At 42.0% G+C, this 72,089-nt stretch overlaps 1 protein-coding gene across 1 annotated transcript; it reads left to right on the forward strand.

The window, feature by feature from the left end:
• Positions 1-3,512: 3,512 nt before the first annotated feature.
• On the forward strand, positions 3,513-58,014 carry LOC120935704 (protein ripply2.2-like). The gene is made up of 5 exons (XM_040347760.1): positions 3,513-3,566; positions 18,840-18,914; positions 22,994-23,095; positions 53,127-53,197; positions 57,787-58,014. The coding sequence occupies exons 1-5, from the start codon at positions 3,513-3,515 to the stop codon at positions 57,959-57,961; spliced, it is 477 nt and encodes a 158-aa protein (XP_040203694.1). The 3' UTR covers positions 57,962-58,014.
• The last annotated feature ends 14,075 nt before the right edge of the window (positions 58,015-72,089 follow it).

The raw sequence follows: 72,089 nt of genomic DNA on the forward strand, positions 1-72,089 counted from the left end.
AGGTCCGCAGCAATGGCGCCGTCGATTTGCGACAATAGCGCGATTGGTGCAGGGAGATCCTCACCGCCACGCCCCCCTCAGAGATGAGACGCTCTGAGGAGAAGGAGAAGAAGGGAGGTAGGAAAAAAGGCGCCGAGATGTTAAAATGGCGCCGTCCTACCTCCAGTCAGAAAACGAGCAGTGTGCAGAGCGCACCGGGGGGAAACAAAAGAAGCAAAGCAGTGGTATTTTGTAAAATAAACAAATAAAGAAGCCCAATGACTGTAAGATGTACACATCAGAGGAAACCGCGTTCTCTACAAAACGGGTGGCACAGATAGCAAAGTGGGAAAAGCATACAGCAAAAACTAAACGTTTATCATTTTTAGAAATATCAGTTGTGCTTCATAAGACAGAAGGTTGATAGAACAACACGCAGATGAAGGTCTGAGGGGATCAGAGGGTATATACAGATACAGGTGGAAGTTGAAGGGAATAGCGGAGGAGGGAAAAACCTCCGTAGCTGTAATAAAAGCCGGGGTGGGAGGGGGGGGGGATCCCCAGCACCCTGTGGAAAGACGATGTGACATTAGGATCTACACAAATTAAAAAGGCTGCTGATAACCAAATAACAAGCAAGCCTACATAAAAATTATAAACATAGAGTAATGTACTTATCTGAGTTCTGGCTATGAGCAGAAAGAAAGAGGAATAGGTTACCTCAGACAGTCCCTTATATAGGCTACGGTCTGGGAGGGGCTACACTGGCCCAGGGACTGCTGGGAAGGGTAGTTCTTTGAATTTTTTAAGTTACAATAAATGTTTACTGTATTTCTGCTATGGGCATTATTAAAGAAAGATAATGCATAAGATATGAGCCTCCTGTCTGATGTATAATTCTGCACTGTTGGACACACTTCCAGATAGGACACACACCCAGGTGTACTAGTACTCACTTCAGAGGGCTCTGACCTGGCCTAAAAAGCGTTTGGCATTCTGCTCACAGCCTGGAGAAGAAAAAGAGTCTGGGTAATTACAGTTGCTCCTACTGAGTGTCGAACCACCTCACCTGGGGTTTCAGCCCTTGTTAAGTGGTTGTAAACCTTGTTACACCACTTGTACCTATATAATATAATAAGGCTTACCTGCACGGTTTAGGAGATATTTACCATATACACTTGCGTCTATGTCATTGGCACATGCGCACTGAGGAAACGACTCGCTCCTGCTGTTTCTTCAGCACCTGTGCCGTGACCGGCAGCTCCTGCACACATCCGCAGGAGTGACATCATCACAGCTCCGGCCAATAACAGTGCCTGCAAACATGAAAATAACTCCAGGAATAGGGATGAGCTTTATGTTCGAGTCGAACATGAGTTTGACTCGAACATTGGCTGTTCATCAGCGAACAATTTGGGGTGTTCGCGGCAAATTAGAAAAGCTGCGGAACACCCTTTAAAAGTCTATGGGAGAAATCTAAAGGGCTCATTTTAAAGGTTAATATGCAAGTTATTGTCATAAAAAGTGTTTGGGGACCTGGGTCCTGCCCCAGATGTATTAATGCAAAATATTTTTTTTAAAAAACAGACGTTTTTTCAGGAGCAGTGATTTTAATAATGCTTAAAGTGAAACAATAAAAGTGAAATATTCCTTTAAATTTCATACCTGGGAGGTGTCTATAGTATACCTGTAAAGTAGCACATGTTTCCCGTGTTTATAACAGTCTGCACAAAATTACATTTCTAAAGGAAAAGTCATTTAAAACTATAATGAATTGTTGGTTCCCGGCAATACAGATCAAAGTCATTGAAAAAAAAAATGCGTGGGGGTCCCTCTAAATTCCATTACCAGGCCCTTCAGGTCTGGTATGGATTTTAAGGGGTACCCCACGCCAAATAAAAAAAAATGGCGTGGGTTCCCCCCAAAAATCCATACCAGACCCTAATCCGAGCAGGCACCTGGCAGGCTGCAGGAAAAGAGGGGTGGACGAGAGAGCGCCCCCCCTCATGAACCGTACCAGGCCACATGCCCTCCACATGGGGAGGATGTCCCCATGTTGATAGGGACAAGGATCTCATCCCCACAACCCTTGCCCGGTGGTTGTGGGGGTCTGCGGGCGAGGGGCTTATCGGAATCTGGAAGCGCCTTTAACATAGGGGACTCCCAGATCCCGGCCCCCCCTATGTGAATTGGTACCCCTGCCATTTAAAAAAAATGTGAAAATGTTAAAAACGATAGGTGACAGCTTGGGACAAGGTAAGTATTTCATAATGAGCTAGTGTGCAATGCATAATTGCTCATTATGCTTTTGTCTTAGGCCTCGTACACACGACAGAGTTTCTCGGCAGATTTCACCGAGAAACTCGGTCAAAACCCGGATTCTGCCGAGAATCTCTGTCGTGTGTACACTTTTGGCTCGATGGAGCCGCCGAGGAGCTCGTCGAGAAAATAGAGAACATGTTCTCTATTTTCTCGTTGTTCTATGGGAGAAGGCGGCCCGCCGAGCTCCTCGGCGGCTTCATCCCAAAACTCGACGAGGAACTCGACGTGCCAAGCACGTCGAGTTTCTCTGTCGTGTGTACGAGGCCTTACAGGTTTTTTTTTTGGGGGGGGTTTACAACCACTTTAATATATACTTCATATTCCCATCGCACACATTCCTGGATAAGCTCTTGGGTTTGGGTGCTCGTAGCAACAACCAGCTGGACTGGTGCATGTTACAGTAGAAATATTTGTCAGCACACCAAGGAACAATGTAAATAGCATCCAAACGGATGATTTATTGCATGATCACAACACAGAGAGTGCAATGTTTTGGAGCCACGCAGGGCTCCTTCTTCAGGCATGTGATCACATGCCTGACTAAGGGGCCCTGCGTGGCTCCGAAACGTTGCACTCTCTTCATTATCCGTTTGGACGCTATTTACGTCGTTCCATGGTGTGCTGGCAAATATTTCTACTACAACCACTTTAAGGCCCTTAGGGGAATAGCAAACTATATGGAAATAGCTCTGGAGTGTTCGGCTCCCATGCCCCAACTCACTAGGCCTATCCCACGCTGGCAGCTATAAGGGCACTAACTCCACCCATTACATCATTAAATTACATTTTTTTTCTATACGTAACCTAGCTAGAACCCAATTACCACTTTACTATACCAGACTGTATTGGAAACATAACGATATAGTGGCAAGCAAGCTAACTGCACCTACTAGTCATGCATGCCAGGAGAGAGTCTATGTTTAGCAGTGCATGACAGATGGGAGCTACTGTTTAGCAATGTTGGGCAAAGTGGCTATTGGAAGATTATTTTCTAAAACTGGTATTCGTGGCAGGGTTGGAACTAGGGTTGGTGCTGTTTTGCACCAGACTTCATTTATGCCCCCCCCCCCCAGGATCAGTGACATCAGTGAGAGGCTAGGGGGCACGCTGCAGCACATCATTCATTTCCTTGATGAAGGGGAGCCAACCAGAACACACACATTATGTCGTTTATTGGTACTGAAAGCCTGCCTACACCATAGAAATGCATGATGTTGATCCAGGGTGGACCTTCAGAAGAGGATGAACCTCCTTCTTTTGTCCAGGTAGGATTGTTTGTGAAGTGAGGACTGAAGACTCGTGACTGGGGGGACTCTAATGTGACGGGGGCCTTTGATGGGAGGGAGTGATTCTGATGTGTGTGGGGGCTCCTTGGGGGAAAGATGGGGGGTCTGGTGGGAAGGGGAGGACTCTGATGTGATAGGGGAAATATTTTGTGATGGGAGTTTCCAGTGTGTTGGGTAGAACTCTGATTTGAAGGGGGCTGACTCTGTTGTAATGGGGGAGTGTAATGTAAAAGGGTAATGCTGATGTATAGAGGAGATGCCCCCCAAGTAGAGCCAAGGAGAGGGTTTGCAGCTGATACAAAAAAAATGTATAAGACTTAAAGAGGTAGAGGCATCAGGTGAAGGATGCAGAGTACAGTAGGAGCACTAAGAAATTAACATTCTCACTAATAAAGAATACACTTGGTGAAGGTGGGGAGATGGAATATGGATGTCACTGAGACTAAATTTTACATTGATACTTTTTAGGAGAGAATGTGTTATATTGTATACATGGTTACATACGAGTGCACATTTTGGGGAACTGTAACCACTGTTTATTTGTGATATATTTATGTATGGACTTTATATACACATTTTTGTAATTTGTTGAACATACTGAAATAATAAGTGTGGTAAAGTGGAAAGTTAATTGGTTGAACGGGTTTAATTGGTAACTGGAAAAAGAAACATAGGGTTCAACAATTATTGCTTGCAATTTGGATTTTCAAGAGGATGCTACATGAGAAAAACATAATACCAACATGCAAAAATGGACTTACTCTCAAGCCAGGCCTAGACAGGCAAGGCTTCACCACCTTGGTGTTAAGAGAGTCTAATGAAAAATCCTAAGTTCGAAACTGGCATGGCTGTCTCAGCCTGTCTCAGCCTCAGAGAAAGAAGCAGCTCACATTAAAGTAGAACTATAGGCAAAACTTTTTTTTGCATTTTCGGATAGAGCAAGGGAGGGCGTGAGGCCATCCGTGTCTCATTGCAGAGATTTTCCTTCACTTCCTATTTGTCCCATAGCCTAACAGAAAGTGAGTGTAAATCTCTGCAAATTTAGGGAATTCCTTGGGGACCCCCAGATCACCAGAACTAGTGTCCTCATTGGAAGATTTCCCCTCACACTTTCCCCTTTTTCAGATGACAACCCAACATTTGGGATTTTCTTTTACTTTTAGTGATAATGGTAAACAGGACAAATAGAGAGGGTTCCAAACCCTCTCCACTCCATCCAAAACTAAAAAGAAGTTTTTGTTGCCTTTAGTTATACTTTAAACCCAAATTGGTTGTTCGCTACTCTGTCCTGCCAAAAGTAATAATGCTGGAGCTGCATTAATAGGAAGAAGATAAAAAGTCATTCTCAAACAACACTAACACAAAGTAGAGAAGGGTCATCTGACTACAGCATGCCAAATGGCTAAACACACAAGTCCACAAGCTACAAATCACATTTAAGTCAAAATTTCACCCAGGTAAATATTTTGAAATTTAGGCTGGGTGAATATCTGGCAAATTGTAAATTGAATCTACATTCTCTGAGGGATAAATGGCTTAAACAGTATCATAAATTGGGTTTCCCGTGAAAAACAGGCATCAAAGTTTTTTGTTTAATTCTCACAGAATCTCATTTGATGCAAATTTATAACTGGCGAATCTTGTTGGAGAATAGGTGAAAATCACAGTATATATATATATATATATATATATATTAGCTCTGCCCTCACTAAAGATGACTGTAGAGGTCATTCAGCACAGCAGCATCTAATCAGCCCCTGATGACACATACGGAGGCCTCAGAGGAACAAAAGCTCCCCATGGCCACTCTTCTTCCCTCTGCATAATGGTTGCCGAAACAGTGCCACCTATGTGGGGAGGCCAAACTTCACCTGCCTACACACAGTTAAAGCAGGCCTGTCATGTACTTGTATTCAGCAAGGCAGCACAACATCAATGTAGGAGGGTTTTGTATAGTTAATAGCATAAAACAAACAAATCAATAAAATTAGTTGTAATTTATTTCGGACTGGTTGAAGTTTCTTACCGACTTCAGCCCCAAACCATTTGGCTGCCAAATGACCAGGCCACTTTTTGCGATTCTGCACTTTAACTGACAATTGTGCGGTCCTTTTGCGCTGACGTCCTTTTTTCCCACAAATAGAGCTTTCTTTTGGTGGTATTTGATCACCTCTGCGGTTTTTATTTTCGTGCGCTATAAACAAACATAGAGCGACAATGTAGAAAAAAAAAATATTTTGTACTTTTTGCTATAATAAATATCCAATTTTTTTATTTAATCACTACCCGACGGCCGTACGACTTTATACGACCGCAGGGTGGTTCTACTTCTCTAACTGGCCGTGTTTTTATGGCCTGCGCGTGCAGTCGGCGGCGCGCGCGCCCCGTCGGCGACGCACGCGTGCCCGCCGCGTCGCTGAGATGTCGATGCGCGTGCCTGGCGGCCGTGATGTCCGCCAGCCACTCGGGATCGGCGGCTACAGGGACAAGACGTGGAGCTCTGTGTAAACACAGAGATCCATGTCCTGTCAGGGAGAGAGGAGAACGATCTGTGTCCCTTGTACATAGGGACATAGATCGGTCACCTTCCCCAGTCACCCCCCTCCACACACAGTTAGAACACAATTCAGGGTACACATTTAACCCCTTCCTCACCCCCTAGTGTTAACCCCTTCAATGCCAGTCACATTTATACAGTAATTAGTGCATATTTATAGCACTGATCGCTGTATAAATGTGAATGGCACCAAAAATGTGTCAAAAGTGTCCGATGTCTCCGCCATAATGTCGCAGTCACGAAAAAAATGCTGATCGCCGCCATTAGTAGTAAAAAAAAATAATAAAAAATAATAATAATTCTGTCCCCTATTTTGTAAGAGCAATAACTTTTGCGCAAACCAGACGCTTCTTGCGATTTTTTTTTTTTTTACCAAAAATATGTAGAAGAATAGGTATTGCCTAGACTGAGAAAAAAAATGTTTTTTTTAAAACATTGAGCTATTTATTACAGCAACAAGTAAAAATTTTTTTTTTTTTTTTCAAAATTGTTGCTCTATTTTTGTTTATAGCGCAAAAAATAAAAACCGCAGAGGCGATCAAATACCACCAAAAGAAAGCTCTATTTGTGGGGAAAAAAGGACGTCAATTTTGTTTGGGAGCCACGTCGCACGACCGCGCAATTGTCAGTTAAAGTGACGCAGTGCCACAAGCTGAAATTTCACCTGGTCAAGAAGGGGTATATGTGGTTAAAAGCAATTTTTTTCTCAGTTTAGGCCGATACGTATTCTTCTACATATTCTTGGTAAAAAAAATTGCAATAAGCTTATATTGATTGGTTTGCGCAAAAGTTATAGTGTCTACAAAATAGGGGGGCGGGTAGGGGGTTAAGTGTGTCCTAGGGAGTGATTCTAACTGTTAGGGGCGTGGATTACTGTGACACGTCACTGATCGATGCTTCCGATGAGAGGAAGCAGATGATCAGTGACATGTCACCAGGCAGAACAGGGAGATGCCTTTTTTACAAAGACACCCCCCCGTTCTGCCGTTCCGTGACCTGATCGTGGAACACCGTCGGACATTGAGTCCGCGGGTACCACAGGCACAGTCATGGAGACCGCGGCAGGAGCGCGTGCCCGCCAGGGGGCAGAATTCAGAGCAACGTATATATACGTTTGAGGCAGTCGGCTAGCGATTAACAAAATAAATAACACATGTCTAATCCTCAATCAGCCTTTCTGGAGAACTGAAGAAAGCTGGAGTTGGAGCAGTGTTGAAGAGGTGGACTGTAACTAGCTAACAGCTCTGCTGAGTGTAACCAGTGACCCTGAACATGTGTATCCAGTGAGCTAAAAATAGGCAAACTGCAATTAGCAGACCAAACCAAAGGGAAAAGGGATACACATTTTGTAACAAAAGAAAACATGACAATGTAGTGTACTAAAAATGTACAACATGGTTAAAAACGTATACTTAAACTAATAATATACAGGATTTATATATAGTAAGTTTGCACAGTATTTTACAAAATAAAGGGAGACAGTACAGTTACACAGAAACTCATCATAAATTACATATCATAAATCACCATAGTGAATAAACAAATAAATCTTCATTTGAATGATAAAAACCACATAAAAATGTGGCATATGGGAAAATCCAAGTTTTTATACATAAGGTCACAGGAATGAATCTAAACCTCTGCTGTCATTCATTCAATATTTATATAGATAGTGAATTCAAAGCTCCAGTTTTGCCATATATAGTGGGAGAGGAAAGAATACTTTCATGGTGCAGTAATTCAAATAATTTATTTTAAATTAAGGTTGCATTGCACTTACATCAAAGAAGACAAGAATCAGCATGTATTATATAGGAATCCACCTGCGATCCAGCTAAACGGAAATAACATATCTCAAAAACCACCCAACGCCGTTTCGTCAGCCTACATCTGACGTCTTCAGGGGTTGTGTGCTTGGATACGTCTGACTGCTTTTATATAGTTCATAACCTTATTATAGGGTTAATGCAGCATCATGTCTCCTATTGAGCGCAGCATATGTGGGAGTATATACATAAATTATTGCAATCTTATTCCGTAGTGTTGGGTTTAAATATTATACTTATAATGTTTTCTTAGGTAATTGTATTTAAATAATATGCCATACATGTAATTGCTCAGCTGATCATCACTGTGGCTGCAATACACTTGGCTTTCATTTCCCCGTTTGAGTTCCAATGAGATCGTCAGACAGACTACAAATACCGTGATCCTTAGTGACCAGGCACGCCCCCTGAAGATGTAAACCAACGAAACGTACGTCGGCGGCGGTACCTGGTCACGTGTCTGCCTACGCCATCTCCAGCGCTTGAGGAGTTAGCAGAGTCCGGTGGAATGCACGCTGCCACGGAGGTGAGAGCGCAGCGGCACCCCAAAGATTGTTGACATATCTGCAGCCCCAGTGCCGAGAGACACATTTTAATGTAAGAGGCCACTTGGCATTCTTTTTATATTCATTTTTTAAGAATAAAACAGTATTATGCTATGGGCTTTTCTGTTTTTTTATCTATCTAACCTGAAACTCCGGGAGTGAGGCAATAGAAAAATGCCTGTCAATCCAGCATGTGTGCAGGCACAATCCTGTCAACGCTATATCTGACTTTCTTTTTCATTAAAGAAGTCAGGTATTTTTGGTAAGCGCATTTTATATCTGAGCACTTTGGGTGGAGACAGATTTCAATGTTTGGTGGAGGAAAAATAACATCACCTTAAGCAAGATTACAGGCGTAGTTGTTAAAGAAGATCTATCATTGGATTTACCACAACTTAAATATTGGGACTTTAAAATATTGGTCACTATTGTATTATTTGTACTAGTGTTTGGTGCACTATTGTCACTTGTTTTGCAATATTAATTATTTGGTACTGGTATATATTTTTATTATTGGTATTTATCACAACTATAGGTTGATATTTGGTAGTTATACACTATAGTTGAGCGCCCTCTACATTCACTTCCAACATTTTATAGTTCACACTTTAACACAGAGGAGCAGCTTTAAAATAATTATAGAATAATTTATGTTGGCTCTGAATTTCCATTTTTTCTATAGTTCATAACCAGCATGGACCAATCCGATTGAATCCACAGACATCCTTAATTATTATGCAGCCATAATAATGCAAATTAGTTTTAAGATACTCATCTATCATAAAATATTCTATTTATAAATGTATTGCCATCTAACACCTATAAAATCAAGTTTAAAAAACAAAAATCTTTAATCATATCGTTAGTAGGTACTGGCCTCTAGTGGCCGTTTTATATATTACCACTAAAGGATTAGAATAGGGGAGACCTCAAGTGGTCATTGAAGATAATACATTTTACTATACTAATTCAATAGAACAAACCCCAAGACAGCCGCCAAGGGACCCCAGAAGACCAGGTTCGGGGCCACTCTGTGCAAAACGAGCTGCACAGTGGACGTAAGCATAACATGTTTGTTATTTAAAAAAAAAATAATTCTCTTTAGTGTTCCTTTAACTGCTTGCCAACCAGCCGCCGTATAACAGTTATACGGCGGCAGGTCGGCTCTGCTGGGCGAGACCACCTAGCTATACGTCATCTCGCCGAGCAGCCAATAGGGGCGCGAACGTGCGCCCCCCGCTCGCCCCTGACGCCGACGCGCGTGCCCGGCGGGCACGATCACTGCCGGGCACCCACGATCGATCGTTACTGAGCGAGAACCGGGAGATGTGTGTGTAAACACACCTCCCGGTCCTGTCAGGGGGAGAAATGCCTGATTGTCTGTTCATACATTGTAAGGTCTTCGGGACTGGGCATTCCTATTTGATTGACAGGCTTCCGACAGGCTTCCGACGGTCGCATACATTGTGTCACGAGTAGCCGAAAGAAGCCGAACGTCAGTGCGGCTCTAAAGGGCGCCTGCGCACCGACGTTCGGCTACTTTCGGAAAATCGTGACGCGATGTATGCGACCGTCGAAAGCCTGTCAATCAAATAGGAACGCCCAGTCTCCCGCAGCCCATACCCGGAAGCGGCGGAGAAGATCTCTCTCCAAAACAGTAAGTACTGCTTCGATTTTAAAACAAACACCCGATTCCCCTTGACAAAATGAGCATCAATCTAATGTTAAAAATTAAGATTTTGGGTGAACCTCCACTTTAACCCCTTCCTCGCTCCCTAGTGTTAACCCCTTCCCTGCCAGTGGCATTTTTATAGTAATCAATGCATTTTTATAGCACTGATCGCTATAAAAATGCCAATGGTCCCAAAAATGTGTCAAAAGTGTCCGCCATAATGTCGCAGTACCGATAAAAATCGTTGATCGCCGCCATTACTAGTAACAAAAAAAAAATAATAAAAATGCCATAAAACCAATCAATAAACTCTTATTGCGATTTTTTTACAAAAAATATGTAGAAGAATTTGTATCGGCCTAAACTGAGGAAAAAAATAGTTTTTTTATATATTTTTGGGGGATATTTATTATAGCAAAAAGTAAAAAATATTATTTTTTTTCAAAATTGTCGCTCTATTTTTGTTTATAGCGCAAAAACTAAAAACCGCAGGTGATCAAATACCACCAAAAGAAAGCTCTATTTGTGGGAAAAAAAGGACGCCAATTTTGTTTGGGAGCCACGTCACACGACCGCGCAATTGTCAGTTATAGCGACGCAGTGCCGAATCGCAAAAAGTGGCCTGGTCTTTGGTCCGGGGTTTAAGTGGCCTCTAGTGGCCGTTTTATCCATGAACACTAGAGAATTAGAGCAGGGGAGACCTCAAGTGGTCATTAAAGATATACCATTATACTATAATAACTTATGGTCAATGGAACAAGTCTCCCCTATTCTAATACTTTAGTGGTAATATATAAAACGACCACTAGAGGGCAGTATCTATTAAAGATTTTTGTATTTTAACCAGTTTTACTGCAGCAGGTTAGCTCTCCTGGGCGAATCACTGCCATTGTATGGGCAGCTTTAAGACCACACTTTACAACACACAGCTCTTAAATGTAGTTTTTTTATCTTGTTTGGTCATTAATTTGCACGGGTTTGGAACCTATTGGCTCTTATATTTTCTTTTAAGAGAATTAGGTGAGCTTACAATCTAAGCTTGCTTGTGAGAGCTTACAATCTAAAATGAACTGAATTGGTTTTCGCTGCTGTCAATCACAGCCAGTGAGCCAATGATAATAGAGAGGGGATGGGGATTTGTCGCAGCTCCTTGTCTGAATGGACACACAGAGCTGCGGCTTGTGAACGAGCCTGCTTGGGTGCCCCCATTGCCAGCTGCTTGCTCTAAGCACTTGGCAGGAGGTAGGGAACAAGAGCACCGGCAAGGGACCCAAGAAGAGGAGGATCAGGGCTGCTCTGTGCAAAACCACTGCACTGAGCAGGTTATTTTAACATGTTTGCTATTTTTTTTTTTTAAAGGAAGAGAGTTTTTAATATCACTTTAACTTTTTGCTATCAACCTCATCAAATCTGTGAATTCCAGTTTATTTGCTGCTGTGACCTCCCTCTCTGGTAGAAGGTGACTACATGTGTTCTCTATGGTCCTACTGTATGTATATGCCACCCTCTTTTGCCTACTCCTGAGAATGAGATAAACTAGGGATCATGGACAATGGGATTTGCTATGTGCACAGAGCAGTGCACATGACTACGACTACAGTAAGTGCACTGCTCATTCCAAATAAACATACGTGAGAGAAGAAGAAGGAAAGGTTCAAGAGCTCACTGATGACGTTACAAGGAGGCACAAAAACAGAGTTAAAATAATTATTGAAAAATAGATTACAAGGCCAATATGTAGATTATGTGTATGGATTATTTTGGAGAATAAAGATAAAGTTTAGTGTCACTTTTACTTATCCCAAAAATTATATTCATTACATATTATTATTATTATACAAGATTTTATAGTGCCAACTGTTTATGCAGCGCTTTAAAAGATAAGGGTAGACAGTACAATTACAATACCATTTAATACAGTAAGAATCAGAGGGCCCTGCTCATTAAAGCTTGCAATCTAAGAGGGAGAGGGGTCCAGAGACACATCAGGTAATAACTATGGGGGATGAGCTGATGGAGAAAATAAATGTAAAGTTGTTAAGTGGGGGCAGGGTAGGCTTCTCTGAAGAGAAGGGTTTTCAGGGATCGTCTAAAAGTGGACAGAGTGGGAGATAGTCAGACAGATTGGGGTAGTGAGTTCCAGAGGATGGGAGAGGCTTGGCAGAAGTCCTGGAGGCGAGCATGGGAGGAGGTGACAAGGAAGTTTAGAGAGCAGGGGGTCTTGGGAGGAACGAAGTGAAGGATCGGGTTAGTATTTTGAGACTAGGTTAGTGATGTAGCTGGGGGCAGGGTTGTGGATAGCTTTGTAAGTTGTTGTTAGCATTTTGAATTGCATTTGTTGGGTGAACATGTTCTCTTTTTTCTGCCGGGATTCCCGGTGGTTTTTAAGCCGGCAGTTTCCCTATGGGGAAAACCTGCGGTGGAGCATACACACGGTTGGGTTTCCCGACCAAAGCTCTCATGGCAGTTTTCCTGTCGGGAAACCCGGCCGTGTGTAGAAGGAAAAAGCAATTGAGCAGGTTCTCGGTTTTCCCGGCAGACTTTTTACCACCGGGAAAACCGATTGGTGTGTACAAGGCATTCGAGAAAATTAGCGAGAAGCTGTCTTCCTGTTATTTCTGCTATTGTTTGGAGTATATTGATTCCTGAACCCCTCTCCTGTTCAAGTTATTTAGAAATAAATTCTAAAAAGACATCCCCTAGACTGAGCCTGTTAGTCAGTGTGCATGAAATTATGCTTGTGGATGGCAACCTTTGTACTAGCATGGGAGACCTGGGCATATTCTCAGCGGCCCCTCTGGGGGTAAGTGCTACACACAATTCAGAAATAAATGACAAATTTATAGTTTAACTAGTTAGAAGATAAGCACTGCTCCAGGTCAGTCTGCTGATCCACCTCAGGACTGGCCATCGGGACTACCAGGAGATTCCCGGTGGGCCGATGGCTCAGTGGGCCGGTCGGAGGTCCATGGTGATCTACCCGTCAATCACTGACAGCTGGGTGGATCGAGATTTAGCGAGCATGCAGAGTAGCGCAGGAAGCATGTGTAATATGTTCTCTCTCCTGTCACGGCACTCACACTGCTCCCCGGTGGCCCCTCCTCTCTTCTCGTCCATCCCCATTTGCTTGTGACGTCATCTGGGATGGACGAGAAGAGAGGAGGGGCCGCCAGGGAGCCGAGCTTCCTGTGCTACTCTTCATGCTGGCTGGTAAACGATGTTCACCATAATGTGCCCTGTGCCCTAATTGCTATGTTCCCTGATGTGCTATGTGCCCCATGCCCTGGTGTGCTGTGCCTCAATGTGGTGTTCCCTGTACTGTTGTGCCCTGGGCCGGTCTGGATGAAGTCCAGGGCCACATTTTTGTCCCAGTCCAGCCCTGAACCTCAGCTACCACATTGATACGTGCTGGCCCACCTTGTGGCTTGCTTAATAGGAAAAAGAAACACATCTGGCTGGCCGCACAACTGTAAGCACCTTTATTGACTCCACTAGAATAAAATCACATATCCACAGACAGAGTAGAGGGCATTAGTAGAATACAGCTAACATGTATTCTGACTCAGATATAAATAAGTATTGAGTTAGCTGAAAAGCGCTATCTAATAATGCCCTCTACTCTGTATTATTATTATTATGCAGGATTTATATAGCGTCAACAGTTTACGCAGCGCTTTGCAACTTGAGGGTAGACAGTACAAATGCAATACACTTTAATACAGTAGGAATCAGAGGGCCCTGCTCCTCTGAGCTTGCAACCTCTAATTAGATTGCAAGCTCTGAGGAGCAGGGCCCTCTGATTCCTACTGTATTAAAGTGTATTGCATTTGTACTGTCTACCCTCAAGTTGCAAAGTGCTGTGTAAACTGTTGATGCTATATAAATCCTGCATAATAATAATAATACAGAGTAGAGGGCATTATTAGCTAACGCTTTTCAGCTCACCCAGTACTTATTCATATCTGAGTCAGAATACATGCAGGGGTCCTGGGGGAAAAAGTGTGGGAACTCCCACCCAAGATCCACTCCCCCACCAACAAAAAAAATAAATTATACGCTCATATGCATAATTACTAAACCGCATGTTTTTTTTCTATCCACTGTACCTTAGTAATCCTTTATGTTACTGGCCACTTCCTGTATATGGATTCATCGGGTAGTGTGCGGGCATTCTGTCACTTCTTCGATGCCGCAATGCCTCCTGGGAGCTTTTGTCATTGTTCCCAGTAGACATTGCGGCATCGAAGAAGTGACGGAATGCCCGCACACTACCCGATGAATCCATATACAGGAAGCAGCCAGTAACAAAGGATTACTAAGGTTCGCCTGCCCCTGACAGTGACTCGAGCTGGGCATCGCCGCTCGGCTGCTCTCGGCTGCTCTAATCCTGCAAAGGGAACTGCGTTCCTGCTGTGAAAAAAGTGCAGGAACTCCGTTCCCACGCGTTCCCGCAGGACTTGAGCCCTGACATGTTAGCTGTATTCTACTAATGCCCTCTACTCTGTGGATATGTTATTTTATTCTAGTGGTTTAAATAAAAGTGCTTACAGTTGTGTGGCCAACAGGATGTGTTTATTTTTCCTTTGAAGTTTAGGTAGCTTGCCTAGTCCCTTTTTACAGACAGAGATTGATATGAATTATTCTCCATACTTCAAAAAGTACTGCTTAACATGTTAGCACTATATACTGTAACTGGACAAATTACTGCTGGATGCTACTAACATCAAGCATATAATAACATGAAAGACATTTCAATGAGTCAGGCAAATGTTACAATAATAGTTCACAACGTGTAAACTACTACATTATCCATTTGTGGTTGAACTGTTTTGTATTACAGTTGAACTAGTATTCTCCTTTATATCCACTTGGAGGAGCTGTTGTACCACGGTTTCCACAGTTTCACATTCATGTAGCCAATAGTAAATGCTTTAAATGTTCATTGCAGTCTCCTGGACAATTATAATTTAGGAATTGATTTCCAAATGCAACACAAATAACTGTGTTGTAATGTAAAAATACAAGGATGCGTGCCAACTCCCCCTCAACACACTTTACATGCTGAGAAAACGTATTTTTGTCTAGAAAGATATATTTCCTTGTCTATTGAAAAACAACAGGCAATGTTTGTATTGATCTTTTGTTGAAGTTTGTGTAATATATTATTTTCTCATGTCTAATTGCTAGAAAAATATTGTCAGGGAAAGATTTGTGTAATATTTTTTTTTTTTTTTTAAACAGATCTTTTAAGCTTCCTGCAGCGCAAAACAAGTGGACCTTCACCCATTAAAATTAAAATTTCTCTCCTGTTTCAGCCCCCCTCTCTGTTACATAATAACAGAATGTTTAATTCTTTTTAGAATTCTTTTTAGAAATGTTTAGTGCCTTTTTTTGTTCTGCAGCCCAAAACTTTCCGTTTCTTTCTTTAACCGCTTCCGGACCGCCCACAGCATATATACTGCAGCAGGGCAGCCCAGCTGCGTGAAATCACGTACCTGTATGTGACTTTATGCACAAGTTCTAGGGGGGCATGCCACCAGCGACCCGCTCCCGCTGTGATTGAACACAGCAGGAGCCAATCAACGGGTCCGGCAGCCACGATTGCCGTTGGCCACCCGCGATAGTTCACAGGAAGGGCAGATGTAAACAAGGCTTATTGAAATTTTTATCAAAAATATGTAGCAGAATATGAAATTCTATTTTTTTATTTTATTATTGGATGCTTTATACCAGAAAGTAAAAAATATATATATATTTTGTTTTTTAGTGCAAAAAATAAAAACCGCAGAGGTGATAAAATACCACCAAAAGAAAGTTCTATTTGTGGGGGGAAAAAAGGATAACAATTTTATTTGGGTACAGTGGCGCATGACTGCGCAATTGTCAGTTAAAGCAATGCAGCGCTGTATCGCAAAAAATGGCCCATCATTAATAGGGCAAAACCTTCCAGGGCTGAAGTGGTTAAAGCAGAACTTTACCCATAACAACTGTAGGAAGAAACATATATTTCACATTAAAGTGTTGGTTAACTCAAAATTATAACTCATTGTCAGCCCCTCTATTTTTTTTATTTTTAATAATAGCGGCTGGGGGGCGGAGACAGAGACACAGAGCTGACAAGCACTGAGGAGGGGGTGAGGGACGTACTCTGACCCTGATTATCGTGGTCAGTACAGAGAGGGGGATACTGGAAGTGGCAGATTCAGCCGGGTTTTTTTACAGTTTAGAGGGGGGCAGATTACACAGCACAATCACTGTGCTGCCTAATCTGCTTTTTTTAGGTTAACAAACGCTTTAATAATTATACTACCAAAATGAGTGTGTGCTGTAAACTGCTTTCAGCATTGTTTCTGTTTCTTCTTGCTGGAGGCCACCCTTTTGCTGAAGCCCGGACCCCCTGAACAGCAGTAAATCATAAAGCTAAATACTAAATCCATAGATTCAACAGTTTAAAAAAACAGTTCGATTCCTGGAATGCCGGGATTTCAAACTGTCTTGTTCACTCGCTTCTTCAACCAAACTGTCAAACCATCACCTCTACCCCCACATATACGCACATATGAACACATAGGAACTGTTTTCAGAAAATATATAATGTTTGAGGATTTTGTTTAATCTTCAGGCCTAAAAAGGTTTTTTGTAAGCATGTGTGCAGAAAATGCGACGGCTTTGGTAGCGAAAAGTTTAAAGGGGGGATAGCCTGTGTAGGGGGATCCTGGAAATGTTGATGAGGTTTAGGTGGCAAGATTTAGCCAGTGATTGAACTATGGGGCTGAAGGAGAGGTCAGAGTCTAGGAATACACCCAGCGCCCTGGCATGTGTGGAGGGACCAATGGTTGTGTTGTTGTTGTTGACAATGGTAAAGTCATGGGGTGGTGGGGGGATATTATAAGCTCAGTTTAAAAAAAAGATTGAGTTTGAGAAAGTGGTGTGACATCCATACAGATGTGTCGCTCAGTAAATTTGTGATACTTGAGGAGATCGAGGGTGTGAGTTGGGGGGTGGAGAGATAGATCTGGGTGTCATTGGCGAAGAGACGGTATTGGAAGCCATGGGTGGTTATCAACTGGCACAGGAAGTAGGTGTAGAGAGAGAATAGAAGGGACCCAAGGACGGAGCCTTGTAGTACCCCAACAGAAAGTAGAAGAGGAGAGGAGGAGATGGTGTTGTATGTGACACTGAAAGTGTGCTTAGATAGGTAAGAGGAGAACCAGGAAAGAATAAAGTTGCAGAGGCCAAGGGAATCAAGTTTATTGAGGAGGAGTGGGTGGTCAACCGTGTCAAAGGCAGCGGAAAAGTCTAAATCCCCGTACACACGGTTAGACCTTTGTCCGACCAAAATCACATCGGAATTCCGACAGAATTCCATCGGGGTAAAAGAGAACATGTTCTCTATCTAAACTATGACGGAATTCATCGGAATATCTGATGGAAATAATCCTATGGGGCATACACACGGTCGGAATTTCCGATGGAAAAAGTCCATCTGACTTTTTCCATCGGAAATTCCGATCATGTGTACGGGGCTTTAGAGTATGAGTATGGAGTAATGGCCATTGGTTTTAGCAGTAAGTAGGTCATTAGTGAGTTTTAGTGGGGCAGTTTCAGTGGAATGTTGTAGGCTGAAGCGAGACTCTAGGGGTTTAAGAAAATTGTTGTCAATGAAGTAGCAACTGATGCGGTTGTGGACAATGTGTTCAAGAAGCTTGGAGGCAAACAGGAGCAGGGAGATGGGTCTTCAGTTAGTCAAACAGGTGAGGTCCAGTGAGGGTTTTTTAGGAATGGGGGGACACAGTGCATGTTTTTGAATGAGGAGGGAAAGGTGCCAGAGGAAAGGGAGGGGTTAAGGATGTGGGTTAGAGAGTTTGGGATAGAGCAGAAAGGGGGTCATAGTCATTGTGAGGGAACAGGTGTTGAAGAGGGCCTCGGAAAAGAGTAACAGGGCTGAAGGAGGTAAGTACTGAGTGTGGTGTTGGACCTGATGTGTTAGTTGGAAGAGAAATCTGAACGTTGGATATCTCATCACGAATTGTGTCAATTTTGTTCTTGAAATTATTGGTAGTCCCCTGGGCAGTAAGTAAGTAAACACCTAGTAAAGACCTAGTCCAAAAACTGGTCAGAAATCAAATGGTAGTTGTAAACTGTACATATTCAAAATCCAATTGATGTCAATGTACAATATATGTAAAGAGCTATGTAAATCGTCAATGTCATATACTGTATATACCTGTAATAAATAAATAGATAGATAAACTGATACTAGCAGTATACTGTATGTCCTTACGTGTAGGAGAATGACAATAAAGCATGACTTGACTTGACTTGATACTTGGGATATATAAAAAGGATAACAACATTAGATGCAAGAATAGTCACTTGGCAAGTATTGGTATTGTAGATTATTTTCTACTATATGTTTTTTTATCAACAGCTTACTCATTTAGAAGGGGACACCCTAGTTCAGGGGTTAGCAACCTGTAGATTGTGGACAGGTGACTGATAGATCGGGGTCTGTGCTTCCTGACCCGCCATTCCAGAGAATCAAACAGAGTGCAAATCAGAGGGACTAGTTGTGAAGTTGGAGCTATAGTAGGGAGCAAGAGACATATTAGCTGATGCCTCCTCTGTAATGCTGGCTTCTGTCCCATGCAGAGTGATACCAACTGCACCCCACCTTGTATCCCGGTTAGCAGTCTTCAGATTGGTGCCAGCAGCATGAAAGAAGAGGTCAGTGTGAAGCAATACACTGGGCGTAATAGTATAGGTCTGCTTTCACACTGAACCGTGACTCAACCACAAGGTTTTACCACCCCCCAACTTTACGTGGGGACGAGCCTTAAGGGTGCCAAATGCAACTAGGAGCTTATTCAGAAGCGCAGCAGGTACTACTGATTCTCGTAAAAGTGATCCAAGTGTATTTGACAGGTGGTGAGGAGGCAATGTGTTGCCTCCTCACCACCTGATTTAAACCTTTGATTGCCATACAATGCATGCGAATGCGACACAGTAGTACGGCAATTAAACATTTAAATCAGGTGTGAGGAGGCGACACTGTTGTTCAGACAGATCCCCACCTCTTTAAGGTTGCCTACCCCTGCCATAGTACAATACAGGTGATGAGCCACACTGTTTAATTAAAGTGGTAGTAAAGTCTTTACTACCACTTTTACCTACAGGTAAGCCTATAATAAGGCTGAGGCCCCATACACACGGGAGGATTTATCCGCGGATACGGTCCAGCGGACCGTTTCCGCGGATAAATCCTCTCGAGGATTTCAGCAGATTTTAATGCGATGGAGTGTACTCACCATCGCATTGAAATCCGCGCCGAAAACCTCTGGCGATGACGTGTCGCGCCGTCGCCGCGATTATGACGCGGCGACGTGCGCGACGCTGTCATATAAGGAATTCCACGCATGCGTTGAATCATTGCGACGCATGCGGGGGATCTCTTCGGACGGATGGATCCGGTGAGTCTGTACAGACGAGCGGATCCATCCGTTGGGATGGACTCCAGCAGATGGATATGTTGTGCATGTCAGCAAATATCCATCTGCTGGAAATCCATCCCAGGGGAGATTTATCCGCGGAAAAAGATCCGCTGGCGTGTACACACCATAGGATCTATCCGCTGAAACCCATTTGCTGGGATATATCTGCGGATGGATTCTATCGTGTGTATGGGGCCTTACCTGTAGGTATAAAGAATATCTCCTAAACCTGTACGGTTTAGGAGATATTCTCCTCGCAATGCGCCGCTGATTGCAGCGGCGCATGCGCAGCAGGGATCCTCGGCTAAAGGCCCGGCAACCGCCAGACCTTGCCGGAATGAAGTCTCCCGCGACATCGCCTCTCCAGCCAATCACAGCGCTGGAGCGGCGATACCCGGAAGACAGGCCGAGGCGAGATGACATCTCGCTCGGCGTGGACCAGGTAAGTTCTCTACACCGCGTTCCAAGGTAAGTATTTCATAATGAGCAAGTATGCGGTGCATACTAGCTCATTATGCCTTTTGCCTTTCAGGTGTAAAAAAAAAATGATTGGGTATACAACCGCTTTAATCTTCATAACCACTCATTGCCATCACCGTTTTATCATGACTACTAAGGAACCCGATTTATATATAAAAATAGAAATAAGCAATAACTATATATATATATATATAATAACTATATATACATGTGCATGCCAATCCCTTAAGAGATGCTAACCATCGAGAGAATAAACATTACATATATACTCAGGGGCGGACTGACAACTCATGGGGGCCCTCGGCAATCGGAGATTATGGGACCCCCGGCCAATAGGAGATTATGGGGCCCCCGGGGGGAATAGATTATGGGGCCACACAGTATACACACACATACAGTATACATACACAGTATACACACACACAGACACACAATATACACACACAGTATACACATGCACAGAATACACATACACACACCAAAAAGGTACTGGGGAGGCAAGGCAGCTATAATCTTGGGATTTTTTTAAAAAACACAGATTTTTACATACTGTCCCTGGTTTTACTGAGGCTGGCAACCCTGATGGGGCCCCCTAGTGGCATGGGGCCCTCGTGCAGTGCCCGAGTGCCCGAATAGTCAGTCCGCCCCTACATATATCCATTTATTACAAAATATTAATAAAATCTGTTTAAAATTGCATTATTACGGAGTTCGTTTGAAGTTACATCCAGAAAGCAAGGCTGGATCAGAAAACTAAGAAAAAATCTGAAGGAAAACGAATGCAGCCCACCACATCTAAAATGTTGTACGCTGTAAATATAAAATTTTTGCTTTTGGGTTTACTACTGCTTTAATTTTCATTGTGATTATTATGTGACATGAGCAGGGACAATACATACATCATCAGTCGTATACGCTTTGAAGGCTATAATATGCCTCCCATCTGTTCAACCATACAATAACATTTCTGGGTACGAATCCTCAGGAAGTATGTACTGGAAATGGAGTGAGTACAAAGAAGGGCAACAAAGCTAATAAAGGGTCCGGAGGATATAAGTTATTATCATTACTATACAGGATTTATATAGCGCCAACAGTTTGCGCAGCTCTTTACAACATCGTGTAAGACAGTAGAGTTACAATACACGAGGAATCAAAGGGCCCTGCTCCTTAGATAGTTATTAAGAAAGGTTGCAAGCCCTGAACTTATTCCCTCTGGAGAAGAGATGCTTGAGAGGAGATATGATTTCAATTTACAAATACCGTACTTGTGACCCCACAATAGGGATAAAACTTTTTTGTGGAAGGGAGTTTAACAAGACACGTGACCACTCATTAGAATTAGAAGACAAGAGGTTCTTAAAGTGGGAGTTCACCCGAAAAAAAATTTTTAACAGTAGATTGGGCCTAATTACGGGAAGCAGAATCGGGTGTTTTGATTAAAATCAATGCAGTACTTACCTTTTTGAGATAGATGTTCTCCCGCCGCTTCCGGGTATGGTCTTCGGGACTGGGCGTTCCTATTTGATTGACAGCCTTCCGACGGTCGCATACAACGCGTCACGAGTTGCCGAACGTCGGTGCGGCGCTATACGGCGCCTGCAAACCGATGTTCGGCTACTTTCGGAAACTGGTGACACGCTGTATGCAACGGTCGGAAGGCTGTCAATCAAATAGGAATCCCCAGTCCCGCAGCCCATACCCGGAAGCGGCGGGAGAACATCTATCTCAAAAAAGGTAAGTACTGCATTGATTTTAATCAAAACACCCGATTCTGCTTCCCGTAATTAGGCCCAATCTACTGTTAAAAATTTATTTTTTTGGGTAAACCTCCACTTTAAACTACGTAGAGGGTTCTTTACTGTAAGTGGCAACATACAGGGATATACAAGGTAATACTGACATATAATCGCACACATAGGTTGGACTTGTGTCTTTTTTCAACCTCACCTACTATGTAACTATGTAATAACGTGGGCACAGGGTGAACATGCAAATGCCAGGTAGGTAGTGCCATGGATGGGATTTGAACTGATGTCCCTAGTGCTTCCAAGTGGACGAGCTAACCACTGTGCTATACAAAATCACTTATGGGAGGACTATGCCCCAAAAGGCATACAAACTTTTCCAACCAGAATAATAAAGAACAGTCTGTGAAAAATCAATTCAAAACATTTTAGATTTACATCTGCACATAAAGAAACTGGGAAAATCACAAACTATGTAGATGGAACTGGATGTTTGGATAAAACTGAACCCAGGGGTCCCATTGGTGCAAAGAAAGATCACTTACCATTCTAGCACCAAGTTTGTACATTTAGAGAATCCATTAACAAATAAACCCTTTTTACATAACTTCATCCTCTACAAGTAGTATTAAAGGGAATCTGTTTAAACCAAACTGGGGATAAAAAAATAGATTTTCCAATATATGTACTGTTTGTTTGGGTCCAAACCTCAGTGTAATAAAGGTTAACTTTAATTAAACACAAATATACTTTTTATACTGTAATACATAGTCTAATATGCAGAAGTAATCTGAATATGAAGTATACTGCAATGTGTTACCTGATGTGAGAAGTACATTAGTCCACAGCAGAAAGGAATGTGGAATGCTGTGCAATGGGTAAAGTGTCTAATTCTTCACCTTGGCTTGTGAGTCTCCAGTCTCTCCCCCATTTGGTGGTGACAGACAGGTCATACCGGTCACATTATCACCTAAGGTGCCAGACAAGTAAATGCTGTCACTAACATTGATATTTTTATTTTTTTTGTCCTACTATTTGTATGTCATAAACACTAAATAATTCTGAAAAGATGTTTTAAATACTGTAGGGAGCAATGACCTTCACGGAACAAGAAGAAAGTACTATGATTGAGAAACGTATTTTTGTAAGCTACCATATATGTGTTATTCTGCTTTTTGCTTTTTACCAGGTAGGTTATTTACAAACATTTACATAACGGGTTTTTTTTTGTTTTTTTTTAGTATATTCACAGCAGAGCAGCCCAAATTCTTTCATTTCCTGACAAAACAATTGCTAACTAAAAAAATGATATATCACTGTCATTTAATTAAATCAGTCTCCCTTTCGTTGGCTCAGTGACGTGAGCTGTATGTTTTTTCCCCCAGAGACTGGTACTGGGGGTGGAGGGTTGTCAGTCCACTGGGTGGGGGGGGGGGGGGGGGGGTGGTTGCAAAAGCGCAGACAACAGCGCTGCCAGAGCAATCACAGGGGGAAGAACAGTGGAAAAGCCTTCAATTCCTGGGGGGTGCACGCTGACCCAAGCAGGAGCATGCTCTGGGAAGGGGCAGTGATTCAGGGGCCTGAGGGCTACCAGGTTCAGACACACCAGAGAGCCCCCATGTGTGCTTGTGCTTAGGAGAGTCCAGGGTCTCTACACCGGACATAGGAGCAGAGAAAGGTACCCCCGAGTACTACACAACAGCCTCCTGTACTGCTAGACAGGCAGAGCCTGGTGTGGGTCCAGAGGAGCCTAATTCATTCAGGTTCTAGAAGAGACACACTACGCAAGTCCTGACCTCAGCCATATCTCCAGCCTTCCATTACATTGTATGTGTATGGGCACACACTACTGACCTAAGGCCCACCCTCCTACCCGGGTCATCACATTGTCCCTTGTCCTTTCACGGCCAGTCCTAAGGACAGATGTCATGTTACGATAAAGAAACTGTCCCTTAGGCTGATTGAAAGCTTCCCCTTCCAATTCCCTTTCCATTGGATGCCATCCTCTATAAATGCATATAAATAGAGTGTAATTTCCCATTTGTTGAAAGCGGCAAAATCCCTAATCCACAGATTTTGGAAACAAATCACATGTCCTACACTTTCTGACTGGAAAAGACAGGTACCGTATTTTCCGGCGTATAAGACGACCTTTTGGATGCAAAAAAATGCATCCAAAGTTGGAGGTCGTCTTATACGCCGGTGCCTGTCTCCATCAGGCTGCAAGCATCCATGATATAAAAACCGTGCCTCCTCCTCAGACTGTTCCACGATTGGCGGATGCCTTCTCATCCTCGGACAAGAGGACATCCGTGATAGGCAGAACAATGAACAGAGGCCCTGCTGGGAAAATTAGTGTTCTGCCTACACGGAACAGTCTGAGGAGGAGGCGCGGCTTTTGAATCATGGATGCCCGCAGCCTGGAAGTCAAAATCTGAAAAGAAAGTAAGGTAGGGAGATCGTCTTGGCCGGCACAGTGGAGGCATGTGGCGGCACAGTGGAGGCATGTGGTCGCACAGTGGAGGCATGTGGTGGCACAGTGGAGGCATGTGGTGGCACAGTGGAGGCATGTGGTGGCACAGTGGAGGCATGTAATGGCACAGTGGAGGCATGTAATGGCACAGTGGAGGCATGTGATGGCACAGTGGAGGTATGAAATGGCACAGTGGAGGCATGTAATGGCACAGTGGAGGCATGTAATATAATGGCACAGTGGAGACATGTAATGTAATGGCACAGTGGAGGCATGTAATGTAATGGCACAGTGAAGGCATGTAATGTAATGGCACAATGGAGACATGTAATGTAATGGCACAGTGGAGGCATGTAATGTAATGGCACAGTGAAGGCATGTAATGTAATGGCACAGTGAGGCATGTAATGGCACAGTGGAGGCATGTAATGTAATGTAATGGCACAGTGTAATGTAATGGCACAGTGGAGGCATGTAATGTAATGGCACAGTGAAGGCATGTAATGTAATGGCACAGTAAGGCATGTAATGGCACAGTAGAGGCATGTAATGTAATGTAATGTAATGGCACAGTGAGGCATGTAATGTAATGCTTTTGAATCCTGGATGCCTGCAGCCTGGAAGCCAAAATCTGAAAAGAAAGTAAGGTAGGGAGATCGTCTTGACCGGCACAGTGGAGGCATGTGGTGGCACAGTGTAGGCATGTGGTGGCACAGTGTAGGCATGTGGTGGCACAGTGTAGGCATGTGGTGGCACAGTGGAGGCATGTGGTGGCACAGTGGAGGCATGTAATGGCACAGTGGAGGCATGTAATGGCACAGTGGAGGCATGTAATATAATGGCACAGTGGAGACATGTAATGTAATGGCACAGTGAAGGCATGTAATGTAATGGCACAGTGAGGGCATGTAATGTAATGGCACAGTGAGGCATGTAATGGCACAGTGGAGGCATGTAATGTAATGTAATGGCACAGTGGAGGCATGTAATGTAATGGCACAGTGAGGCATGTAATGGCACAGTGAGATCTGAAAAAAGCCTGTTTCTGTCAGCGGTTGTTCCTGTCAGCGGTTGTTCTGGCTACCCCTTAGCTTCAAGAAAGACTAGTGGGAAGGGGGTAGTCTTATATGGCGAGTATATCCCAAAACCAACATTTTTCCTGGAAAAATAGGGGGTCGTCTTATACGCCCAGTTGTCTTATACGGCAGGCAAATACGGTACTGTAGATGTCATAGTGGAGACTGCAATTTTTTCCCTGATAATTTTCCTTTTGTACTGTATGAAAATTTGAATAAAACTTGAATTTATATATATATATATAAAAAAAATCTCAGCTTAATGGGGTTACAATTTGGATTTACCGCTACCTTGGAATTTCGGCTTATGCTGCAGGTTTGAATTTTTTAAAATCAGATTCTCTTTATTCTTTTATTTTATTTTTTGAAGAAAAATACATTCTGGAACGATATTCAGTAGCCATATCTTAACTACAACAGGATATTGCATGCAGTGACATAACAATTTAAGGGACAAATCCTAAAGAGTCCATCGATTGTCTCTTTGATTGGATTGGATTTTGACCGTGTCCTCATATTATTATTCTGGTCCCCGACTCTGGTCCTGGCCCCCCCCCAAAAAAATATGGGATACCGGTCCGAGCCGGGGTGCCTCCCAACCCAAAACAATGGGTCGGAATTCACAGTGTCTATATATTAACCATCACACAGTACTAAAACAGATAGCATGTCACTATAGAGCAAGACAACACAGCATCGCAGGTTTGAAATTTGATGTCCTGGTGGATGTTTGTGCACAATCACCTGTGCAATTTTTTTATGTGATAATGTATTGCATCCCCTTAGAACCATGATCATGGGCCATAACATTTTAGAAGGGCCAATAGGAAGGCTTTTGGAAAAAACAGCCCCCTCACTAAAAAAGGGAGCTCAGGACAGCCTTATTGTCAACTTTCTTCTGTAGGGAGAGATGCCAACCTGTGTAAAATTAAGACTGCAAAAGTGCCCCTACCCATGTTTACAGTTCTGGTCTCCTCCTCACTAGAAAACTGTTCTTTTTTATATCCACTTTATTTAAGAACTGGTAAGCTGCAATACATTTAGGCTGACCATAGATTAAGCAATTTTATTTCCTTCAACCATGGGTTGAAGGAAATAAAATCGCTTGAAACTGGCTGCGCTGTTGGGGAAATCCCTTCCGCTGTGCTATTGTATTCTGACAGCAGCAGATTTTCCCACTGTCAGAATACAAAGATCACAGTAGACTGTAATTGCACAAAAAAACAGGCTGGTTGTACTGTAGTCGATCGATATATCAACTTTATTACAACCAGCCTGCCCACAGATGGATTAAATTTCAGCCAGTTTATGGAGGCTTTAATTGTTGTTTTTGGTTTTAAATTTACTTAAATGTCCCAAATCAATACTGGACTTTTAAAACAAATTCATAATTAATTAAAAACAGAATTATATAACACAATATGCTGGGAAAAGTATATTTTGAAGACTGCTGACTACATGACAACATGTCTTGGCTACTTTATGTAAAAAAGGCCTAAAGCTGGTCATACATTGATAGTATTTTTTATTCAGCCTGACGATGGATAAATCTTGTGTGTGTGTGTGTGTATATATATATATATATACATACGCACACATATGCACACATATACACACGGTATATATAATTTTACAGGTTATTTATTATTTAAGATTATATTCCAGTTTCATTCCTGTTAACTGGTAGGGGATCGGTTTGCAGGAGATTTGGGAAACTCAGCAAAAATTCACTAGACAAAACTCTTACATACTGTAACTCCGAACCACACTGAAGTCTTTGCAGGTCAAATCTTGTTTTTATTTCAAGATCAAACTTGAAATAAAAGGGATGGTAAATGTCAATAGTACAACTGTTACCTACTAATTTTGGGGTATAGTGGTGGGGCAGAGTGTTGTAGTAAATAACTAAAAGTAAACAATTGAACCAGTTAGTTATAAATTAACAGTCCCATTCTGTTTGTTCCATCGGAGCACATTCTCTAATTTAACTTCACTGAGTCCAATATATATACTGTTGGCCTGGATTCACATACATTGCAGTATCTGTCGGCGCGGCGTAACGTATCGCAGATACGGTACGCCGTCGTAACTTAGGGCGCAAGTTCCGTATGCAGAAAGAACTTGCGCCCTTAGTTACGGCGGCGTAACGTATGTGTGTCGGTGTAAGCCCGCCGAATTCAAATGGGGATGATGTGGGGCGTGTTTTATGTAAATTCACTGTGACCCCACGTATTTGACATATTTTACAAACGGCGCATGCGCCGTTCGTGAAAAAATCCCAGTGCGCATGCTCGAAATTACGCCGCAAATCGTCATTGCTTTAGACGTGAACGTAACTTACGTACAGCCCTATTCGCGAACGACTTACGCAAACGACGTAAAATGTTCAAAACTCGACGCGGGAATGACGTCCATACTTAACATTAGCTACGCCTCATATAGCAGGGGTAACTTTACGCCGAAAAAGCCTAACGTAAACAACGTAAAAAAAAAACTCCGGGGGTACGTACGTTTGTGAATCAGCGTATCTACCTAATTTGCATATTCCTTGCGTAAATATACGGAAGCGCCACCTAGCGGCAAGCGTAAATATGCAGCCTAAGATACGACGGTGTAAGACACTTACGCCGGTCGGATCTTCGGGAAATCTATGCGTAACTGATTCTATGAATCAGTCGCATAGATACGACCCCTGCAAATCAGAGTTACGACGGCGTATCCGGAGATACGCCGTCGTAACTGCTCTCTGAATCCGGGCCTGTGTGTGTGTGTATATATATATAGTCTTTTCTTTTTCTAAGGCTAACATGTACTGAAATTACATGCATTCAACATTTATTGTGATTTCCTCTTGCGTGTCGCACTGTCTGCAACTATAGTTTATTGATATGCAAACATTGCTTGCCTCACTATGTGTACAAAATAAACACAATAGAACTACTAATTACAAGCTCAGCCTTAATTGAACAGTGTGTACATGAGATACCAGTGAGCAATGCAGTTAGCACCTACTTGCCAATCATAAAACTGATCAGGAGCATAAATTGGGGCCTGCAACAGGAGGATACACCCATTCTAATTAGACCTGCCCTTAATGTAAATAGCTCCAAATAATAATGTTGTAAAGGGAGGGGGCTAATGTTGCTAGGGGCACTGAAAGAGTTTCATGGTAATCTGTCTGGCTTCACAGGGTTCAAGAGGGTTCAGTGACCCAGCCCGGTTTTTACACTGGTATTGTGTTTTTAATTATCTCTCTAGAAATCTATAGTAATTGTCTTCAGTGAGTTACCTGGGCCAAGTGGAACTCCAAGCAATCGGCTAAATACATTGGCCCAGATTCTAGTAGATCGCCGCATCTCTGCGGTCGGCGCAACATATCACATTTACGTTACGCCGCCGCAAGTTTTACGGGCAAGTGCTTGATTCACAAAGCACTTGCCTGTAAAGTTGCGGTGGCGCAGCGTAAATCCTCCGGCGCAAGCCCGCCTTATTCAAATGATCCGGGTAGGGGGCGTGGATCATTTAAATCCGGTGCGTTCCCACGCCGATCGTACTGCGCATGCGCCGTCCCTAAAAAATTTCCTGACGTGAATTGCGCTAAATGACGTCGTTAACGTAAATGGCGTCCAGCGCCATTCACGGATGACTTACACAAACAACGTAAATTTTTAAATTTCGACGCGGGAATGACAGCCATACTTAACATATAGCAGGGGCAACGTTACACGTCGCAAATCTTACGTAAACATCGTAACTTCACTGCGTCGGTCGGGCGTACATTCGGGAATTCGCCTATTTTGCTAATTTGCATACTCGATCGGGAAAACGACGTCGGCGACACCTAGCGGCGGAAAAAAAAATTGCAATTAAGATCCGACAGTGTAAGAGTCTTATGCCGCGTACACACCATCGCTTTCTGCGATGGAAAAATGCGACGCTTTATGTGCTTTAAAAAAACGTCATTTTTCAAACTTCAATTTGAACAACGACGTAGCATACACACCATCGCATTTTCACAACGCTCTAGCACAGCGCAGTTCCGTCAATCACGCACGACGTCACTATAAAGGGTCGTTTCCATGCGGAAGACGGCCTCTTTTGCTGATATCGTGTTGCTGCGTGTTAGTAAAAGTTTGGTGAGATACGATTCGTGATTTTCAGTGACTGTGCTTTAAATTTCGTTTTCTGTCGTACAGTTTGTCTATTTGTTGTCGGATCTGTGATACAGTGCTTGTACTAAGGACGTATTTGTTTAGGCATTACGTTTTGTGTGCACGGTGCTGTTTAGCAGGTCGTTCTTCAAAGGCCATTCTTTACTTCAGGGCGTAATTTTTAGTCTGATCTGATTTGACGACCGTTTTCTAGCCATGTTGCGGGTACGAACTCGTCGCCGAGATCGTGCTGTGCTTGTTGTTAGGATGTGTGCTGCATCCCAGCGACGGTCCATGAACAGGGTGAGGAGGAGGTTGTGGACCAAGAACTGGTTGCTACGCAGGGACCAGTTCTCTCATATGCCTCTGCTGCGGGAGATCCGAGAAAATAACCCTGATGATTTCAGGAATTTTCTTAGGATGTCTGACCCCGTATTTCAGCAGCTTTTGGCTTTGGTGTCGCCATATATCACCAGGCAGGACACCGTTATGCGGGAAGCCATCACTGCTGAGCAGAGGCTAGTTGCTACGTTGCGCTACCTTGCAACAGGGAGAAGTCTGCAGGACTTGAAGTTCTCGACGGGCATCTCCCCCCAGGCTCTGGGCCTCATAATCCCTGAGACCTGTTCGGCCATCATTCAGGTTCTTCAGGAGGACTATGTTAAGGTAAGTGGTGTTCTTTCAATGGTCAAACTATGTCCCAAAAAAAAAAAAAAAAAAAAAAAATTTCGAATATGCTCAGAATGCTCACTTTGTCTCTATGTATGCTGTTCTACACAATTAGTAAAGCCCTACATGTTTATTTAATTTAGCCAACCTGTCCATCATTCTATGTTGTGGCCAAACCCACCTAGCATAGTCCCTATATCCCCGTTTATTTGTGGCCTCCATTGTAGTGCTGCATTTTGTGTGTCCCTATATCCCCGTTTATTTGTGGCCTCCATTGTCCAAACCCCCCCCCCCTAGATTTTTGAACTACATACTAATAATTATTTTTCTTAGTTAGTTTTTTTTTGGGGGGTTGTTTCTCATGTGAGAAACTCATCTTGAGCCCCACTCCCCCTAAATATATTTTTTCAACATCAGAGGGGGGTGATTAATATGCTTAATTGTTCACATGTTATTTTTTAATACTAACCTTTTTTGTGGAATTGTTGGTGGGATCCCTTGTAATTTTAGCTATATTCTGTTCAAAATCTTTGTTATAATGTTTTTTTTTTTTTCTTTCTATCCAGTTCCCCACCACGCCACAGGAATGGCAGACTGTGGCAGCGGACTTCTCCCAGCGTTGGAACTTTCCGAACTGCGGAGGAGCCATTGATGGCAAGCACATCCGCATTGTGCCCCCACCCCATAGTGGATCCCATTTCTTCAATTACAAGGGGTTCCACAGCATTGTTTTGATGGCGGTGGTCTCTGCAAATTACGAGTTCTTGTACGTGGATGTTGGGAAAAATGGCCGGATGTCGGACGGCGGTGTGTTTGCGGAGACGGAGTTCGCCCAACGGCTTCGGTTGGAGGACCTAGGATTGCCACCTGCGGAGGAGAACGAAGAGGGTCTGCCCTTCGTGTTTGTAGCAGATGAGGCTTTTGGTTTGGGTCCCCACCTCATGAGGCCATTTCCCGTACGCACCCTCACCCATGAGAGGAGGGTTTTTAATTATCGGCTGGCCAGAGCAAGACGTGTGGTAGAGAATGCCTTTGGAATCATGGCCAGCCGATTCAGATTGTTTTTAACAGCAATAAACCTGGCGGAATACAAGTGGAATTACATCATCCTATCTTGTTGCATTTTGCACAATTTTTTGAAACGAAATTCTCAAACTTACCTGACGGTATTGCCTGATGAGGCTGATCTTGTGGCTCCGGAGCCGGGACATCAGGCTAGCCATAGAGGCTTGGCCCCCCAAACCGCACGTGCAGTGCGTCAATCCTATGTGGACTATTTTATGGGGAGGGGGGCCATTGCAATGCCTGATCTTGATTAAATAATTAAATTTACTTTTTGTTTGATGAAACAGTGTTTATTTGTTTGATTTTAGTTATTTGTAACTTTTGGGGGGTAATGTTTCTTTTTCCTAGGTTCTCATCCAGCCATGTGTTTGGGATGTCATAAATTCACATGAGTGTTAAATCTTAATAACTCTACAAATATGCCTGAGTAATTGAATGAGTCTGCATTGATACCAATAACTACACACAAATTGTTTGGAGTCCAAAATGTTATTTATTTGTTACTTTTTTATTTTTGATTAGTACAACAAATCATTTTTATTTATTTTTTGGTCTTTTTTGATTAGTACAAAATATAATTTATTTATTTTTTTTTTTTTGGTCTTTTTTGATTAGTACAAAATATAATATTTTTTATTTTTTTTGGTCTTTTTTGATTAGTACAAAATATAATATTTTTTGTTATTTTTTTTGGTCTTTTTTGATTAGTACAAAATATAATATATTTGTTTTTTTTTTTTTTTGTCTTTTTTGATTAGTACAAAATATAATTTTTTTTTTTTTTTTTTTTGGTCTTTTTTGATTAGTACAAAATATAATTTATTTATTTATTTTTTTTTCAAATTCAAGGAAAAAAGAAAATACACAAACAATTAAACCCTCCCCAAAACATTAATAAAATTTTTAAGCTGCCGTTCCAGCGTCTTTGCTTTGTGGCGTATTTCACGGCAGGCCAGACGTATGTCCTCGACTTGGGCCCTGCAGGTGAGAACCTCGCCGATGAGGAGCTGGGCACTATACGTGTCCAGTCCCTGACCAGCCCGATTTCCTCCTGAAATGTGGAACCAAAACATGTGTTAAAAGATTGTATGCCTATATCTATATTCACAGAAAATGTGGTAGATGTTACTTTACCGGATGTTGAGGCAGGTTCCTCTTCCTCTACATCCCTCGGGGGTGTGGCTTGATTGGCTTGTGCCTCCTGCCTTTCTGCTTCATTGTGCCCTACAAGATTGAAGAAAGGGAAAACATGAGGTTCAACCATTACGAGCGGCATGAAATGACACCCAAAAAATAATAAATGATAAACAAAAGGTCACTATTGTTGATTTTTAAACAATTATCAAGAAAATAGACCAATATTTAATCCATTCACAAAGTAATGTCAAATCAGTTAACCCAATTTTTAATTTTAGATATGTAAGCTAAACAAGTCTCCCCTGGATCTGCTCACCCCTGTGTGTGACCCAACATAGGTTGTGATTGTGACAAACAATTGTGCTACTGAGTACACATGTTCAATAAAAAAAGGAGTAGCAAACGCTCCTTTTTGTGAATCTCAAGGTATTTACGTTTCTTCTAAAATAAGCTGAAACACATTTCCATCTATTCCAGAATTGAATACACCTTTTTTTTAAGCCCCAAAAATGTCACAACTTTCATATTTGTGTCGACTAATTGGTCATAGGAGTCGTCGTTCATTCGCCCACAATTCATAAATTTACGATTTTTGTTCAGATACAGTGCTTCAACTCCCCTTTGCACATGCAAACTAGGCATGATGCCATTTCTCATTAATATGGTCTTGGATTATTGAAAGTCACCGAATGAACGACGACTACGACGACTGCATCATGCGTCCACATTCATAATATTCATTTTATGGTCAACCTGGCCAAAAAAAAAAAATGGCACAAAGAACACACCAAAATAATTAAATACACATGGAAAAAACTTACTTCTTCTTCGAATCACCCTATTAATTCTGTAAAGTTGGTGGGGTTCCCTTTTTTTTAAATCCGACCACCTTTTGCGCAGGTGCTCTCTGCTCCTGGTTTTCCCAAACTTCCGCTGGAGCCTACGGATGACCTTCTCCATAATTTGGGCTTTTACTTTATTGGGATGCATGTAGGGGCCATGCTTGGCATCATAGTCCTCCCTCCTCAATATGGTGACCATCTCCACCATTTCATTAAAGCTCATGTTGGAGGCTCTGCAGCGGAATCTGCGGCGTGGTTGGGCCTGGCCTGCCTCCTGGCTTGAGCTAGAATACACCTCCATGTTGTCCATCTTTTCTCACTCACCAAACGACAGAGAAGGGGCGTGGAAAGGACGATACCGAACGTCAGGGGCGGGGTGTCGTGCGGAGCGTCACGCGTGCGTAGTGTAAAAGGGATGGGACGTGTTTGTAAACGGCGTGCATAGTCTGTGGAAGAAGGCGTAAATCACGATCTTTCCTAACGACGAGACGTAAGTTTTTTATTCCGACTTTATTATAGTGAATAGGGAATGAGTTTGTGGGCTAGTTAGGGGAAGTAAGCTAGTGCCTTTAATTACATTATGTTTTGGCTTCTGTTTCATGTGCAGAAAGAATGGATGCCTTCAAGGATGCGGACTTCCTGACAGAATTCATCCAAAAATGGAAGGAACATCCAGTTCTGTGGCAAACCAAAAGCACAATAAATAAAAACAAAGATGCCAGGGAGAAAGCTAGACAGAGCATGCTTGTTTTTGTGAAAACAAGGGTCCCCAACGCCACAACAGCCACTGTGAAAAGTAAAATCAATTCCATCAGGGGCACCTACAGGGCCCAACGGGTCCAAGTCCTGGCCTCAATGAGGTCTGGGGCTGCAGCTGACTCCATATACAAACCAACCCTGTGGTACTATAGTCAGCTGCAGTTCCTGGACGACCACATTGAGACCAGGACATCCATGTCTACCCTTCCCCCAAGAGGTAGCTCCCAGCTTCCCAGCAGCCAATCCTCCAGTGTTCCCTGCAGACAAGAGCAGGCAAGCTCGGAGGAAGAGGAAGAGTTCCTGGAGGACCCCAATTGTGAGCCATGGAGAATGGTATGTGTTTTTTGTATGAATTTAGTTAGTATATGACAAGTATAGTAATAATGGTAAATGTATGTTACTATTGTTCTAAATTCTATGTGAATCTCGTAAGTTTAGGGATAGGATCAATAGTCAGTAGTGGGAAAACATGATGGGGTCAAAATGGGCTAATTAATAATGTTTATGAAGGAGTGGGTGGCATTTTCAGATAGGCCAGTAGGGGGGAGTAACGCAATACACCTGCAAGGGGTCCCAGATGGAAGACACCCTTTTTGAGTACTATCTAGTTGACACTAAATTGAATAAATTAATTTTTGGGGATAAGGCCACTTATTTACTAAATTAGGCATGCAACAACCCACATAATTCCAGGGGGACCATGTCTGAAGGTGTTTAAGGGGCCACATAATTAAGGATGGCGACCCTGTGTGTAATATATATTGACATTCAATTTGCATCACTCATGATTGTAAAAATGTGTGTGATTAATGACAAACACAAATAACATATGTTCCTTTTTTTGATACACAGACAGACCCAAGCCAGGAAGAGCCAGGGCCCACAGGGAGCCAGGAAGAGCCAGGGCCCACAGGGAGCCAGGAAGAGCCAGGGCCCACAGGGAGCCAGGAAGAGACAGGGCCCACAGGGAGCCAGGAGGAGCCAGGGCCAACTGCAAGGCAGGAGGTGGCAGAGCCCACTGGGAGCCAGGAGGTGGCAGGCCCCAGTGGGACCCAGGAGGCACGCCGGCGGGATACCATCTCCCGGATCCCTCCATTCCGCAATCCCAATAAACGGCTCAGGAGTATGCGACAAATGGAGGAGGAGACCCAGGGCCTGCTTCGCCAAGCTACTGCAGCCATCCGAGAGCCACCCAGTGAAGTTGAGGGGTTCGCAGCGCTCATTGCAGCCAAGATGTACAATCTGGAGCAGAGCCAGCGTGTGCGCTGCGAACTCCTCATCTTCCAAGCCATAACCATGGCATCCCTGGGGCAGCTCGATGACGACACCCACATTGTGCGGATTGCTCCTCCTGTCCTTGCTGCTCCTCCTGCTCCTGCTCCTGCTCCTGCTCCTGCACCTGCTCCTGCTCCTCCACCTCATGAGGCTGCTCTGGCTCCTGCCACCTCATCTCCTCCAGGAACCCAGCCCCCAAGGACTCGGGCTACCGGGAAGGCTGCAGGGAAGACTGCAGGGAAGGCTGCTGGGAAGAAAAGGGCGAAGAAATAATACGGTGCCCCTGATGGAATTTTAGTGTGGACTCACAGGCTGTATTTGTGGCTTCGGGGACCCTTGTTTTCAGAAAAAAACAAGCATGCTCTAAAGTGCTGCCTACCTTGGCATCTTTGTTTTTATTATGTTGTGTTTTTGGGTTGCCACTTTTTTTTTTGGAAATTTTTATGAAGACTAAAATAAAAATTAATTTTTCAGCCAAATTTCAACATGTTTCTTTATTGTAGATTTGAGAGATCAGTATTGAGTGGGCAGACCCATTACAAAATAAATAATGCAAACATTAACAAGGTAAAAAAACATGCTTGTGGGTGAGTTAACTAAAAAATTAGGTTGTTGCAGACACTTCACACACTCCTAAATAAAAACAAAATAGAGATTACTAATCAAATTGGTGACAAAAATTAAACAATAAAAAAAAAGGTGGACCAATATATATATTTAAAATGTTTAAGATGGAAGATACAACTAAATAACAGAAAACAAACATAAACATTATCAAACAAGAAAGAAAATAATTAAAAGCTTGTCATAACTATGTAACAAGATCAGCCGCAACAAACGTCCATTTCTGGGTAGCAGTTAAAAGCAGGGGTTAAAGAAGCGCTTTATTTTCTTGTCTATAAGCTGAAAAACACCTTAACGAATGTGCTGATTCCATTCTGAACAGTCGTTTTACATGAATGAGCGCTGCCGTCTCCTAACTTGCTTCTGAGCATGCGCGGGCTTAAATCGACGTTTTTACGTACACACGGTCAATGTTTAGAACACAGAAAACGACGTCGGCCAAAAACGACACATAAAATTGAAGCATGCTTCAATTTTTTTCTGTCGTTTTTTAGAAGACATAAAACGACGTTTTTGCCCACACACGGTCAATTAAATTGACGTTTTTGAAAATGACGTTTTTTTCCATCGCAGAAAGCGATGGTGTGTACGCGGCATTACGCCTGTCGGATCTAATGGTTATCTATGAGTAACTGATTCTATGAATCAGGCGCATAGATACGACGGGCGGACTCAGAGATACGACGGCGTATAAGGCGATACGCCGGCGTATCTCTTTTGAGAATCTGCCCCATTGTTGAATTACTCTATGTGAACTGAAAGAAAAAAAGCAAGAAAGACTTAAGCTGACTGTACATTGTTCAGTTTTTTTTTATTACCTGATCAAAATAAAAACTGAATGGATTACCCATCCACAAATATAAGGTGGATGGGAGAATCCTCCCCACTGAACTATTGTATTTTGACAGCCAGGGCTCCTCTGCTGCCAGAATACATTGATCAACACTGCAGCTTATTGGCTACCAGCAGTTCCATTCGAGATGAGTCGATCATTAGATAAATGACTCTTGAATGGAAATGGCCATATATGGATTGAAATTCAGCCAATCCCTGATAAAATGGCCAAATTTGGATCCATCTATGGCCAGCTGGAGTGATTAGCACTTCTGCCTTGCAGCACCCGGGTCCTTGGGTAGAATCCCAACCAGCACACTACCTGCATGGAGTTTCCTCAGTGTGCTCCTGTCCCCTCCCTTGCTCCAAACATATGCTGGTAGGTTGACTGGCTCCGGCCTAAATTTGCCCTCCTATGTATACATGCATGTGAGGTAGAGACTTTAGATTGTACATGTTTTGAGGATAGGGAAGGATGTGATTGTACATAACGTAAAGTGCTGTATAGTGCTTGAGCTATATACTATAAATGCCTGTACCAAGTAAAGGAGGAAAAAAGCTTAAGAGTGTATCTTTACTTTGGTGGCTAATGTCCATATAACCAAACTCTTAATTATTTTTTAAGTGCAAACTATTCTTAATATGCTAGTAGAATTTTTGGGGAAAAACGTAATATTTATGTCGAACCAGTGTTTGTGAAAACACTTAAAGCGGAGTTCCACCCAAACATGGAACTTCCGCTATAACGGAAGGTGATCCCCTTGACATGCCACATTTGGCATGTAATTTTTTGGGGAAGAGCGGAAACCCTCTTTTTAGAGGGTTCCAGCTCCCACTTCCTCCCTGGGCACTGCGGCACCAGAAGAAAGTTCACCTCTCCCCCCCTCGCTCTCGGCAATCATCTGGGACATGTCACAGGTCACAGATGATTGCTCAGCCAGTCATGGTGCGCAGAACGGCTCGCGCATGCACAGTGTGTGCCTGGGTGTGAAGCCACAGCCAGGTGCCCACAGTGACAATGCAGGTGCAGCGGAGAGGAGGGCGAGACAAGCGGGGCTTCGTTTCTCTGCATTGCTGGACCCCGAGACAGGTAAGTGTCCGATTATTAAAAGTCAGCAGCTGCAGTATTTGTAGCTGCTGACTTTTAATATTTTTTTTTTAATAGGAATTCCGCTTTAACTAGTTTAACAAGCTGATGGCTGCGGTTGCACCCCGCCAGTTATAGAGTGGTGTAAGAGAGAGGCATATCCATAAACCCCAAATAAATCACTTAGCGACTTTGGGCTAGATTCAGGTAGCCCTGCGTAATGTTGTGCGGGCGTAGCGTACGGTATTTACGCTACGCCGCCGCAATTTAGAGAGGCAAGTGCAGTATTCACAATGCACTTGCTCCGTAATTTGCGGCGGCGTAGCGTAAATCTGCCGGCGCAAGCGCGCCAAATTCAAATTTTGAAGAGGTGGGCGTGTTTTTATGCAAATAAAACATGACCCCACGTATTTGACGTTTTTTTACGAACGGCACATGCGCCATTCGTGAAAGAATCCCAGTGCGCATGCTCCAAATTTCGCCGCAAATCGTCAATGCTTTAGACGTGAACGTAACTTCACGTAACAGCCCTATTCGCGAACAACTTACGCAAACGCCGTAAAAATTTCAAAATTCGACGCGGGAACGACGTCCATACTTAACATTGCGTACACCTCATATAGCAGGGGTAACCTTACGCCGAAAAAAGCCTAACGTAAACGACGTAAAAAAATGCGCCGGGCATACGTACGTTTGTGAATCGGCGTATCTACCTAATTAGCATATTCCTTGCGTAAATCGACGGAAGCGCCACCTAGAGGCCAGCGTAAAATTGCAACTAAGATACGACGGCGTAAGAGACTTACGACGGTCGGATCTTAGTCAAATCTATGCGTAACTGATTCTAAGAACCAGGCACATAAATACGACGCCGCAACTCAGAGATACGACGGCGTATCTGGAGATACGCCGTCGTATCTCGTACCTGAATCTAGCCCATTGATTTCATCACTTCTGGTTTCAGATCCTCTATTTCCTGGCCAGTACAGTCAGGGGACATATCGAACTGAGCAGGTCTGTGCTCAATTAGATGGTGTAAATGTCTCCAAAAATAGCACCTGTCATCTGCCCAATACAATCATATGGGGGTTTATTAACCCCTCGGGATAGCAATCTAGTGAAAATAATAAATAAATAAATAAAAGAAAAACATAAAATAAGATTATAATAAAATGTATTAAAAAAAAATGTTTTAATTGCCACAACCCTTGTTGCCCTGCACACATGCACAAATGCAAACGCAGGCCAAGGGTGTGCATGTGCATATAAACCACGGTCGCACCACACGTGTCATGTATAAGAGTGAAATCAATAATTCTAGCACAACAGCTCCTGGTAACTCTAAACTGATAAGCTGTAAAGGCTTTTAAGGCCTCATGCACACAGGATGTTTATTTACTCTCCAAGGAGCCAGCAGCGTATTTGCAGAATAAATGTCTGACTCTTGCAAAAGTGTCTAAAGCTTTTACAAGTTTTTAGGAGCTTTTACAGGCATCAAGCTTTTGGGTGTTATTTCATGTCATTGGCCAGAATAAATGATTTATTCTGGTCATGGAAACAAATAATGTTCAAGCACTAGCATTTAAGCCAGGGGCATATCATGAAATCAGTGGGCCCCACTGGCAAAAAGTGGCGAAATGTGCGCATGGCTTAAATTGTGTTAAATATTGGGCATGGTTAAATATCGGGCATGGCTTAAAGGGGGTGTGGTTTAGGAGGGTCTGAGATGCCTTATATAGTGCAGAATGTGGTAATGTTAAATAGGGAATGTACAGTACGGAATGTACGGCGGTGGGTAGTATGTGCAGGAGAGGGGTGTGGAGTGTACGGAGATGGATAGTATGTACAGGAAAGGAGTGCGGGGTGTATGGAGGTTGGTAGTATGTGCAGGAGAGGATTGCGGGGTGTATAGATGTGGGTAGTATGTACAGGAGAGGAGTGAGGGGTGTATGGAGGTGGGTAGTATGTGCAGGAGAGGAGTGCGGAATGTATGGAGGTGGGTAGTATGTGCAGAAGAGGAGTGCGGAGTGTACGGAGGTGGGTAGTATGTGCAGGAGAGGAGTGCGGGGTGTATAGATGTGGGTAGCATGTACAGGAGAGGAGTGCGGGGTGTATAGATGTGGGTAGTATGTACAGGAGAGGAGTGAGGGGTGTATGGAGGTGGGTAGTATGTGCAGGAGAGGGGTGCGGAGTGTACGGAGGTGGGTAGTATGTGCAAAAGAGGAGTGCGGATTGTATGGAGGTGGGTAGTATGTGCAGGAGAGGAGTGCGGAATGTATGGAGGTGGGTAGTATGTGCAGGAGAGGGGTGCGGGGTGTATGGAGGTGGGTAGTATGTGCAGGAGAGGAGTGCGGAATGTATGGAGGTGGGTAGTATGTGCAGGAGAGGGGTGCGGACTGTACGGAGGTGGGTAGTATGTGCAGGAGAAGAGTGCGGAATGTATGGAGGTGGGTAGTATGTGCAGAAGAGGAGTGCAGAATGTATGGAGGTTCGTAGTATGTGCAGAAGAGGAGTGTGGGGTGTATGGAGGTGGGTAGTATGTACATGAGAGGAGTGCGGAGTGTATGGAGGTAGTTAGTATGTGCAGGAGAGGGGTGTGGAGTGTATGGAGGTGGATAGTATGTGCAGGAGAGGAGTGTGGAGTGTATAGAGGTGGGTAGTATGTGCAGGAGAGGGGTGCGGGGTGTATGGAGGTGGGTAGTATGTGCAGGAGAGGAGTGCGGAATGTATGGAGGTGGGTAGTATGTGCAGGAGAGGGGTGCGGACTGTACGGAGGTGGGTAGTATGTGCAGGAGAAGAGTGCAGAATGTATGGAGGTGGGTAGTATGTGCAGAAGAGGAGTGCAGAATGTATGGAGGTTCGTAGTATGTGCAGAAGAGGAGTGTGGGGTGTATGGAGGTGGGTAGTATGTACATGAGAGGAGTGCGGAGTGTATGGAGGTGGGTAGTATGTGCAGGAGAGGGGTGTGGAGTGTATGGAGGTGGATAGTATGTGCTGGAGAGGAGTGTGGAGTGTATAGAGGTGGGTAGTATGTGCAGGAGAGGAGTGCAGCGTGTATGGGGGCCTGTATGCGGTGAACACCCTGCACCCATGAATGATGCACCTCTGGTTTAAAGAGGAAGTAAACCCTGAAGGGTTTTACTTCCTCTTTATTTCACTGCAAAGGTAAAGCATAATGGGCTACTATGCGATGCATAGTAGCCCATTATGTGTCACTTACCTGAAACCGAGCCTGCGATGTCACCGCTGCCCCCTCTGACACGAAGTGTCCATCTTCACCCCTCTTCCTTCCGGGGCTGCGGACTCTGTGACTGGCTTGAGTCATGTGACGTCATTCCCGCATATGCGCGTGGGAGCCGCCAGTCTCGGCATTATTATTTTAAAAAGGGCACAATCGTGCCCTTTCTAAAGTGCGCATGTGCTGATTAGATTAGCACACTCATACATTGTAAATATCTTAAACCGTGCAGGTTTAGGAGATATTTCAGCACCTACAGGTAAGCCTTAATATAGGCTTAACTGTAGGTAAAAGTGGTTGTACTGAATTTACAACCACTTTAAAGCGGAGTTCCACCCAAAAATGGAACTTCCGCTTTTCGGAACCCTCCCCCCTCCGGTGTCACATTTGGCACCTTTTAGGGGGTGCAAATACCTGTCTAAGACAGGTATTTGCACCCACTTCCAGGCATAAACTCCCGTGGGAGTCACGCCACTTCCCCTCCCCCCTGCTGTCTCCTGGGAAACACACTGTTCCCAAGAGACAGCGGGGACCAGTGAGGACGGGCCGCACCGCTTGCGCATGCGCGGTAGGGAACCGGACAGTGAATTTGCACTTAATAAACAGTTGCGCAAATATTGCATGACATAAAAATTTGCAACTATCATCTTTTGATTCTACAGGGCCTTGGCTTTCAGAAAATATATAATATATCTGTGGGTTTAGGCTCCATGCACACTGGCTTATAAATCTTCTACAGGAGTTTTGTGTTCTGCCTGTAGAAGCAGCTCCTGTATGTCCATGCACATTAGGATGATTATAGGCATCACCGTTTAAACAAAACCCTTTTGGTTTGCATTTTTGATTGGACCTTTCTGGCAGAAACACCTAAACGTGTGTACAAAAATGCTCTATATGCCAAGGGGACTGGTATTTTTTTTTTAAGCCCAGTGTGCTTGGAGCCTTAAAGCATTTCTTACCTCAACATTTCACATATGTTCCTGCTGTACCATGTACTTGTATGAGAAAGTATCCTGTTCTCTTTGTATTGCTTCCTTTATGTAAAATCCCTGGTATTCATGCCAGTCCCTCTGCTTTCCGATTAAAAACTGACCACACTAAGCAGGAAAACTCAGAATGATCAGTTTTCCAGCTATGCTGGTAACTCAGTGTACTCTCCTCCAATGATCAGACTTATCCTGGCACACCCCCGCTGCACATTCATTCACTGGGAAGCTCAGTGTACTGCTGTTTCTCCTTCCCCCAGCTCTTATGCAGCTGAGAACAGAGAGAATGTGGAAAAAGGGTATTTAGAATGTTTTTTTATATCTATACAAAAATGGTTTGCCTTTCATTTCTATTTTAAAGCGGTAGAAAACCGCTAATGCTTTTTTTTTTTTTTAACTGCAAGGTAAAGTTATAAAGTCTCGCAGTGCATTGACGGTCTCAGCGCCGTTCATTATGGGGCATTCCCTGGGCACTTGTTTTTCCCGTGAAAGTCCCATATTGTTCGGTATTCGGCGAATGGGCGAACACCTGAACCTTACGTTTGACTCGCACATCGGGGTTCATCCCTAATTTTTATAAATCTAAAGAAAATTGTATAGTGTGTATCCATCCAGTATGTTTATGAAAAGCACACATTTGCTTGGCTATATTAACCACTTCCTTCCGGCCTTACGACTTTGTATGGCCGCAGTGTGGATCCCAATTGCCGGGAGGCCGTCTATATACGGCCTCCGGCCTCCAGCGTGCCCGCCACATCACTGAGATGCCGATGCCCGTGCCTGGCGGCCGCGATGGCAATTGCACAGACAAGGACGTAGATCTGTGTGTGTAAACACACATATCCACGTCCTGTCAGGGAGAGAGGAGACAGATGCTGTGTCCCTTGTACATAGGGACACAGATCGGTCACCTCCCCCAGTCAGTCCCCTTCCCCCACAGTTAGAACATTCACTAAGCTACACATTTAACCCCTTCCTTGCCCCCTAGTGTTAACCCCTTCCCTGCCAGTCACATTTATACAGTAATTAGTGCATATTTATAGCACTGTTCGCTGTATAAATGTGAATGGTGTCAAAAATGTGTCAAAAGTGTCCGACGTGTCAGCCATAATGTCGCAGTCCCAATAAAAATCGCAGATCTCCGCCATTACTAGTAAAAATTATAATAATAAAAAAAATCTGTCCCCTATTTTGTAGGCGCTATAACTTTTGCGCAAACCAGACGCTTATTTTTTTTTTACCAAAAATATGTAGAAGAATACGTATCGGCCTAAACTGAGAAAAAAAATGTTTTTTTTTTTTTTATTTGGATATTTATTATAGCAACAAGTAAAAAATATTGAATTTTTTTTTTCAAAATTGTCGCTCTTTTTTTGTTTATAGCGCAAAAAATTTCAACCGCAGAGGTGATCAATTAGCACCAAACGAAAGCTCTACTTGTGGGGAAAAAAGGACGTCAATTTTGTTTGGGAGCCACGTCACACGACCGCGCAATTGTCTGTTAAAGCGACACAGTGCTGGAAGCTGGAATTTCGCCTAGGCAGGAGGGGGGTATATGTGCCCAGTAAGAAAGTGGTTAAAATTGACTCAATTTTTTCCTCTAGTAAATAAAGTACTGTTTAGTAAGTCATCCTGTATACTCTGGTGTTTACTAACCTCATTATAGAAGGAATTCATTTTAGTTTAATCTTATATTGAGATGGGAAAGTTCAGATCTTGTTATGTGATCATTACCCAGGACAGATACACATTGGTAAATAAATTAAGCACGTGGTGTTACAACATGGGGAGCTGATCAAGACTTCAAAGGGCTCTTTAAGAGTCCATTCACACTAAATGTGAATAATCAGTACAGATATGCAAGGCACTTGGTACTAATGTATCCATAAGAAGAAAAAAGATTGGAGGGGTTGTGGAGAGATTCCTGGTTGTTGAATTATGATATTGGATAATCCTATGCCAATAACCCAGGGCTTTCCATAGCAGAGGAGTGAGCTCCCTGGACTTGTCCAGACCATGGATGGATCAGCAGGTCTTTGATTAGTAGGCGAGCTGTCAAATCTCTCCCTAAGCCATTTGTGAGCACATTCCACCCCCCCTATCAGATAACCATCCAGGCTTTCTGCTTATCTTATCCAAACACCAAGGGGAGGTGAGAAAAGCAGAGACACGAGCCTGGAGCACAGCCTCCACTTTAGGTCCTTCTATAAAACTTTTCTCACCCTGCCAATGGAAAACGTGCCCAGCAGAAGCCAGGCAAGCAGAACCATCGAATGCCATATGTAGTCTGGCAGGAGCTCCAGCAGTGCTGTAAAACAAATACACATCATTCACTAAAGAGCACATATAATCTGTGATCTGTAAAAGCCATGTTTATTTGTATGTTTTTTTTGTTTGTTTTTTGCTAGCCATATTTTTTATTTTTTTTTGCTAGCCATATTTATTTTTTATTTTTTGCTAGCCATATTTTTATTTATTTTTTGCTAGCCATATTTTTTTTTTTGCTAGCCATATTTGTATGTATTTTTTGCTAGCCATATTTTTATTTTTTTTGCTAGCCATATTTTTTTTTTTTGCTAGCCATATTTGTATGTATTTTTTGCTAGCCATATTTTTATTTTTTTTGCTAGCCATATTTTTTTTTTTTGCTAGCCATATTTGTATGTATTTTTTGCTAGCCATATTTTTATTTTTTTTGCTAGCCATATTTTTTTTTTTGCAAACACATCAATTAAGAAAAATCCTGGAGAGCAAGGTTTATCATCATCATGCATTAGAGCAATTCCCTTGGAAATGGCTTATCTCCTAAAGTCTATTAGGTATGGTTTTGCTCTGGTAGCCCCAAAAAGTGACAGCTGTAAGCCTCTTGCCATGTTGTTTATGCTGAGATAACTCCAGGTTTACACATCCAGCTATAGATTATCATAGACAACCACATCAAAGTCCTGTAAGTGGTTGCAAATCCATTGATCACAGTTAAGGCTGCACTGCACACAAGAAGAAAATGTGGATACATTCACAGTGATACTTTGTATGATTGGAAACATTGTAGGTAAATATTTAGAGAAGCTGTTCTGCTACAATATGGCATTTGCATAGAGTACAAAAGCTGATGAGTCCTTGCAAACTGTATGATTAGGATTCAGTATACAGTAAAACCTTGGTTTGAGAGTAACTTGGTTTGAGAGCGTTTTGCAAAACAAGCAAAATGTTTTTAGTACATTTTGCCTTGATATACAAGCGATGTCTTGATATAAGAGTAGCGTCATGTCACAACTGAGTATAAAAAAGAAGAGAGGAGCCTCTAAGTGTAGCAATATGGTTACATTTAACTGGTTGCCGACCAGCCGCCGTCGTTTTACGGAGGCAGGTCGGCTCCCCTGCGCGAGAACCCGTAGCTATACGTCGGCTCTCGCGCAGGCCGCGCGCGCCCCCCACTCTCCCCCGACTCCCGTGCGCGTGCCCGGCAGGCACGATTCCTTGCCGGGCACATGCGATCGCTCGTTACAGAGCAGGGACCGGGAGCTGTGTGTGTAAACACACAGCTCCCGGTCCTGTCAGGGAGAGAAATGCTGATCTTCTGTTCATACACTGTATGAACAGCGATCTGTAATTTCCCCATGTCAGTCCACCCCCCCTACAGTTAGAACACACCCAGGGAACATACTTAACCCCTTCCCCGCCCCCCTAGTGCCAGTGGCATTTTTATAGTAATCTGATCGCTATAAAAATGCCAATGGTCCCAAAAATGTGTCAAAAGTGTCCGCCATAATGCCGCAGAACTGAAAAAAAATCGCTGATTGCCGGCATTACTAGTAAAAAAAAAATATTAATAAAAATGCCATAAAAATACCCCCTATTTTGTAAAAGCTATAACTCTTGCGCACACCAGTCAATAAACGCTTATTGCGATTTTTTTTAATGAAAAATATGTAGAAGAATACGTATCGGCCTAAACTGAGGAAAAAACGTTTTTTTATATATTTTTGGGGGATATTTATTATAGCAAAAAGTAAAAAATATAGTTTTTTATCAAAATTGTCGCTGTATTTTTGTTTATAGCGCAAAAACTAAAAACCGCAGAGGTGATCAAATACCACCAAAAGAAAGCTCTATTTGTGGGGGAAAAAGGACGCCAAATTTTGTTTGGGAGCCACGTCGCACGACCGCGCAATTGTCAGTTAAAGCGACACAGTACCAAATCGCAAAAAGTGCTCTGGTCTTTGACCAGCAATATGGTCCGGGGGTTAAGTGGTTAATGAAGGTACAACATTTAGCAACTTATTGCAACACTTTGAGGCACCTCTCTTCTCTTTTACACCCTGTAAAAAAAATTCTTTGATATACAAGTGCTTTGGATTACAAGCATGTTTCTGGAACGAATTATGCTCGCAATCCAAGGTTTTACTGTATAATGATGACTGCACTGCATGCACATCAGTGAGCTGTCAATCACCTGTCATTGATACACATGGTTTATAGAGTAAGGTCAGTGGCTGAACAGGGAGAAGTGATGGTCATGTTGTAGAGCTCTTCATAGTCTGCCTAGGTTGCCCTGGGCATGGACCTGTGGAGGTGTCATTAACACGTCCTTGTCATATCTCTCCCCAGACCATTTGGGAGCTTGCACGAGTCTACCTGCCAAGTGGTGATGGACAGCTCTCTTGCTCTAGGTTACTCAGGGCACTTTATCGGTTAAGTAAACAATAGGATGGGATAGGCCTGGCCTGGGATAGACTATAAAAAGGCTGCAGGGGACACAAAGGGCTTTGAGATGCAGAGAAACACTGTGACAGCAAGCTTCAGTATGGATCAGACATTGGCAAAGGACACTGGGGATCCCAGCTTATCTTCCATTCCTGTAGACTGCTACAGCTGCAAGTGTCTTAGAAGAAGAGAGAGAACTGTTCCAATTGGATGTATCCGAGCTTCAAGAAGGCTAGAGGGTAGAAGGGCACTGAGGTAGGTATTATCCATAACAATATATCATCTAGAGATTGGCATTTAGGCAGCCTGCAATACCAAGAAGTCTGTTCTAAATATTGGGAGACACAGTAAAACCTTGCTTTGCGAGCATAATTCGTTCCAGAAACATGCTTGTAATCCAAAGCACTTGTATATCAAAGCATTTTTTTTACAGGGTATAAAAGAGAAGAGAGGCGCCTCTAAGTTGCTAAATGTTGTACCTTCAGTAAATGTAACCATATTGCTACACTTAGAGGCTCCTCTCTTCTTTTTTATACTCAGTTGTGACATGACGCTACTCTTATATCAAGACATCGCTTGTATATCAAGGCAAAATGTACTAAACCATTTTGCTTGTCTTGCAAAACGTTCTGAAACCAAGTTACTCTCAAAAAAAGGTTTTACTGTACAAGAAAGAGCAAAGCCTGCAAAGTGCAGAAACCCATAGAAACAATTTAGGGTCATGTCCTATAATCTGACCATGCAATCTTCTATCAATTTTTTTTAAAATAAGGACAAACCACAATTTCTTCAATCAGGCTCCATGCACGCTAGCATTTTGTTTTTAAGCACCTAGAAGCTGTTATTAGCATTTTGTTCTGCTGCTAGAAGCTAAATAGTGTTATCCATGCATGTCCATGCATACTACTTTAGATCGATAGCATTTTTTGAGCTTCAGCGTCTAGAAGCAGAAAACATATAGTTTTTGTAGAGTTTCTTGGAGCGTTTTTCCAGCGTTTATTTCGCTTTTTTTTTCTAAAGGCTCATGTTTTTACAACTGCTGTTAGGGGCGTTTGACATTTTTTTTTAACTGCCTCTAAAAGCCCCTCCATTTTTAGCCTATGGGGGAGATTTACTAAAACTGTTGCACTTACAATCTGCTGCAGCTGTACATGGTAGCCAATTAGCTTCTAACTTCAGCTTGTTCAATTAAGCTTTGACAATAAAACCTGGAAGCTGATTGGTTTCTATGCAGAGCTGCACCCGATTTTGCACTCTTCAGCTTTAGTAAATCATCCCTTATGTGTCCATGCACACATAAACTGTCAAAGGCATTTGGAGGTATAAGCGTTTAGGGGCAGGAGAAAATAAGTACAGCCTGTGCTTCCAAGAGCAGTAAAAACAAAAATCGGCAAAAAACGCATCTAAATGCTTCAAGCCGCGTTTAGCCGCATTTGAAATGTTTACGCGTTTTTGCGCGTTTTTACATTATGGAGAGTGCTTTTAATGAAAAAAATGCCCAAAAATGATAACGCCAAAAAACACGCTATAATGCTAATGTGGGGCCAAACCTTGTGGCATTTTTAGCACTGCTGCAGCGCTACTAAAATTCTAACGCTCTTAAACAATCCAAAACTCTCCTAAAGCGGTGTTAAAATGCTACTACAAAAAGCTTTTACCAGCGTGCTTTTTCTAAAGTTTTTTTAGCATGGAGCCTTAGTTTTTTAATAAAACAGGCTTTTTTTTTACCACATAGTTGATAGTAGGTCTAAAGGAGGTTGTACAATCAGATTGTATAGTGTATGGTTATTGTACATTTTACATCATTACATTTTTCACTAGCTTCCCGAAGCCCACAAGGGTCTCCTGTGTGTTGTTATAAATGTATTTATTTATTTCAGGTACTTTATGCAGTGCTATCAATTTACACAGTGCTTCACACATATATATATATATATATATATATATATATATATATATATATATATATATATATATATATATATATTCACATCGGTCCCTGCTCTCAAGGAGCTTATTTATTTGTTACAGGCATTGAGAAACCTAGACAATTTGTGCAGCATTTTACATATTATACATTAATTAAGGAACTTACCGTCGAAGCATACATACACATATAGGGGCAATTTAGACAGGATCCAATTAATTAGCAGCATGTCTTTGCAGTTTCAGTTCTTATAATAGTAAAGTCCTAGAAATCATTTTTACATTTAATGAAACATAAGAATAAGCTTACAGCTAATAAGAGTCTGCCAACATAATTTTCTACTCGAATGGTTCTAATTAAAATTTATAAAACATTAGTCAGAGTAATAGAAGGTAATAGAGAAAAAAATATTCCACATAAGCATTACAAAAAGAATTCTGTAAAAGTAATAAATTGTGGGACATGTCTTATTATGAATAATGCAGATATGTTATGTAACATCTCAGACATAAAGGGGAGCCTAATGAGTGAATGTATTTTAGACTTCTGGAAATCATCTAAAATTTAGCTGAAAAAAATAAACAAAATTAATTAATGGTGAGTTCCATGATCTGGCTATTGGAATTTAGAAATTTTGGCTGAATAAATTAGGTGTACAGACAAGGAAGTGACTTATTTCTAAGAAATAGTTCAATACAAAGTATGTGAGGAATGCGCATGCTCCCATGGAACTACAAGTCTTAGCATGCTCATTAGTCTCACAACAGCTAGAGATTTTCTGTAGTTACTAGTGGCTGCTTACCCTTTGATCAGTCTCTTGGTTAATCACATTGCAAGATGGCTAGTCATTAACATGTGTGCTATGTGATTTACTAGGATTGTATTTAGATGAATTCTATTCTGAATTTACATAGTAAGTGTCCACTTGTTTAATAGGTGCTAAAGAAACCTGTATGGGTAAAAACAGGTAAAATGCCCCTGCAGACCTCATTCTGAGAAGATCATTTGCTTGGCTTTCCTCATCCTTTGGCTTAGTACTTGCTGACCTGGAACATGTAGGCAGGCAGATCAGAAATGCTGAAACCAGGAACAAGAAGAAATGTAGTATGTTCCAAAGACGCTCAGCAATGGCAGCCTCCATGTTTCATGCACTGCCATTTTTTTTAATTATCCTGTGTCTACTGTAGTGCATAAAGTCACACGCAGAGGTTAGGCCAGTGATTTGCACATTAATTCCAGCATGGCACACCATTTATTTGTGAAGAAAACTTCAAATGGACATTAAAGCTTACAGTTAAGCAATACAGGCATACCCCACTTTTAAGTACGCAATGGGGTTTATTTACTAAAGCTGGAAAGCGCAAAATCAGGCTCACTTCTGCATAGAAATCAATGAGCTTCTAACCCCAGCTTGTTAAATTAAGCTTTGGTAATAAAACCTAGAAGCTTATTGTTTTTTATGTAGAAGTGAGCCCGATTTTGCGCTTTTCAGCTTTAGTAAATAAACCCATTATGTACTTAAAAGTGGGGTATGCCTGTACACTCATGTAAGATGTATCTTTACTCATAACCACAGTAAATATAAAAATCACAATCATTACACACTTTATGTAATTTTTTTATTATATTTTTATTATATTTATTATATTTTTTTCTCATTTTGGAATCATATTGCTCTTTATTCTTTTAAGTTGACATGTTACCATTTTTTTTGGGCAGAGCTGCAGTCATTTTTTCAAATCTATTAAATCTTCTGCCCTTGTTGTTTTAACTTTGGATAGTAAAACATTGTTTTATTTTTGCCAGTAAATACCTTATACAGCCCACTTCATGTTTGTCTGGTAAAAAGGATAGGCTTATGACATCATTCACAGCTCTCACTCTCCTGTGAGTTTGCCAGGAAGGGAGGGGGGGCGAGTCATAAGAGGTCCAATGACAGCTGCAGAGCTGGAGGTGTGCCTCTGTGTGTCTGTGTAAATCCAGGAAGTAAACAGGCAGCAGCTTCCGCTGCCCACAGTTAAAATGGCAGCAGCCAGACTCAGTGGAGGGAGATTTCTGCAGCATATTTGGCAAGTACAGAATAACAGTATATAGAAAATAATATGCAAAGTGGTTGGAGGGAAGCTTTAGGATGGCAAAGATGTTTTTATTACTAATTCTGTAAGCAGACTGCAGTTCCTCTTTAAGCTCATCATTGTACAACTTGAAATAAAAAAAAAAAAGAAGCTAAATCAGTTGGAACTCCTATATAAATGATCCTTATAAGCATGATAGTTACATAGAGTCAGGTTGAAAAAAGACACAAGTCCATCTAGTTAAACCATAAAGTAAATAAAATAAAAAATATTGTACAATCCAATATACCCATTTCTATACCCACAGTTGAACACTTGATGTTATCAGCAATGTGTTTTTCCTTCTTTTTTTTTCTGGAAAACTGGAGTCTAATTAGTTGGCATGTGTTATACAAACTTTTTCTTACACTCAATGTATATGAATGACATATAGTGTAAACCTTTTGTATAATCAATTAGTTTCCTCTACGCCACCTTTAATAGCTCAGCACCAGTATACTAGTTTTTTTTTTTACTAGTAACATTTAGTGACAAAAACAAGTTTATATTAGTCCCCCTCATAAATCTACTAACCCTAAAGCCTTGTACACACGATCGGATTTTCATCGGACAAAGCATAAGACTTTTGTCCAAAGGGCGTTGGCCAGGAACTGCATACAAATGACTAAGAATTGTCGGCCAACAAACACAAACCTACGTGGCTTTTCAGCTCTTTAGCGCCACCCTTTGGGCAACTTCTATTAATGTGTTATGGTGCGCATGCATGTTTGTACTTTGGAGTTTTGTCCGATGGACTTGTGAACACACGCTCGGAAAATCTGACACCACACAATTTGTCTGCCTTTGTCCGTGGAAAATCCGACAAGAATTGTCCGCTGGAGCATACAAACGGTCGGATTTTCCGACAACAGCCTGTCATCACAGAATTCCCATCTGAAAATCTGATCGTGTGTATCGGGCTTTAGATCCAACCCTCTCCTCCCTAAAACTCAACTTAACCTCTAACGTTAAGCCTCAACCTTTCCATTTAGCCCAACACGTGGTTAATCTTGTAAATTCTCTCGACAGTTATACACAACACTTTTAGAAATTCATCTGTGAATAATACATGTTAAATGTATATATATATATCCTTAAACAAAGGCTGACTCTTTATTCATCACTTTTATTTTCAGACCACATGTGGCATTCTGGAGACCTTGGATTCACAATGGCTCCAAAAAAACCTTGGTAAGTTTTATCTCCTCTATGGTCTTTTAGATATCATATTATACAATGTATTCTTTTTCTTACACAGATCTTCAGTTATGAAACATTATGTAACTTTATTGTGCGTAGGCAATTTAATGTAAACTGAGAATATATGCAATGAACAACACTCATGGTCCTTCTTTCACATAATTGGAATAGGATTCCATTATTCTGTAGAGTTCAGGTGCATCTTCTTTTAAAAGTCTGCATTATGATTTAATAATAAAATACTCTAGTGCCAATTACGAGGATGTTGCCATCAAGCACTTGAATTGACTGAATAAAATTTGCATTTGTTGCTTCTTCATTGCTGGTGAGGACGTGTTTTAAGTAACTTTTTATACCACTCACCTGCTTGAGCCAAATGCATGTTGATAGCTTGTATTGAATGAAGAAATCTTAATCATGCCCAGACAAATAGAAATATACAGACCTGCTTTGCTTGGGAATTTTAAAATGAAGATAATACAATAGATAATACAATTTTTTTGTTATGTCTTCATGGCCTAACCTTTTAAGCTCAAAACATTTATACCCATTGTTATTTAATATCCTTATTAAGTATCGGCCAATGAAAATATCAAGCCTAAGCAGATAAGGGATGCGTAAAATATATATTATATACGAGAAATCAGAAATCATTACAGGCATACCCCACTTTGAAGTACGCAATGGGGTTTATTTACTAAAGCTGGAAAGCGCAAAATCAGGCTCACTTCTGCATAGAAATCAATGAGCTTCTAACCCCAGCTTGGTCAATTAAGCTTTGGTAATAAAACCTGGAAGCTCAATGGTTTTTATGTAGAAGTGAGCCTAATTTTGTGCTTTTCAGCTTTAGTAAATAAACTCATTGTGTACTTAAAGTGGGGTATGCCTGTACAAGATCCAGCAGTCTAGTGCACACATGTCTTTTCATTAGATATAGTACATGGTTTGGCCTTTTTCACACAAAGCTGAGGTGTCAATGGTATAAACAGCTCTCAGGTCACTGCTCTAATGCACAAAACAGCTTGTAGAGATAACATTTTCTCCTCTGAATTCTAGCCATATGTCCCCGGCCTGTGTGAAAATCCACAATCTGGACAGAAAGCTGCAGAATACAACCACCCTGTGAGGTAAGCCGTGTTCCCAGCTAACGAAGGCTGTAAGCTCTTATTAGTCATGGAACAGATGTTGAACCTGGTGTTTGAACAGTAGTTGCAAAAGGTGCCATTGTTTTCTTTTGTTGAGATTGTTTACAGGTAAACAATCCATGCCAATGCATATTGCATACAGTTTCAACCATTTAGCCTGGGGTCACACTATTGCGAACAAGGACACCTCATTTGTGTGTAGATCACATGCAATACCAATTCAGCCATACGGTAATATGGCTGAACTCACATTGAATTCTCATGAAAAAGAAGCACGAGCCTTCTTTTTCCTGCACTGGAATGTGAACACCCATGCGATCCGGTTCCTGTCCGAATTCACAGTCCGTACTATGATCTGTGAAGCGATCTGGGGGTGTCATTAACCTTGTATTGACACCCGCAGCGGTTCGCAGAACGCAGAGCGAACTGCCTACGAGGGAGATGCAATGCGGGAACTGGCACTGGAATCATGCTTGTTCCCGCATCACAATATTATTATTATTATACAGGATTTATATAGTGCTAACAGTTTTGTGTGAACTCAGGCTTAAAGTGTATTTCCACTTTTGCAGTCCAATTTGAGGAAACTCCACTATATGTTAGTGACGTGTTCTCATTCACACAGCATACCAAAAAAAAAAAAGATTTCTTACCTTTTAGATGTTTCTCAGGAGAAGGCCTCATGACTGACTTCATGGAATAATGTCAGTGAGTCTGTCCTAAGGACTGGCTGAGTCTCCTCTCAATAACACATACCGTTAAGCCTCATACATGCGGTTGGACATCAAACAAACTTTTCCGTGGATTTTTCTTTGAAGGGCATTGGCCGTGAACTTGGTATGCATACACACAGCAAACTTTCCCAACAAACTTTCCCAAAATCAAGTTTTTTTTAGCACTTTTCTGCTCTTTACCGCCACCCTTTGGTCAAATTCTGCTATTGTTGGTTGATTTTAACATTGGTTTCAGAGGATGCGTGCTTGTACTTTGGACACAAGTCTGGTGGACTTCTGTACACATGATAGGACTTTGCACCATAGAACTTTTGTTGTCAAAAAGTTTGTCCGTTTGTAGAGTGAACTTTTGTCCGATGAAAATCGAAAAAGTTTGTCCGATGGAGCGTACACACTCTCTGATGTTTTTAAAAACCTGCTAATTTTGAAGTTTGTTGTCAAAAAGTCCGATCATGTGTATGGGCCTTAAGAAGTCTTCTAATGGCCAGTACACATGATCAGAAAATTGGTCACCCATCCATCCACGCAAGCGAAGTGGATAGAGGAATCCTCCCCGCAGTACTACTGTATACTGACAGGGGGGACTCCTACACTGTCAGAATACACTGGTCAGCGTTGCAATCAATCCGCTGCAGCCTGCTGATGGAGAAAATGTTTCCAAAATTCCCATTCAACCAGTGTTATTCATTAGATCGACTTCCTTCAAGCAGAAATGGCCAGAGATGGATCTAAATTTGTCCAGTCCCTGCTGAACTGGGCCGATTTCGATCTATCAATAGGCAGCTAAATCTTTAACCATTTGTTAGGACAGACACAGGGGAATTTAATAAATCTCTACCAATGCTTTACTGTTGTTTTGTCCCTAAAATGGACTGCGGCAAATGAAAAAAATCCATGCCGCCCATTTTACTAACTTTACTGACACATGTGTCAGGTAGTTTTTAATAGCACCACTTTGAAAAAGTGCTGGTCTTATTGCACTAAAATCAAACATAATTACCCCAGTTCGTACATAAGGAAACTGGAGGTTATTAAGACCCTCTCTTATGCCTCATACACATTAGTAGTTCTTTCTTTATTTAACCCAGGAGGGCTGAACAAAAAAAAAAACTGACATTAGTACATCGATCTCCCCTGCTGTTATATTGTGTTCTGACAGGGAGACGGCCCCCCTGTCAGTCATTGGCTTAAAGCACTGATCAGGAGCCAATCGGCAGCCTTTTTTTGGTCTTGCCCCTTCGACCAAACATCCAGCTTCTGTTGCACCGACAGTAGACACTGGCAGAATGTTGGATTGTTCCCGACTAGGCCTAAGTTGCCGTACAGAGTCAGGTAGAGTGTCCCTGTATGCAGTGTACAAGAGCAGTCCCTGGCTTTACAGCTGAAAGCCTTCTAGTAACCAGTGATTCTGCAGTGGGTGCAACCTGGTAGAGAAGCTGAGAAGCTAGTTCCAAATCAGATTTGCACTTTGCTGTAATTGACAGCAGGCAGTGGGTGTTTTTTTTTAGCCAATAGCAGACTGTATATTGGCTAAGGATCTGCCTACTGTCTGCTGTCAAAAACAAGGGGAGTGGACCTGATGGGAAACTAGTGTCTGCCAATTTCCTTCAGGCTGCAACCCCCCCATCCCAGTTGTGTATAGACACTTCGGCCTCAGTACACCTCCACATGCAGTGCGTGCCCCAGATCCGTGTCTACAACAGGTACATGAATCTGTCGTGTGGAGGCATGTCAAAATTGTTTCTTAGACACTCTTTATGAATTCCCCTGACAGTGTCCAAATCTAGTACACACATAAATAGAAGGAACGTTGCTCCTCCAACCAGCCAATGCTACATAGGAGTAAGGAGGGGCCTCAACCTACATGTCTCTACCAAACTCACACATGTTTCCCGCTATAACTAAGCCCCGGTGAGTGAGGCAAAATGCATGAAAGGGTGTGGCTTGGCAGAGACATGTAGGCTGAGGCCGCTCCTTACTCCTATATTGCATAGGCTGGTTGGGAATACGGCATTCCTTCTATTGATGTGTGTGCTACTTTTTGGATAAGTATATTGATATGCCACCCCCCCCCCCCCCCCACCAATTCTGTGGATCTATAATAAGGATACTCTATAAACGTGACAAAATTAAAAAGATCCTTTTTTTTATGATAGTATCTGCATAAAATAATTAGATATTATGTATGGTATTTCCACTTTACCCGCCCTAGAAATATGTAAAATACCACTGAAAGAGTAAGTGCCCTGGGGGAGACGAATCAGTCAGGGGTTTCACAGTAACATGCCCCTCCTTGGTGGCAGTTGGAGGTGCCAGTACTGCTCACCTTTTTACAAATAGTGCAGCAGTATTTATAGTACAATGCTTACTGCTTATTGAAGAGTTCTAGCTCTGATTTAGCAGGGGGCGTGTCAAACCTCTGCAGAGAGACCACTGCTTCCACACAGGAAGCAATGGTTTTTCACTGAAACATGCCAGCAGGATACATAGATATGGCTGAAGGAAAAAAATTGTAGAACATCGAACACCTTTTGTTTTGATGACCTTGGAATGTATTAGGTGGTGATTTAAAAAGCAGCTGAACTTTAAATTGACCTTGTTGTTATATTAAATTTAATAAGGCATAGCTTTAAAAAAATGTACATTCTTTAATTTCCCATTACCAAATGCTGCTCAGATTCCTAAAAGATTTTTGCACAAAAGAACCAACACTGCCAGGAGTCCTCCTGGGTCCCCTACAGTTCTCACTGGTTCTTCCTGCTGACCTCCCGTCTTTTCAGGATGCAGTAGTGATGTGGAGGTCAGTAGAAGGAACCAGCTCTGTAATTGACCTAAGGGGGTTGTTTTACTAAAACTGTAGCACTCAGAATCTGGTGCAGCTCTGCATGGTAGCCAATCAGCCTCTAACTGCAGCTTGTTCAATTAAGCTTTGGCACTAAAATGGGAGTATAGCCTCATGTAAAAATAAATAATGAATAGTAGAAACGTACCATCATCCCAGTTAAATGCGAAAATAGGGGGAGTGGGGGTAATGGAATAGTCGCTGAGGCTAAACCCAAAGCTACCCAGACGATTGAATGAAGGGACTATCTCTGTACTGATAAAACAATATAAACAGAATTATGTAAAAAGGTTTATTAATAAAAATTAGCAAAACAGAGAGTTGTACATCTCAACGATTGGTCAAGGTCGACTAGTTTCGCCGGAAGTTCACAGCTTCATCAGAAAAACCAATCTGTAGAATACATAATGGAATAAAAACATGTAGTATAATTCAGCAATAAAGTATGTAGTGTATAAGAAAAATAGTAGCTTACCCTATGAGTAAATTGATAAAGCATGGAGCTGGGCCGCCCGAATGATTTCCCCCGCGGCGGGCATGGGGGTTTGGCAATCAAACTTGGAAGCTGCCTGGTTTCTATGTAGAGCTGCACCAGATTTTGCACTCTCCAGTTTTAGTAAGTCTCTCCCAAGGGATTGTTACTCCTGGAATTGTCAGTTTTTCTGCAGAATTTACAGACAGATTTGGCAGCATGATTTAAAAAATTCAGTAGGGTTTCTTTTGCGTACTTCCAAAAAGGTGTAATATGAGCAATGCTTACCTGATTTGCATTGTTCAGCTTGAAACCTGCTGTTGGTCCAACAGTGACCAACGTAGCCAGAGGAGGGCTCAACCCAGAGAGGTAACAGGCCCACTGTCTGCTTTCAGTGCTGCTGAAGGAACACACATCTACGATAAATAGGGGGTTTTCATCCTAATAATGCTAAAATGTGTTTTTTTATTTTTTTATTATTCGTACAGCTAGCTTTAATATTATTATTATAACTATTTTGCAGGCTATTCTGGCCCAAGTCCAAACCACTTGACAATGTGTATTTGGAAGCTGCAGATTTATTACAAAGCTTTCCAGTCCAAGCTACCTTATCATTTTACAATGACTCGGAATCGGACACAGACAACGAGGAGAACAACAGTGAGGAAGAACAGGACTCTGGATTTGAATCTGAATAACAAGATATGCCAATAGGACTTGACTACATAAATAGCTGTGACATTTACAATGGCACCGTTTTTGCCAGCTTGTAGATATTTTACATATATAATGGCGCAAAAAAAAAAAAAATAGTCCATAGTTACATGATTGTAGCGTGAATAATCTGAACACATACAAAATACAATTGGAACTCTTTTACCTACAGGTGATGCAGTCAGATGTTCACAGAAAAACATCTTACCCTGGCAACATAATTAAGTGTACTTAGGGCATATTAGATGGGATATGAAAAACAAAGTAAATCCTTTTATAGCTGCAAATAGCAATGTAATGAACTGATTTGTACAGTCTACAATACCATCATACACATGCCTGACGCCACATAAAGCTACATGCTGCATATGGAATAAGCTAGAAAAGCATAGTGAAGGCAAAACATCCTTTCTCTTCTTTACTGATGTTCATGTCGCAGTAACCCATAATAACTAATCTGAAATATTTTTTTACAGATATGACTACAAATAGCAAAATGGGATTGGTTGCTATGGTCTACCACACTTACCACATCTACTTTGTTTAATAGTAAAACATAGTAAGAAAATACAATATCATATATTTAGGTTCCTTTATATGTGTATAGTGCTTCTGTATGACCCATATACGCAGCCCATGGGCTCAGGAAAGATTGCCATAATTTACGTTACATTGGCTCAGCCGGCCATGTGCAAAAGTCCCCTGTATGTTATAGTAAAAGGGTTGCTTTATTTACTGTATCCATTACATATTAAATCCTTTGCAGGTTCATAACCTGCTTTATAACTAATATTTCTATATCTGTAAAGAAATGGCTTGCTCATGCTTATAACATTTCAATATAAAATGTTATATCATTCAACTGTTTAGTAAAAAGATATTATCAGTCTTTTTCAATAAGGGTATAAAAAAAAAAAAACTTGCAATATTGTATACAAGCAATCAGAATTGGTACTGCTGTTCCCTGAGCTTTGTTATCTAAAATCTGATTGTCTGCTATGGAATGCTGCACTTTATACATTACCAGTGCTCTTGACACTACTTCACAGAATAGGTCTTAAAACATGATTTCAAAGTTTATATATTAAATTCAGAAAATCTTTCAGCTTCATCAGTGATGATCAGTTTACTATGGTATAAATGAACTAATGAAATTTTTAATATAAAATTGTATAATAGTGTACAAAGAGAAATATATTTATTTTATTACATTTTGCATGATATTTACTAATATTAAAAATAATAAAACATTATTATTGTGTATTTGTTTTAAGTGTCCTCATGGCTGTACCATTTATTATTATGGGAAAGTATTTACTGTTTATGAATTTCCCTAATTATGCTCAATTTTTTTTCCCCGCTGAGAAATGTCAACGGAGCATATGTATAAATAAGTCACTGAATGTGCTGAATACTGGCATTAAATGGTATACTCATTGGGGTTAATTTACCAATGACAAATAGGCTATTCACGTTGCAAGGGAAGTTACACTATGCAAATTACCTTTCCCCAGAGCTTAGTGAATGTGGTGAGATTTCACTTTACAAAGAATACCCAATCACGTGAAAGGAAAAAAAACATATTTTTTTATTGCATAAAGGAAATCAGAAGAGCTTAAAGGGGCTGTAAAGGTTCATGTTTTTTCACCTTAATGCATCCTATGCATTAAGTAGAAAAAACATCTAACAGTTACGGCCCCCTGAGCCCATTCACCTGCTGTGCTCACCCCCGACATTCTCTTCTTCGCTCAGTCTGGCCGTTGATTGGCTAGAGTGGATGGATTCATAGCAGAGCAGCCATTGGCTCGCGCTGCTGTCAATCACATCCAATGGCGCGGGGGCGGGGCCGAGTGATACAGTGAGCGGCTATAGCCGCTTGCTGTATTACAGGAGCATGCCCGCAAGAACTAACCTCCATGGGAGAGAGCTCCCATGAAGGGGGTTAGTTCTTGTGGGGAGGAGCCGAGACAGCCGCCGAGAGACCACAGAAGACCAGGTTCGGGGGCACTCTGTGCAAAACGAGCTGCACAGTGGATGTAAGTATAACATGTTTGTTATTTAAAAGAAAAAAAAATCCTTTACAACCCCTTTAACCTCATCCACTAATGTAGCACCCTCTAGTGTGCTAGAAGAATAATGTAGTTTTTTTTTTGAGTAGGTAAATTTCCAGGCTTGGCTGGCAGCCAAGCCTGGGTGTGTTTTAGTGATATGATCTGGGAGTGGCTCAGGGTAGAGCTGGGTGACTCATAGGTGGTGTTACTAGGCCCTCCCACTTCTTTCCAGAATCTACTTATCTGCTTTCTGGAAATAGGTGAAGAGGGGAGGTGGAGCCACCTAGGGTATTCTAGAGAGTCCTGACCAATCCCCAACTTGGCAGGCTGTAGGGGCCTTTGAGGGAGCTCACCAGTCTGGGAGGGGGGGGGGGGTGATCTTGGGCCTGGGCTCGGATGCCGACAGGACCATGTTACAATCCACAGAGGTGTCCTGGCCAGCAGGCAGAGGAGGAGCAAGAGAGGACAGAGGGAGAACACTACCGAGAAAGTCTCCATAAGTTCCACAGAGGCAGCCAAGAGGGCACCATCAGGAGGACTGGGAGGCATGCCTGAGAGGACTGAGATGCAGCAGTCTGGGATGGGTGCAGAGCCAGCCTGGAGGATGGTGGTGGCTTGGGCAGTGAAAAGGGGCAGCTGCAGCCAGGAGAGCTGGAAGTGCCTGAAGAGGTGGTACTGGGAGCAGTAGCCACAGGGATAGCTAGCACTGGGACTTTCTATTTTGCTACACCATAGGGGTCGGTGGTCTCTGCCTGTAAAGGGCATCTGCTTTAGGCCTGGCTGAGCCAGTGTCAGGCCTTCAGTGCTAGCTAGTCCAGGAAATGCAGCAAGTGATGTGCTGGAGGAGTGAGGGGTGATAATCTGCACGCAAGGAAGTGCAGGAGGAGATGTGGTGTATATAGTAGTCCCAACTTTGACTGTTGATTACTTGGGTATCTCATAAGTTCCCTATCCAAGTTAAATTCCCCTCAATAAAACATAAAAAAACAAGTGCAAGGACTTCTTTCATGTCTCTGAGCAAGTGAGGAGTGTGTGCCTGGCAGGGCAGGGTGACAGACAGACCACTACATTCAGCAGCTCCTACAGGGGTACAGCTACACAAAGGATTCAGGTAAAGTTCCCTTACAAAGCGAATAGCCTTTTTACCTTAAGTAAATCAATTCATTCAATATCGATGGATGATCAAAGTACAGTAGCTGCATGCAAGCTTGGCAGGTGTTTTCTCAGAGTTCTCTACAGTGCTAAACCTGTGTCTGTGGGGTTGATTTACTAAAACTGTAGAGTACAAAATCTGATGCAGCTGTGAATGTTAGTCAATCAGCTTTTACCTTCAGCTTGTTCAATAAAGCTTTGACAAAAAAAATCCTGGAAGCTGAGTGGTTTCTATGCAGAGCTACACCAGATTTGCACTCTCCAGTTTTAGAAAACCAACCCCTATAGGTCAACCAAAATACAGTACATTATTATTATTATTACACAGGATTTATATAGCACCAACAGTTTGTGCAGTGTATTAGAACAGTACAAAAACAATGCCCATGCCCTTGTTGCTGCATGGGAAACAGCTCTGCATACCATGAAAGCACGGGAAAGTGTAGATCTGAAACCATGCCTGGTCCCGATATGTGCAAACAATTTCTGCTTAATTCTCTGCTTAACCGTAAGTATATTGTATATGAGGTATGCATAGATACATTTACTTTATTTATTGGCGTATAACACTCACTTTTTGTACCTTGAAAATAGAGGGTAAATGGTGCCTGCGTGTTATACGCAGGGGGCTGTGGAAAGTTTTTTCCCTGAAACTTCCCTCTTAAAGTTAAGGTGGGTTTTATACACCTGTGCATGTTATACGCCGATAAATACGGTACATCAACAGAAGAGAAACTTTAAAGGCTAAATTCACCTTTTTTTTTCCTTCTAAATTCTAGCTCCCCTATGTATTAGTATAGCATTAATGTACTTATTTTGCAAAAATAAAACAGCTTTCCATTAATTCTACAGAGGTTGACCTCACTCTCTTCAAAACACACTGCTTGATTACTTCTGCCTGACTTTCTGGTCAGATTTTAAGTCATGACACAGGAAGGGGTTGACCAGCTGAGGGTAGATGAAATGAGATCAGCTGGTCAACTCCTTCCTGTGTCATGACCTAAAGTCTGACCAGGAGGTAAGGCAGAAGTAATTGAGAAGTGTTTAAACAGCTATGAAGAGAGTGAGGATAGCCTTTGTGGAGTTAATGGAAAGGTGTTTTATTTTTGCAAAATAAGTACATTCATGCTATATTGGTACATAGGGGAGCTGGAATTTAGAAAAATAAATAAAAAAGGTGAACAAAGGTGAAAGTAACGTTTAACGCTTTTTGCACAAAGTGCTTATTTGTAAGGATCACGAACCACAAGCTTATGAATAAGCGCTTTGTGAAACATGCTTCAAGGTTCCCATTCTATTGATGTCTGTTTATCAGTGCATACCTCATATACAATAAGTCAACAGTCAAGGAGCGAATCGTGTGCATTTATCATTTTTGATTTTCACTGTGTTTGCGGATTGCTACCTTCTTATTGGCAATCTTGTAAACATACCCCTTACCCAATTGCAGATGAATGTTGATATGTAAGGCTTTAAATACACAAAAAACATAGTTTACAAATAGTATAATACTGAAGATAGTAATCTACAAATATCAAATAATCATTAATAGGTACCATGCTCTGTTTCTTTTTTTTTTTGTCTGTGCTAATGGCAGGGTAGGGGGCAAGCATTCCTCTTTCCACGCTTCTCAACCTTCTTGGGACTACCAGCATGCTGGACCACCTGCCATATCACTAATACGATGTGCTCCTTCCTACCCATCCACCCTTTTGTAAGTCATTTTAACCCTTTTGGGAAATATAAAGTTTTACTTCAGCACTTAGAGGCACCTTTTTTCTTTTCATAGTACTGGGCTATTGAAAAACCAACATGATCTGAAAACTCAATGTCATAAAAGCACCCTAGATCAAATGTTTATTTTAAAATAAATATGTATACAAGCAATAGAAAAAATATATTAATATTAAATATATATAAGATTATTTAATAAACCTGTAGACATTACAAATTGTCAATAAGATAAAATCCGGCAACTCGGAGTGCTCTTGCGAAAAATAAATCTTTATTGGCTACAAAAAATGTCTTTAAACTAATATAGTTTTCCTTGAAGTTAATGCATGCCATACCCAGGATGATACAGCACAAAAAGCAACCATTTATTGTCTGCACAGTGGCACAACTGAACCATGTTCTGGAAAATGTCACTAAACACCCTCAAGCTAGTGACATTTCATTCACATTGTAAAACCTTGTCCCTTTTCCTCATAGTGTTACTCTGGCTGTAGACAGCTGCACTGCAACATAAAGCACAGCACATAATTGAATAAACTGGTGTTCCTACAAAAAAAGATAGCAATGCTTGTTTATTTAGTAATTGCACAGTGGCTTAAGGGATAGCAGGCATCTGTTTTTGCAGCAGAAGGCTGTCATGGGTTCAACTCTGACCAGTTTGATTTGTAAGGAGATTATATTTCTGGGTTTAGCTTAGACGTTTTCTTTTTTCCATCTATAGTACAAACATACCAGTAGATCAGTGTTTCTCAACTCCAGTCCTCAAGGCGCCCCAAAAGGGCATGATTTCAGGATTTCCCTCAGATGAAACGGCTGTGGAAATTACTAAGGCCTCGTACACACGACCGAGTTTCTTGGCAAAAACCAGCAAGAAACTTGCTGTTTTTTTTTTTGCTGAGGAAACAGGTCGTGTGTAAATTTTTTCAAGAGGAAACTGTCGAGGATCCCGTCGAGCCAAAAAGAGAGCATGTCTTCTTTTTCCTCGACGGGAATGGAGAAACTTGCCTTGTCGAGTTCCTCGACAGCCTAACAAGGAACTCGACGAGGAAAACGATGTGTTTCGCCCGTCGAGTTCCTCGGTCGTGTGTACGAGGCTTCAGGCAGTGAAACTGATCAAATCACCTGTGCAAAATAATGGGAAGCCTGAAAACTTGACCTGTTGGGGCGCCTCAAGGACTTGAGTTGAGAAACACTGTACAGTAGTAGATTAATCATCTCCCATCCAATAGTGACCTTGCTTTTTGGCTCTGCGGGATTGTTTCTTTGACTTGGGTAGGTTTTTTGCTAGAGAAGAATAATTCCATGTACTCTGTAATTTCCTACAGATTATGTTGGCTCTTTATAAATGAATAACTAAAATAACAGAACTCACTCATTGTAAAGGTCAAAACTAATAGGCTTAAACGGAGTCTGTCAGGAGTCAGGACCAGAATATTGGAGATGTCGCTGATGGCTTGCACGGAAGGTGCAGATATTTGCTGTTATCCATATTGTAGGTCATTGATGCAGAACAAGCATGTGAATACCTACACATGCATGCACATGCTTGTTCCAGGTCAGAGATTCTCCAAGTACTGAAGTAAAAATGATGATGACAGCCATGTCATGTCAACACTGGCAATTCCCATGTATCCAGATGGGTTCTGTTTAATTATAGGGCAAATTACCATTTAAAATGTAATTTGACATTTTTATATGACTTCAGAATTGTTTACTGAACTATGCTCTTTAAATTGCTTTATATTATAAACTTGCTAACATTGTTTAATACAGTAGTTGTGCTTTAAAACATAGATAGCACAAAGTAAACCGGATTGTTATATTTTTTTGTGAATTACCCTTGCCCTTTATTTAGACTTGTTTAAATGACAACAGGGGACATCACACATCAGTCCCATGTCACAAGTCCCATAGGGAAGAAAAGACCACTTAGTCTGCTGGTGTCAGGTCCATCTGCTGACATGTCAGTGCTTACATATACCTGCTAATGTCTTCAGCTTTCACTCTTGTACATGGGTATTGTCTGCTGTTAAGTGAGCTTACCACAGCACAGTATTCTTCAATTCATATTCACACCTAGGTCAGGGGTGCCATGCAGGTCAACTACTTTTGCAGAGATTTTTTAAAGCGCTGTTTGCTTTTGAAGAAATCATTATTTTAAAGCAGGAGTAGAAGTAAAAAGGACTGCCATGCTCTGTGATGTTTTACTGTCATCATGAACAAATGGTCACCGGCTGGTTTGAAGATTAGAAATATCACACGTTTCATATGACTTGAACGGTTATATCAAAGCTTACAGAGCAGAGGCACGTTATAAGAAATATTAATATTGATTTAGCAAACACATTTGAATTGTGTATTTTGTGGCGAACACATGCTTGCTTGTAATGTTAAAGTATACAGACTGTATAATACAGTACTGTGCAAAAGTTTTAGGAAAGTCTAAAGAAATGTTCTACGAATGCCTTCAAAAATATATATTTTATTGTTTGTTTTTATTAGTTTACAAAATGTGAACTAAAGAAAAATCAATATTTGGTGTGACTACTCTTTGGCTTCAAACCAGCATGAATTTGTACGCTTGCACACATGGATTTTCTAGGATTAGAGTCAGCTGTATGGTTAACCCATTATACTAGGCAGGGGCTAATGATCATCAATTTCATATGTAGGTTGAAACATTAACTGAAACAGCTGTGAAGGGGCTGTATGAGTACAGCCTTATGCACTAAAGGGGGTGCTCTGTGCATCTGTCCTACTTTCTAAGATTCTTCTCTTGGTGAACGTGCGTAGAACTCTTTGGTTGAAATGAACTGGTGGTCTGTGGAGCAGGCATGTAAAAAGCGTCTGCTGCACATGCCCTTCAAGGGTCATCTTCACTTTGGAGCTGCATTGAACACATCATCACCTCATCAAGGATGTCACTGGGGGTAAGAATACTAATTTACCTAGTAGAAGAAGCTTAGGCCTCAAGCTGAGATACCTTACCTACCCCCTCGTTTGAGGCCAAGAAGAGGTATTTCTTTACTTCCAGGCTTTAAACTCCAAGGCCAACCAAAAGCTCAGGGCAAACACACTGGGCTTCAAAATCCCCCCCCCAAACCTGCAGACAAGTCCTCTAAGTATAAAGTGACACCTCCATTTTCATAGTGAGAGGACATTTGGGCATTATCATCTTCAAGATCCAAGTTGTGCTGACAATATATGCTTTGAGCAATAATTCTAGGGCCCTCATCCTTTCTTGTAGAGTGGGTTACCAGGTATGGTGGGTGTGATGCAAAAATAAATTATGGGCACCAGTCACTTTTTAAATGCGAAAAATAGATTTATTGTCTCTTAACGGAATTGTGGGACAGAGGGTTAGGGCCAGGACACCCTTGAGTAGATGCAATGATAATTGGCAGACTTCCAGTCTTCTATAGGTAGACAGCTATACAGTAGAAGGTCTCCAGCCGGACAACACTTCTGTATAGGTAGGACCGCTGTCTCCTATGGCAACTAATCTTGCAACAGTCACTAAAGGCTGTTGTACATAACTCTTGGTAACACAGAACAGTCTTCGACTTATCTCACAGTATCCCACTGTAGAGCTTCACTCACTAAGCTCCCAGTCTCTCACTAGATTTCCAGATCCCAGTCGTCACTGGATCCCCTGTTCTTCTACAGCTATACTGCTGTATACTCTTCAAGCATACTCCACGCTATCCTGCTGGGTCCCTGGCTTGGCACTTTGCTGATCCTTTTCCACTTCTTCACCGTCCTCGGCTGGTGAGAAGACTGCTCAGGTTCTTTCTTCAGTTTACTTACAGTAGTCTCCGGTTATAATATGGATGGCCCCTTAGTGGGGACAGCTTCCCTTCTACCTCTGACCACAACTGGTTCCCCATCCTGCTGAGCCTTCGCAACTTGGTAGGACTCCAATCCTGCAGTCCCAACCCTACGCTGCTTCTCCTGCTCCTGGATAGGCCTCAGGCAACCTAGCAGCCAAGTGTCCTCAGGATAGGGCTCAGGCTTCCGGCCTAGCAACCTGGGGTGACATAACACACGTCCACCCAGACAACCGTCCAGGACAGGGTGGCCCAGGAACCTCGATCACCTGACTGCACTCAAATAATAGGTTCTCCCAGCAGGCCAGGGGACTAAAGAAACCCCCGCCAATTGGCTGAGACACCCCATCCATTCATGATCTGATAAACAGTTGCGCAATTATTGTGGGACAGAAAAAGTTGCAGGTTCTCTTGGGTTTTATACCAGAGTGGGGCTTTAAGGAGGTGGCTGGGGGGTTATGTATAATGTAATTACCCCTGTCTATATAGTGCAGGCTTAAAGATCTTAAGACTTGGGTAGTATTATATTGAACTTTATCTCAATCTGTCCCCACTTGAAATTGTTCAGAATGGCTTGCAGTTCTGTATAGACCTGCTTTAATGAAACAACTAGAAAGGTAACAAAAAAAAATCTGAACAAACTACAGTATGTTTAGGTATTTTGTGTGAATGGGAACACATAAAAAAAACATTTAGTGAGGGTTTACCAAATCTGACTGCAAAAATGGAACAATACTTAAAGAAAATAGACCTGGAGTATATTTAAAACTAAAACTAGTTATGTTGTCTTGGATAAAATCAGAAAGGGGTTAAAGTCCCTATACAGTGATGAAAATAAGTATTTGAACACCCTGCTATTTTGCAAGTTCTCCCACTTGGAAATCATGGAGGGGTCTGAAATTTTTATCGTAGGTGCATGTCCACTGTGAGAGACATAATCCAAAAAAAAAATCCAGAAATCACAATGTATGATTTTTTTAACTATTTATTTGTATGATACAGCTGCAAATAAGTATTTGAACACCTGAGAAAATCAATGTTTATATTTGGTACAGTAGCCTTTGTTTGCAATTACAGAGGTCAAACGTTTCTTGTAGTTTTTCACCAGGTTTGCACACACTGGAGGAGGGATTTTGGCCCACTCCTCCACACAGATCTTCTCTAGATCAGTCAGGTTTCTGGGCTGTCGCTGAGAAACACGGAGTTTGAGCTCCCTCCAAAGATTCTCTATTGGGTTTAGGTCTGGAGACTGGCTAGGCCACGCCAGAACCTTGATATGCTTCTTACAGAGCCACTCCTTGGTTATCCTGGCTGTGTGCTTCGGGTCATTGTCATGTTGGAAGACCCAGCCTCGACCCATCTTCAAAGCTCTAACTGAGGGAAGGAGGTTGTTGCCCAAAATCTCGCAATACATGGCCCCGGTCATCCTCTCCTTAATACAGTGCAGTCGCCCTGTCCAATGTGCAGAAAAACACCCCCAAAGCATGATGCTACCACCCCCATGCTTCACAGTAGGGATGGTGTTCTTGGGATGGTACTCATCATTCTTCTTCCTCCAAACACAGTTAGTGGAATTATGACCAAAAAGTTCTATTTTGGTCTCATCTGACCACATGACTTTCTCCCATGACTCCTCTGGATCATCCAAATGGTCATTGGCAAACTTAAGACGGGCCTTGACATGTGCTGGTTTAAGCAGGGGAACCTTCCGTGCCATGCATGATTTCAAACCATGACGTCTGAGGCCTAGTACACACGAGAGGATTTATCTGCAGATACGGTCCACCGGACCGTATCCGCGGATAAATCCTCTCGAGGATTTCCACGGATTTGGATCCGATGGAGTGTACTCACCATCGGATCGAAATCCGCGCCGAAATCCCTTCGCGATGACGTGTCGCGCCGTCACCGCGATGATGACGCGGCGACGTGCGCGACGCTGTCATAAAAGGAATTCCACGCATGCGTCGAATCATTACGACGCATGCGGGGGATCCCTTCGGACGGATCGATCCGGTGAGTCTGTACGCGGGAGCCAATTCAAGCGGATAGATTTGTAGACATGTCTACAAATTTTTATCTGCTGGAATTGGGAAATTTCCACGGATAAATATCCGCAGGAATGTACACACCATAGAATATATCCGCTGAAACCGATCCGCTGAGATTTTTCAGCGGATGGATTCTATCGTGTGTACGGGGCCTTAGTGTATTACCAACAGTAACCTTGGAAACGGTGGTCCCAGCTCTTTTCAGGTCATTGACCAGCTCCTCCCGTGTAGTCCTGGGCTGATTTCTCACCTTTCTTAGGATCATTGAGACCCCACGAGGTGAGATTTTGCATGGAGCCCCAGTCCGAGGGAGATTGACAGTCATGTTTAGCTTCTTCCATTTTCTAATGATTGCTCCAACAGTGGACCTTTTTTCACCAAGCTGCTTGGAAATTTCCCCGTAGCCCTTTCCAGCCTTGTGGAGGTGTACAATTTTGTCTCTAGTGTCTTTGGACAGCTCTTTGGTCTTGGCCATGTTAGTAGTTGGATTCTTACTGATTGTATGGGGTGGACAGGTGTCTTTATGCAGCTAATGACCTCAAACAGGTGCATCTAATTTAGGATAATAAATGGAGTGGAGGTGGACATTTTAAAGGCAGACTAACAGGTCTTTGAGGGTCAGAATTCTAGCTGAAAGACAGGTGTTCAAATACTTATTTGCAGCTGTATCATACAAATAAATAGTTAAAAAATCATAAATTGTGATTTCTGGAATTTTTTTTTTGATTATGTCTCTCACAGTGGACATGCACCTACGATGACAATTTCAGACCCCTCCATGATTTCCAAGTGGGAGAACTTGCAAAATAGCAGGGTGTTCAAATACTTATTTTCCTCACTGTATCTATATATAAATATAAATATATATATATATATATATATATATATATATATATATATATATATATATATATATATATATATATATATATTCCATTTTCATCCTTGTCCAGGTAATGTCACCATGTCACTTCCTGCTCACAGACACAAAGTGACAAAGTGGGGGGGGGGGGGGCAGTGTCTGCTGAGCAAAAATGTCCTCTAAGATGAGATTTTCATTCTATTTTCTGTTCTAGTCATCTCACAATGTAGGATTTTCCCTCACTTTCAATCCTGGTGACAGTGGGCTCCCAGAAAAATAGAGCAGGGAACCTCCTTAGCAGGGAAAAAGCAATAAAATAATTATTCTGTGTTTTAGCGGGACAAAGGTCTTGTTCCTATTTTGAATCAGAATTACAGAATTAATTACAGAATGAATTACAGAATCAGACCAGAATTACAGTGTAGGTTTAGCCAAAACTTTTTTGAAACAGAGAAGGAAGAGATTAAAACTTCTTGCAAGTTTTTTTTTTCCTTTTGCTCTCTGTGTACCATTGGAGAAATTTTCATTAACTTCTGTGAGAAGAGTGAGAGGAATTCTCATCTTAGAGAATTGTTCCCATAGGAAGTGTTCAAGTTAGAACACTTACCTTTACCTCTTGTTCTGGGAACAATGTTAAAATTGTGGCTATCCCCCTACTCTCTCTTTCAGTGACAATGGTCACCAGCAGAAATAGAGGGGTAATTCTCCCCAATAGGGACTTCAATACAAACAATGACAGAAGGGCGCACTTTTCCCCACTCAATCAAAAACTAAAACAAATGTTTTTTTTTACCTAGAGATACAGTATGTGAGTAGTAAGAGGTGTATAATCTTATCTGTTCAAATCTGGTGGAAAGATTAATCACTGTTGGTTTCAAATACCAGCATCTTTTTCACATAAACCGTCAATCAATATAATTACTATCACATTTTCAATCAGTATAATTCGATATTTTCCGTCACAAGCTAGGAAAATCTCAAATTATACTGATTGAAAGTTTATGTAAGAGGTGTGGGTGTTATAGACCATTAGTAATTTGATGCACCTTACATTAGCAGTTTATATAAACTAATGAGAAAAGTATGTTTCTAGATGCATGCAAAGGTCTTGCTCAGTTAATTAAATTGAAGATTAGAGATCCAATGGTAGGATTAAATATATTTGAAATGCTGTAAACCAGGAATATTTTATATCTGTAAAAATTAAAAAGTTCTGTTAGAAGATAGTAAATGATCTACCATCTGAAAGCCCTGAAGTTGTTCATACCCAATGGGAACTGTGGGTTAGGCCATAAGTGTATTAAAGTTAAATGGTTAGGCTGCTGTATAGCAGGGATGTAAATTTGGAAGTTTAAAGGAATAATATGACAAATTAGTGTAGTGCTTCTACTCCTGTAGGAGCCGGTGGTTAGGATAGGTCCTCTGTTCTATGCCTGGACCTTTGCCTCCCCGCTGTCAGAATACAATGATCAGGGTTGCCAGCTTTGGCAGGTAAAATTGATTGTCTGGGAAAAAAACTGACAGGATAGCTGTACAACAAGCCTGCCCATACATAGATAGAAATTTAGCTAGTCCCTGCCAAATTTCGATCGACGTCGCATGGAAGTCGTACATGAAGTCGCAGGGCAAAATCGGACTGGAAGTCGCGCAACTTTTATGTCGAGCAATGTGAGCCTAGGCTAAGTCTTATGTTTATAAAAACATATACAGTGCCTTGAAAAAGTGTTCATACCCCTTGAAGATTTCCACGTTTTGTCATGTTACAACCAAAAACATAAATGTATTTTATTGGGATTTTATGTGATAGACCAACACAAAGCGACGCAGTAAATCGTAAAAAGGGGCCTGGTCCTTCACCTGCATATTGGTCCTGGTCTTAAGTGGCTAATAATGCTAATAATGCATAAAGTGAAACAGTAAAGTTAAATATTCCTTTAAATTTCGTACCTGGGAAGTGTCTATAGTATGCCTGTAAAGTAGCACATGTTTTCCATATTTAGAACAGTCCCTGCACAAAATTACATTTCTAAAGGAAAAAAAAGTAATTTAAAACTACTCGCGGCTAAAATGAATTGTTGGGTCCCGGCAATACAGATAAAAGTCATTGAAAAAAATCCCCCCCACCCAGTCTATTACCAGGCCCTTTAGGTCTGGTATGAATATTAAGGGGAACCCTGTGCCAAAATTAAAACGCAACCTGGCAGGCCACAGGAAAAGAGGGGGGACGAGAGATCGCCCCCCCCTCCTGAACCGAACCAGGCCACATGCCCTCAACATGGGGAGAATGTCGGGCGCGGGGGGCTTATCGGAATATCAAAGGAAAACTCCCAGATCCCGGCCCCCCTATGTGAATTGGTTACGGGGTACATTGTACCTCTACCATTTCACAAAAAAAAGTGTAAAATGTTTTAAAAACCACAGTAGACAGCTTGGGA

The sequence above is a fragment of the Rana temporaria genome, chromosome 4 (assembly GCF_905171775.1).
Source record: "Rana temporaria chromosome 4, aRanTem1.1, whole genome shotgun sequence".
Lineage (NCBI taxonomy): Eukaryota > Metazoa > Chordata > Amphibia > Anura > Ranidae > Rana > Rana temporaria.

Bases quoted from the DNA above. Each gene is read 5' to 3' on its own strand.
- LOC120935704 (XM_040347760.1), top strand. From the start codon at position 3,513: ATGTTGATCCAGGGTGGACCTTCAGAAGAGGATGAACCTCCTTCTTTT. The intron at 3,567-18,839 runs GTAGGATTGTTT...TGTCCCATGCAG, and splicing joins AACCTCCTTCTTTTGTCCAG to AGTGATACCAACTGCACCCC. The intron at 53,198-57,786 runs GTAAGCCGTGTT...ACTATTTTGCAG, and splicing joins GAATACAACCACCCTGTGAG to GCTATTCTGGCCCAAGTCCA.